This window comes from Pelophylax lessonae (genome assembly GCF_965119305.1).
Source record: "Pelophylax lessonae genome assembly, chromosome: 8".
Taxonomy (NCBI): Eukaryota; Metazoa; Chordata; class Amphibia; order Anura; family Ranidae; genus Pelophylax; species Pelophylax lessonae.
Genome location: NC_138775.1, coordinates 69,276,337 through 69,348,425, shown reverse-complemented (window position 1 = coordinate 69,348,425; position 72,089 = coordinate 69,276,337). Strand labels below are relative to the sequence as shown.

Genomic DNA, 72,089 nt, shown 5'->3' with positions numbered 1-72,089 from the left:
CCTCCAGCATTGATGGCAAGTGGAAGGCTCAGGATGTAATAATAATTACTCATCCCAATCATTATTGGTCAGTGCCAGCCCCCCCCTCCTCCCTTCCCTTCCATTCCATTATTCCCCAACTTCCAGTATTTCCCAAATGCAAATCTTCAAAGGAATGTCTTAGGCTTCTAAATAACTAAAATACTTTCTGAAGTTCTATATTGAGATGAGGAATTTAGAAGACAGAAATAATTTGTGAACTTGTACTAAGGTGTACACCAACATAACCATTATTTAGCAAAAATATGTTTATGCACTGAACATTAAAGAGTCAGTTCACCTGAAAATTATATTTTAATTACAAGTGGAGTTTGGTGGTCTGAGTAAGTCACTTGCTTCTCTTATATCCTGGTTACTTTAAGTGTAAAGTTCCTCTGCCATAGTTTCTGACTTGGTTGCTGTTCCCACCAACCTTTGCATATTCCAGTATTTTCTGTTGCACTCTCCAAAAAAAAAAATGAATTAATTAAGGATCCGAAAAGGAAATATGGGAACCTCTCATAAAAACTACAGCAGGTGTGCAGATCCAGGAACTCAAGTGCAGAGTTCTGCTGAGAAGCTAAGCTTCCCTCTTTCCTTTTCAGCTGCCTGAGAGACTGACATCACATACCACTTACCGCTGCTGTGATGACATAGGGGTAAGTGAGACTGTGGCAACTGGCCAAGTTTTTAACTAAACACTGGGATAGTGGGTTACCATTTTACACTGCTAGTTTGATACTGACAGTCCAGCCTGGCTCTGTCAGCCATGTTGTGGTGCTGACTGCAGAGCTAGAGGGCTAAGGGTTTACTAGGCACAACATGGCTGCCAGAGCCAGGCTGGACTGTTTGCTAGCCTCAGTGCCCTGGCCCTTTTTTGATTGTGTTATAAAGTCATTAATAAGCCTCGGTTCACACTAGGATGTGAACCAGAAAACCTGCAATGTGTGTCCTGCACAAGGTTGCCTTTAACGCAGGGAAAAAGGGATTTGCGCCCCAGTCCTTGTTGTGGGGCGCAAAGCAGCTGCGCTTTGAGCCTACACTGCCTGTTAAAAAGATGACAGCCAAATGCTAATGGGGCTGCTAATGGGGCAGAGTTGGACTTGAGCTGTCTGGCGGCAGGGCAGGCCTGGGAGGATGCGTGCCTGGCTCTCTCTAACCTCATCTTAAATCTCCCAGCTTGGTGCTCCGTCATCTCTCCCAAGTCCCAACCAACCACTGCCTGACATGTCCTCCTTATCAGCCTAACAAACAATCACTCCGCTCCCTAACAACCAGAGCTGTGATCAGTGGGGAGGAGAGGGAGGGACCGATCCTCCCTCTTCCATACAGCCCATGCTGAAAGTCTGGGACCTGTCCTCATTGTCCGTGTCACACAGTAAGTAAATGATGTGTGGTGTGGGTGCACTGACAGCACCTTTTATGGTGATCAGGAAGGATCATTGTGAGTGTTATCAGACAGTACATGGAGCAGTGCAGTCTCTGACCATCTCCTGTACTATGTCTGCAGTCTCTGACCATCTCCTGTAGTATGTCTGCAGTCTCTGACCATCTCCTGCAGTACGTCTGCAGTCTCTGACCCTCTCTTCCAGTATGTCTGCAGTCTCTGACCATCTCCTGTAGTACGTCTGCAGTCTCTGACCATCTCCTGTAGTATGTCTGCAGTCTCTGACCATCTCCTGTAGTATGTCTTCATTCTCTGATTATCTCCTGTAGTATGTCTTCATTCTCTGACCATCTCCTGTAGTACGTCTGCAGTCTCTGACCATGTCCTATAGTATGTCTGCAGTCTTTGACCATTTCCTGTAGTATGTCTGGCACTCAGTCAGTGTTTTTCAACCTTTTTTCAGTCGATGCACCCTTTAAAAATTATGGACAGTCTTGAGGCACCCCATTCTAAAATGTCAAAACGATTCTAATTGTTTTACATAATGCAGCAACATCCACACGTAGGACACCTAACATTAGAGGTATTTTATTCTTCCAAAGCAAATACACTTTTGCAAACTGGTACTGACTAGTATTTCAGTATAAAGACAAATGGGTGTAGAAGTGGGACTTTAAAGGTGCCAATAATTAAGTGAGATGAAGAAAAACCTAATTTTTTTAAAAAAAATACAAATATACTTTATTCAAGAAAATATACAAGGATAATACTTTTAAAATATATAAAAGCACAAGAAGGCACTTGAATATGTCTGCTCTACATGTTTCACCATCTTCAAAATGGCTTCTTCAGGAGTCTGACGAACATCTTTTCACAAGTGAACATTCTATATACAAAGAAACATTATGAAAGTATCAAGAAAACATATACATATAAATATATTTTATATTGAAAAACCATTACTGAGTGAAACATCGCAGTATATGTCATGAGGTCTAGATTCAGTAAATAAACAAACAACGGAAGAAATGTACCTTATGGAGAACTTGAACCCATAAATTCTGGGGAGAGCTGTAGATGGATTTGGGTCCCCAGGAGGGAGAAAGGGTGGGGTCACCTACTAGTCTGCGTCACACCATATAGGAGATACGAGCCAGGCCAGTGAAATGTGAGGAGGCTAAAAAACGGGGAAATTTGAGGAAATTACTTCCCTTAAAAGTTCCATATTGGTATATTCAATTTGTCCTCGATAAGGTCAATATAGCTTTAATTACCCCTCAATTCTATTGGATGAATTCGAGGGTTAGTGAAATCTTCAAAAAAGTTTGCAGAGAGTACCCAGACCTTTGGATAACCATAGATTTGTACCTCAATGTCAAAATCAGAGAATCTAACTCGAAGTTCTAAAGGACATTGAATCAAAAAAGAAGAAATAATTCAGTGGGTCTTTGGACACTTTTTAGAAAAGATATATTGTATATGATAAATAAAGTGATAACATATTTACCATATGTAGCATTTGATGGAACAAACCAGATATGAAATGTACATCTTAGATAAGGCAAACAGGAATTTTGGAATATAGAAATGCCGAAACTTTAAATCAGGAATCCTATATGGAAGATATATTATCATAAAAATCATGAGTGAATTCATTTTGGAGAAGAAAATCAGAAAGACCTTCATTCAAAATGTAATCTCTATTGTTCTTTCACTTTGCAGTAACCTATTAAAAATCAGTTATTACCTTATTACTGATATTAATGCGCGTCAAATTCTGAGATTGAGGTAGGTAGGAGTGAGTGTCCAGAAGAAGAGACACCTCCAACGTCACCAAATGATGGAGTCTACAAATAAAGGGATAATCTCCTATGAGTTCAACTCAATATGGATGCTAAAAAACAGTGGAATCAGCCCAAATAGCTAACCACTGTAGTGAGAAGTCAAAGCGGTGAAGCATGTCCTTAATTACCTCGTGTGATGCGCTCCATCCTTTCTCCCTGATTGTCCAGGAAGACTCTGGAAAAGTGTGCTGGCATTTATGCATCTCCTCCACTCCGGCGGCGTTTGACGTCACCGCCGGAGTGAGAGCAGGATGCTTCTGGCTGGCCGGGTGAACTCTGTGAGCGACGTGTGCCGTGATTGGCCAGCAACATCACATGGTGCAGCTCAACCCGGAAGTAGAGAACGTGGAACCTCCGGTGTAGCGGTTACCATGTTTATTGAGGGCAAAAACAAAGGGCAAAGTATGAAACTGTAATATGTTACATAGGCAAAATGGAAAATGAATTCCATTCTATATCCTAGATGCATACATCAACAGAAGGTCCTTAACTTATCGAATCGATGTCATAAAGATTGAAAATCAAATAAAATTAATCCATCCCCAATCAATCAAATAGCGATTACTCAAATAGGGGATATTAAATTGATCAATTAGGACAAAATATATATAGGACATTAAATAATTATAATGATTCAGATTTCATTAAAAAATTGTTTGCCTATGTGATTTTAATTTTTTATTTTAATCAAGGGATCACCTATATGGACAGCCAGCAGGGGAACGTGACCCCCGCCCCAATCTGGGACATAGATCGAGAAAATTCAGGGAGCACCGTGGGTGCTCATATGGGGTCGCAATTACAGCAGGGGAACTCCCACCACATCTACAAACCCCCAAGGTGGCCACATAAAAGCACAGCTGTCACCAGCATGGGTCAAGTGTCAAGCTTTGTTTAAAGAATGTGTTCAGTTACAGCAGACAGAATAAACTGTCAAATATAAAAAAAAATTTAATATGTACACAAAAAACACAAAATGTATTTATATAAAGAGTTTATAAGCTATGAAGCTGCAAAGAAACTCTTTGATAGCCAAAACTGTATTCCTAACCAAGGAAGGGTTTAAAGCTTATAGAATCATTAATTCCCAGGTAACGTGTAGCCGACAAATTAAAAATCCATTTGGTTTGGTAATAGATTTTTATCCACGCTTCCACCTCTTTCATTGAGTGGAATATGTTCCAGAGCAAAGAATTTCATCATCCTGTCGTCAAATCCATGGTAGAGGCCCATGTGACGACTAATTGGACTTTCAAATTTCTTTCCCTGGACCAGTTTAACATGGTCTCTAATGCGATTGAAAAATGGTCTCTTTGTCTTTCCGATGTAAAAGGCTTGACAGGTACAATACATGATATATACAACACCAACCGTCTGGCAATTTGCATAGAAGGTTGGTTTGTAGATATTTCCATTTGGGAGGACTAATTCACTGGTGTACCTACAAAAGTTGCATCTTTTACATGGATAAGTACCTGTCAAAGAACCATGCGACTTTTTTAAAGGGGCATAATGGCTATGAACTAGCTGATCCTTCAGAAATCGAGATCTCCTAAAGGTAATTTCTGGACGGTTGCCAATGTATTTGGATACCTTTTCATCCGCTTCCAGAAGGTACCAGAATTTACTCAGAATTGATCGCACTTGATTATGTTGGCCAGTATAACGCGTAATTAAGCGCACATTTCCGAATTCCTTTTTCTTTTTGTTTCCATAGATTAGAGCATTCCTATCGAATTCCTTAGCCCTATGATAGGACTTCTTTAGACAGGACTTGCTGTAACCCCTGGATAGTAAACGGTTTTGAAGGTTCTTTGCCTCTGTTTCAAAATCTTCCAACCTGGTGCAATTGCGCCTTAGGCGGAGATATTGGCTAAAGGGTATACTTGATATTAGTGGCATAGGGTGGGAACTATCTGCATTTAAAATAGTGTTCCCAGCTGTGGTTTTACGAAATTTTGAAGATGGTGAAACATGTAGAGCAGACATATTCAAGTGTCTTCTTGTGCTTTTATATATTTTAAAAGTATTGTCCTTGTATATTTTCTTGAATAAAGTATATTTGTATTTTTTTTAAAAAAAGAGGTTTTTCTCCATCTTACTTAATTATTGGCACCTTTAAAGTCCCACTTCTACACCCATTTGTCTTTATCCTTATATAGGGATGTGGTGCATTAACCAAACTTAATCTCTAGCAATATACCTTTTCAAAAAACTAGTATTTCAGTGTTTCTCTTCTCCCTCAGTTTTTCTCCATCACTCAGCTAATGTGACCCCAATGCTGATGGAGAGGGACAGGGGAGGGCCAAACAAGGATGCTATGCAGGCAACTGACATCCTCCTTATCAACTGATGATGCCATTGGTCGTTAGGACGTCGACAGCTAGATGGTTGTAAGGTTGAACAGTGAAAACCTGTGGCTTTGCGTAACTAAAAGGAAGGCTTTATCCTTACGCCAGCTCCCCCCCCCTCCCTTTCACCACTTGGTACCTGATGCTGAACCCCCCCCAGGACAAAAAATTATCTACGGCCCTGCCCAAGACAATACTTACCACATAAAGATAACATCACTTCACGGTTTCAGCTTCTTTAATTGCCACGAGCTGGAAAACAGGACAACTCAGAAGTGGCGGTACCTGTACCCCCCTCAGGACACCAATGTCAGAAAGGATTATGACCAATTTTTATGAATTTGAATACCTAATTATTTAATGGGTAATGAGAACCACAGGAAGGGTAGATGAGATTTTACTGTACCTCAGAAACAAAACTGAAAGGAGTGATCATTTCAAATAGAGATTCTCATTTGAAATATACCAAAAATCCTTTTCCAATCAGAGAAATTACTTTGATGGCAGTGTGACATTTTTTTTTACATGTGAAACTTACATTTGTCCATTAGTCTTTTATCTTTTTGGAGGAGCTCCTTTTTCTGTCCTGTAGAAAATAAATCTGAGATACAAGTTCTGTATTAACTTGCCTTAGCAAGATGTGTGACAAGCATAACTTGCTTGGTTACATTTCTGGCAATATGAATCAGTTGATGAGTCTAGGATGGGTAGGTCTCCCCACCTAGAAAACACATCCACCAATGGTGCTGCTGTACTCCAGAGTTTCTCTGCATTATTAAAGTTCATGCTCCATTATAAAAGCTAGCGTCTACGAAAAAAAAAAAAAAAAGCCTTTCTCAACCAGGGTTCCCCCTGAGGTTTCTAGGGGTTCCTTTACCAGTGGTAAATTGATGTCACACCTACACTTACTACCAATGAATGGGGCAATTTTTGACTGACTACCAATATAAGGGGTCACTTCTACTCTGACCAGTAATGTTATAGTACTACAATACTGTCTGCATTTTTTTTTTTTTTGCTAATAATATTTAGGTCACTTAAAATGATGTCATTCACTTTGAGTGTCAGCTATTCTAGATATGCCACATTCTTTAGTTTTCTATTTAGAATGTGCAATTTACTGATAATGCTAATTTACCATAAGTTGTAAGTGTAACAATTTTTAGCATGAGTTCCTTGAAACTTAAATATTATTTTAAGCTTTCCTCCAGGGTAAAAATAATACACCTTAACACGAACATCTAATATCACCCCCCTCCCCCCCCCCCTAATGAAAATACTGCCTCAAATTTTTATACAAAATGATTTGCTTCCTGCTAAAATTCTATTCTGATATGATCAATTTAGCTTAGAAGGCAGAAATATCCCCTGAACTTGTCTATGGTGTACACCAACATAACCATTATCCAGCAAAAGTGTGCCTGAGTGCTGTGAACAGTAAAGGGTAAGCTCACCCAAAAATTATATTTTAGTTGCAAATGGAATTTTGTGGTCTGAATTAGCCTCTTGCGTCTTTTATGTCTTGGTTACTCTAAGAGAAGGATGTCCCGGCCATAGTTCCCAACACTGTTGCCGATTCCACCAACCTTTGTATGTTCCAGCATTTCCTGTTGCATTCTACATAATAAAAAATAAATTATCAGAAAGCCCTGAATTATTGGTATTTAACCCCTATTAAGTTATCTAAATTTTATCCCTCCCGTTCAGCCTTATGTTGGAGGAATTGTGGTGAACAGGGTACACTGTTTCATATAGTGTGGTCATTCAAATCAATTACAGGTAGGTCATTTTGGAATAAAATATTTTTTATGATCTCAGAGATCGTGGGATATAGCATTGCTCCTAATCCGGAATTAGCTATTTTACATTTGACTTTACATAAGATTCTGTTTAAATTCTGAGCAGTGATAATACATTTTTTATTAGCGGCAAAGCTTTCAATTACTAGACTGTGGAAATCCCAGAATGTCCCATCTCCATCAGACACTGTCATGTTGCTTAATCAGCAGTGTGAGATGGAATAAATTCTAGCTACTATAAATTCGATAAAAAAAGTATTTAACTACTTGCCTTCTGTGCACTTAAACACCCTTCCCATCCAGACCAATTTTTAGCTTTCAGCGCTCGCACACTTTGAATGACAATTGCGCGGTCATGCTACACTGTACCCATATAAAATTTGTATCATTTTTTTCACACAAATAGAGCTTTCTTTTGGTGGCATTTAATCATCTCTGGGTTTTTTATTTTTTATAAAAAAAAAGAAAAAAGACAGAACATTTTGAAAAAAAAAAGTTTTTCTTATTTTTTGCGAGTAAATTTTGAAAATAAATAAATTTTTCTCCTTCACTGATGTGCGCTGATGAGGCAGCACTGATGGGCACTGATAGGCTGCACTGATGGGCACTGATGAGGTGGCACTTATGGGCACTGCTGAGGTGGCACTTATGGGCACTGATGAGGTGGCACTGATGAGGAGGTACTAATATGCCGCACTGATGAGCACTGATAGGCGGCACTGCTGGGCACTGAGAGGTGGCACTGCTGGGCACTGAGAGGTGGCACTGACTGGCACTGAGAGGTGGCACTGACGGGCAGCACTGATGGGCACTGGCGGGCAGCACTGATGGGCACTGGCGGACGGCACTGATGGGCACTGGCGGGTGGCACTGATGGGCACTGGCGTGTGGCACTGATGAGCACTGATGGGCGGCACTGATGAGCATTGATGGGCAGCACCATCAGTGCCCACACTCAGTGCCCATAGTGCTGCCAGTCAGTGCTCATCAGTGCCTAGATGAGCAGGCACTGATGGGCACTGACTGGCAGCACTATGGGCACTGATTGTGTGCACTGATGGGGGGCACTGATGGTGGGCACTGTGGGCATTGAAGGTGTGTTTGGTGTACCTCTAGTAATCAGGGCACTGGTGATCGGTGCCCTGATTACTTTTTTCTGTGTCCCCGGCACTGTGCAGCTCTCCCTCCTTCCTCACACGCAGGCTCTGTGTGAGGAAGGAGCGCCGGCGATGAGAGATGATCTCATATGTTTACATATGAGATCATCTCTCATTGGACGGCTTGATCACGTGGTGAATGGCCGCTGTGATTGGCCATTCACCACGATCTGTGATCGGCTGTGTCCAAGGGACACGGCCGACACAGATTCCCCCCGATGCGCGCTCGCGGGAGCGCGCAGGGGGCGTGTCACTGGGAGGCCGTTTAAAAACGGCCTCCCGAAAATTCGAGTCCGCGCTGCAGCCATATATAGGCTGTAGCGCGGATGGCAGGAGGTTAAAGCTAGATGGAGCTCATGGCTGAATCATTTTAGATGTACAGTGCTGACGGATTAAGGAAATTAGGATTTTCAGTTTATATGTGACAGCTGAAAATATGTGATTAGTATTTATTTGCTGCTGGGATATTTTGGAAGGGAAGCACCTCTGCCCCCCCCTCTTTTTTTTTTCTTCTCTTCCTTTGTTGTGTAGTCTGTTATTCTGTTATTTTTTTATTTTACTCTTGCTTTAAAAATTTAGTGAATATTGCGTGGGATTTTTTTGACTGTTATAAATAATAGGCTATTGGTATTGATAATTGGTGTTTAATTGTTTTTCTTGCTATTTTTGTATTATTACTATTGAAAATCTAAATAAAGAAATATGGAACTATAAAAAAGAAATTAAGAATCCAAAAGGAAAAATGGGAACCTCTCATAAGGTTTTTTTGATTTCATCTCTTTTTTAAGTGTAATGTTTTTTCATTATATTTGTTGGTTTTTTTTTTTGTATTTTATTTTAATACCACTTTCCAACTGCCCTTGATGTGGCTATGGCCTTTCTTACTTCTCCCTCACTGCCCCTTTATGGTCAATAATCAGAGTTGTTTAAAGTACTCGAAACCCATACTTGAGTAAAAGTACAAGTGCTTGATCAAAAAGTGACTTGAGTAGAAGTGGAAGTGCTCGATCAAAAAGTGACTTGAGTAGAAGTACTAAAGTACTAAAGTATTCAACATTTTTTGTACTTAAATATTGCAAGTAGTTTTTTTAAAAATGCTGCTACTCAAGTACTGAAAGTAAAAGTACCAGTAGTTTTGAAAAAAAAATTGCTACTCAAGTACTGAAAGTAAAAGTACAAATACTGTGTTATGTAGTTATTAAAGAAAGAAGTCAAAAGTTTGAACATCATATTGTTTTATTATTTCAAATGCAGCTTTTATTTATGCATACAGTAGCATTTATTTTCGTATGCTCTGATAATAAACATGTTTTGAGCTTCATGAAACCTGCCATCTACTGTTCTGGCAGTGGTAATTTTTATAATTGTAAAAATATCGGAGTAGAAGTATTGAAATCATTGAAAAAATGTAGTGAAGTAAAAGTAGGAGAAAAAAATTCTACTCTACGAAAGTACAGATACCGCCTTTCGGTACTTAAGTACAGTAGTGAAGTAGTTCTACTTAGTTACTATACATCTCTGTCAATAATGAGGCTCTTGTTGGATAGCAGGATGGTGACAGTGAGGCATAGCTCTACAGACACAGGAGGTGATTGAAAAGAAGGGTACCTACCTCTCACGCTAAGTTCCTCAAAGTATGGAACCCATGGTGGTCTTATGCTGTTCCCCACTCGGCCCCCAGCCAGCTTGGGTATTCCGGACAGTTCTTGAACAACATCTAACCTGCAGGTTCCACTCTCTCTTCCTGCTTAGGTCTACACCTCTTTCCTTCCATTCTTGCCTTTACTGCTTCCAACTTTCTACCCTTGCTTAGTTCTGCACCTCTCTTCTTCCTTCCTTGTTCTGGCCGTTTCTTGCCTTTTCTCTCCCCAACCTCCCGTTCTGCCTCCACATCCCCCATATCCCCCCCCTCCTTTTTTCTTTTTCCCTTCCCTTCCAGTACGGCTCGACTATCCCACCCACATTGTATCACTATTTTCTAGGCCTCTGTGCCCAGTTACTTATTGCCACTTCCAACTCTAAATGCCGAATGCTCCCATATTTCGCTTTGAAACCTTAAAAATTTGTTTTGCTTGTATTTACTGTTTTGATCCCAGACCATTTTCCTTTTTTTTTTTTTTTTTGCTCAAGCCTGTATCTTGCTATTGCTTTACTCAAGCAAAACTATTGTACCAGAAGAGAAGGTTACCTACAAGCACTTACAGTATAGTGTCTGTCGTTAATTTTAATTATTAGGTTGACATTATACAGGGCACTATTTATACAACTGAGCAGAGATTCAGTGAACTTGTACAACAGTTGTCTTTTTCAAAAATGACGCAAAGCCCAAAGAACAAACTTGCCAGAAAATCTTTATATGCAGACTGACATTATCAGTTCTGATAGACTGGTCTATCAGTGTGAATGACCACACATTGGTGGGCAGGAAAGTTTCTGTGATATTTGCTACATCACCAGCACGTTCAAATGGATCAGCAAGTGGTTTGGAGGAAAATTGCTTGACTTTTAAATAGTTGTCCTTTTGCATTTTCCAGGATTATAATGTTTTTCTTAATCCTCTGCATGTCTGCATTCATCTTTTTTGATGAAACCTTTTTTGGATCTGATGATAAAGTGTCTCAACTATGGCTAGCTATCCTTTGTCAGGTTGTGGTCTATCATTGGATTTGTATTTATGAGTACTTTTGGTGTTTGACCACTTCAGCTTTCACACCTGTACACTCCCAATGGACCAGAGCAATTTTTACATTTCTGCAAACGGGTCTGTTTTTTTCAGCAATGACTTTGTCATTACTTAGAGTTATATCAAATGCTCATTTTTTCAGTACTTTCAGCAGCTGGTTTAACCACTTCCTACCGGCGCATTGTAAAATGACGCCGGCAGGGATGCTTCCTCCCTCCATATAATGTCCACCCGTTCTTGCTGCTCTCCCGTGCCCCCAGGGGCGTGCAGGGCAGCAATCAGGGATGCTGTGTGTCCCTCTGGCTCTTTACCATGTGACCGTCTGTGTCCAATCACAGCCGGCCACATGCACTATCCTCGTGCGCGCCTCTCGTGCGCGCCCAGAGCTGCGATCGGGGATGGAGAGTCTCACTCTGACACAGTCCATCCCCGATCAGGGTAAAGAGCCAATGAAATTGGCTCTTTACCACGTGACCGGCTGTGTCCAATCACAGCTAGTCACAGAATGTCAACAAAACCAGTAGCTGTTACCGTGTTCTCCTCACACACCGATCCTGTGTGAGGAGGAGATTGCGGAAACAGCAACACACTGATTGCACCCCCCCCCAATAAAGAGGACCTGTCACTAGCTCATCAAAGTACCTGTCACTAGCCCATCAATGTACCTGTCACTAGCCCATCCCAGTTCCTGTCATCAGCCCATCAGAGTACCCGAGTACCTGTCACAACCCCTCAGAGTACCCGAGTACCTGTCACAACCCCTCAGAGTACCCGAGTACCTGTCACCAGCCCATCAGGTACTCTGATGACAGGTACTCAGGTACTTTGATTGGCTGGTGACAGGTACTCGGGTACTCTGATGGGCTGGTGACAGGTACTCGGGTACTCAGATGACAGGTACTCGGGTACTCCGATAACAGGTCCTCCTGTCATCAAAGTACCTAGCAAAGAGTACATGGCAAACAAACAAAGAGCTGGGGGGGGGGGGCACACCCAGAACATGCATTTCTAAAGCTGGTGCAGCTATAAAAACCAAATAACATGCATATCTACAGAGAATAACGCACACATGCAAAAGAAATGACTATCAAATATATAAAGGCAATCAATAAATATGGGGATTTAGTCACACCATATGGCCATATCGTGCTCAAGCCCACCACTACGTTAAAGTACCCCATTATCAGTGGGTCCTACACTATCCATAAAATGAAGGATGAATCCAGCCTCTCTAAACCATTGGAGATACTTACTCCTTACTGGGAGAGATGTGCAACTGCACTATAAGGGACTCCTCCTATATCTGCTTACTGGTGGACACTGATAACAAAGTACAGGTGTGGGAGGGTGGGGTGCTCAACCCCAGAAGTCTGGTCAGACCGAGTACATAACAAACAAACAAAGAGCTGGGGGGGCACACCCTGAACATGCATTTCTAAAGCTGGTGCAGCTATAAAAAAACAAATAACATACATATCTACAGAGAATAGCGCACACATCCAAAAGAAATGACATGTTCAAAAGACTCATTATGCCTCATAGAATATACGTTGGGGTGTTTGCTTTCCAAAATGGGGTTATTTTGTGGGTAATTCCATTGTCCTGGTGCTCCAGGACCTTCAAAAATGTGATAGGTCGTTAGGAAATTATATGTGTAATTAATGCTCCTAGAACACCTGACGGTGCTCCTTGCACGTTGGACCTCTGTATGTGGCCAGGATGTGTAAAAGTCTCACACGTGTGGTATTGCCATACTCAGGAGGAGTAGCAGAAAATATTTTGGGGTGTAATTGCAAGTATGCATATACTGTGTGTGAGAAATAACTTGTTATTATGACAATTTTGTGTGTAAAAAAAAAAAAAATAATTTCCTTATATTCCCAAGAATTATGGGAAAAATTACAACTTCAAAAAACTCACCATGCTTCTTACTAAATGCCCTGAAATGTTTACTTTACAAAAAGGGGTCATTTGGGGGGTATTTGTACTGTCCTGACATTTCAGGGCCTCAAGAAATGAGATAGGCCGTCGGTACAACAGGTGTGATTAGATGTGATCAGTTTTCAATGATTGGCACCATAGCTTGTAGACTCTATAACTTTTACACAGACTAAATAATATCCACTAATTTGGGTTATTTTTTACCAAACATATGTAGCAGTATAAATTTTGGCCCAAATTTATAAAAAAAATTACTTAGTTGCAAAATTCTATAATAGAAACTAAAACAATTTTTTTTTTCAAACTTTGCGCTTTTTTTCACTTAAATTGCAAAAAAATAAAAAACCCAGTGGTGAAATAATACTACCAATGGGAAAAGAAATATATACAAAATTTGATTGGGTACAGCGTTGCATGACTGAGTAATTATCATTCAAAGTGTGAGAGCGCTGAAAGCTGAAAATTGGTCTGGGCAGGAAGGGGGTGAAAGTGCCCAGTATGGAAGTGGTTAATTACTTACTGAGTATGCAGTTTTTTTTATCTTTTAATCCTTGCCTGTGTTCCTGTTTAGGCTGATGTCATGGCACTGCTGCCCTAGGTTTCCTGTTTCAGGGTGGGTCTTTTCTTTTGCGGCATTTTGTGGAGACATCCTTGCAAGCAGTGTCTCCCTAAACTGTGTGCATCAATGGAAACACATACCCCCATAGCCTAGGATGGCAAGGTAATCCCCTGTTCCTCCCTCTTCTTACCCCCCTTCCCCTCTCAAAACCAACAGACTGGCTAGAGACTGCACTGTCTACTGATAACTCTTTTCTGTGAAGACTGGAAGTTCAGGGCAGCAGCACTTAAAGAGCAGATGCCAGCAGCATTGAAAGTTGTAAACTGTAAGAATTTTAATAGTGTACTAGACAATGCTTTTTTTTATTGTGCTCAATGTGTTAAGCTAAAAAATTCTGAGAATGTAATACCACTTTAAGATTAGGGATGAGCTTGGGTTTGGAAGAAGCCCAATTTCGGCTGAACCCGGAAGTAAGCTGCCATTACTGTAGGGGGATTCCTTGATCCACAACTGCACATACACAAAGAAATGGAAATGCTCATGATATCATTACCTAATACGACCACATGACCATAATAGGTCAATGACATGTGGCAATTTTAGATCAATAATGTCAAAAACATTGCTGCCCCTTGGTATGTAAGCATCTGTGGGAATTCTCCTGTAGCTGATTGTCCCGGGAAAGAAAGCTGCTTTCTGGGTCTGGGCAACCTTGGTTCTAAAGCCAAACCCAAGCTCATTCCTAATTAAAGCAATACAAAACTCAAAATCAAAAAATGTATTACAGTATATTGCAGCTTACAGATTCTTAGATGTGATAACTGCATTTGTTTTCTATCTTAGGCCTTTTTCCCTTTCTTTTTATCTGGTGATCTTGCCAGTACGTCTGTTGTTTTTCAACAGAACAAGCTCTCATGCAAATGTAGCAGTTTAGAGAGTTGAGACAAACCATTTACCACTGACAGGGATGCTTAAAATGGTCAGCTTATGTTTATTTAAAAACTATATTCCAACAGAAAACAGGTGTTTGCTGTAACTGCTTGTGTAACTGTAGCGTTATCTGGAGTTTAGCTTCAATGTGTTTAAAATGAAATGCTGCTGCCCAAAGGTGCCCCCAGAGTGGTGGCACTCCAATATAGAAGGTGTTCTAATGGCCAGATCACCAAGTAAGAACTGGGGGGGGAAGCCTAAAAAAATAAACAAATGCAGCCAAGATATCTAATGATTGTGCAAGCTTCAAGTTATTACATTTTTGGTTTAATACCACTTTAAAATATCAAAGTAATACATACATATATCGATTTTTTTTTTATGGGCAAAAAAAACCTTCTTTTGGTAATATTGTCTTGCAAAAAATGATTTTGAAATAAAAGGAGAGGTATATGGCACTGCTTAGTATTAGAGGGAGTATAAAACACAATAAATAAATACAAGCTTGTGTAAAGTGAATAAATAAATATATATAGCAATGACAATACAAAATAAGTAAAATCAACAAACAAGAAATGCCAGGGTTAAGTATACCTTAATAAGGTGCTGGCTAGTGCAAATTAAAGAAAATTAGATGATATCAGTAAATATATCTCAACTACAAATATATATAAAGTGACAAGTGTAAAAAAATGACTTCAGTGCAAACATAAATAATATATGTATAAAAAATCCAAAAAAAGTCCATATAAATATATAAGATTGGCAGACGACAATATTCAATGGTGACTGGTGAACGTGAAAGCAATCGTGCTCCCCTATGAGATCCACACCTGCCATCTGCCAGCATCTTGGTACAATACTGTGTATATATATACTGTACAAGAACCATCCCTAATATCATTGGTGCCTGCTACCCCTGTAAGTATTAGTTTATCTAGTGAGTGCGGTCCTGGGAGAGAGGGGAGCACGAGTGCTTTCACGTTCACCAGTCACTGTTGAAGATTGTCATCTGCACATCTTATATATTCATATGGACTCTTTTTGGATTTTTTATACATATATTATTTATGTTTGCACTGAAGTCACTTTTTTACACTTGTCACTTTATATATATTTGTAGTTGAGATATATTTACTGATATCATGTACTATTCTTGAATTTGCACTAGCCAGCACCTTATTAAGGTATACTTAACCCTGGCATTTCTTGTTAGTTGATTTTACTTATTTTGTATTGTCATTGCTATACAGTGATACCTCGGTTCACGAACGCTTCTGTTCACGAACAACTTGGTTCACAAACAGAAAAGTTAATAAAAATATGCTCCGGTTCAACTTGGTTCACGAACAGGAGCCGCGGCCATTTTAATGCTATTTCCAGGCCGTCACATGGTCGTGACTTCCTGTAGGAAGATCGTTGAGAGAAGAAGAGACACAGAAAGAAGTCCTGTGAGTACTGTGAAGACACTTTCAGTGACTTTTTGCTTTCTGGTGTGCTTTTTAGCACATACAGTACTGTACTGTACTACTGTACTGTACAATACTGTACAGTACTTCTGTACAATACTGTACTTACTGTATTGTACAGTTCACCCGTTTGAGTGCTTACTGTACTGGACTTCCAATATGGCTTGACAAAGGAGAGAGGAAACCCCTGAAGGAGATCCCCCTGATGTCCTTATGGAGGGGGACTCTCCCTCCAAACAATAACCGCCTCCCACCCGCCTCCCACCTGCCTTCCTCCATGCCAGAAGTCATCTCAAGCAAGGTTAGTGTTCTCTCTTTATACATTACTATACTGTACTAATGTGTATTGTAATTTGTTTTATATTTTTGTGCTTCAAAAACCAAAAAAAAGGTCAGAATGGATTAACCGGATTTACATTGAACCCTATGGGAAAATGTGCCTCGGTTCACGACCAATTCGGTTCGCGACCAGAGTCAGTTCACGAATTAAGTTTGTGAACCGAGGTATCACTGTATATATATATATATATATATATATATATATATATATATATATACTGTAGTTACTATCGACAAAAAAAGCATAGAAGCTTTCTTTAATCACTTAATCATGTGTGAGCAAAAATTCCCCTTCTTTGGAAATTCCGTACACTTTGGAAAGTGAACAGGATTTGCTGTTAAAAGCTGAAATTTAGAAGGATTCAAGTCCAACAAACAGCCAGCTGTGAGCTACACACTTATATAATAGGAATTTAGTCATGATTGTTTTTAACTGTTGGATGTGTGGTTAGGAATAGTAGCTTTGCAACATTACAGAGTGCAGATCAGCAAACACAGCGATGACGTCATGAATAGAAAATGAACACTGAGTAAGAGAGGCGGAAAATGCTGAAGGACAAGGCTGTCATCTCCTGACATCAGTCCACGGGGACAACTCCATTTATACAAAGCAGCTCTGTACAGGTAAGTGCGACAAGTCTTTCTATACATATACTTTCATCCTTTAATATTATTATGTTTTTTACAGTTTGTGTTAATTACATTTTATTCTGCTGAGATAACTTTAGAATGTGCCAAATGTCTGTAACTCTGAAGGACAAGTTACAACATTTCCTGGGTATTGTAAGCCAAGGAGAGTTTCATTTCGTCTTTTTAGATTGTAGACGGAGCTGTGAAATTCAGGAAGTGAATTATTCTGGCGGTGCTTGGGATCTTCAGCAGTTTCCAAATGTATGAAGTTCAGGCTTGCCTATGAATATTTTGTGTTTCTTACAGATATCAGGGTATGGCTTGGTATACAGTTAATAAGCAATAGTAACTGGTCGTATTAAATTCTGTAAAGTACTGTATGCGCATAATATCAAATAAAATCTTTTATCCATAATGAGATACAATGGGGAACTCAGTACTGGTTAAACTAAAATATGTCATTACTTGAAACTAGAAATTTAGGTTTATACCTTTGTTTATGCTGCTTGTAAATAAGAACCTAACTCCCCTATACATTCCCCACCTATCCCCCTTACCTTTTATTATGGGAAAATTCAAAATATATATTGACTTGTCTAGCAGATACATGTTGTTCAGCAGTCCTTTGACACCATTCTTATCTTCTTCAGCCAGCTGCCTCCTCTGGGTTCAGGAAGCCTGGTCATCAATTTTGCAGCAACTCTGCCCCCTGGTCATTCTACGGATGTCAGGGCAGGTTCCCAAGGGGCTGTGGTAGTAGGATACATCATTCTAGCCAAGGCTGGAATGGTGAAGGGTGGGTTGGGTGAGGCATCAGAAAAAAAAAGAAAACGATACATAAAAGACTGTTCCCCAAAAGAGATGCTAACTTTAAAGTGTGGGGGTGGGGGGGGGGGGGAATAAGGCATAGAGAACAAGTTTGTTGAATGAGGGGTGCGCTGATGCAAACAATGTCACAATTTACTTGTAGTATAGTGCAGTGCAACAAAATGCAAACCCTACACTCACCTGTTCTGCTCCTGTATGTTAAAGTGTATGTAAACATCAAATCAATTTTTTAGTATGTTTGGCGTCATGCCTGTAGGAAGGGGTTCAATTATTTCCTTAGCTTGGGCAGGAAGTGATATGTTAACACTGCCTTCTGGCAGAACCTCATATATAGGGTGGGTGGAATCTAGGATGGTAGAAAAAACTGTGTACCTTAGCGAAGAGAGATGTAGTAGACAGTCAAGTAGAACCCTGTTCAGTTCACCAATGTGATCTTCCCTGGTTATGTGCTTTGAGACACCAGATAACCAGCACTGACCTATAGGGAATAGGGATATAAATGTGTGCCAAAAGATTTAGGTTCCTGGACTGTAAGCAGATGTGCCTTATTATTGCCACTATCCATTCCATGAAAGTAATACAAGGCCTTGTGATATGAGTACTCCCAACCAGATATGGGTCAATGTTGTGAGGGACCAGGAGGATAGTGTAGCAGAGGGTTTCCAACCCACCATCTGTACACATGCCAGCAGGCGGCTTCAGTCTGGGTGGGCTTTGGGGCAGTTACAGAATGAAGAGAGTGGTCCCTGAAGAGTCTTGTACTTCTGTGTGCTTCTAGCTCCTGAAGTGTTTGAAAAAATTCTAGAAATTGCTGTAAACCATGGGTGTCCAACCTTTTGGCTTCTCTGGGCCACATTGAGTGTAGAGAAATTTTCTCGGGCCGCATATAAAATATATACTATAGTTAAGGTATATAAGTAATAACACGATGCCATACCCTTCCCGCCTCTCGCACTAATTTAACACAGCTAGAGGATGATCAAATGAAATGGAATCAGTATACAGAGGTTTACTTCTTCTGAGAGATATTAAAGGAACACTCTAACCACCATGACCACTTCAGTGATTTGAAGTGGTCATGGTGGTAGGAGTCAGAAACACTGCACGTGCTGAGATATTTACAGTTATGTGCTGGGGGGCTAGTTGCACCCTTAGCACATATGACTTAGGCAGCCAGAGAATGTCATGTCCCTAGTCATACAAGTATGAACCATGACGTATTATGACAAAAAACAACAACATTAAAAAACATATTGCAACAACTTACACATGCTAATGCACATACCTTTTCTACTTATTTTGCAGACTGCTGGCAGTTACTGCTGGTGGGTACTGCTGGTGTGGTTACTGCTGGTGGGTACTGTTGGCAGTTACTGTTGGCAATCACTGCTGGTGGGTAATGGTGGCGGTTACTGCTGGTGGGTAGTGCTGGTGGTTACTACTGGCAGGTAGTGCTGGCGGTTACTGCTGGTGGGTAATGCTGGCGGTTACTGCTGGCGGTTACTTCTGGTTGGTAATGCTGGTGGTTACTGCTGGCGGGTAATACTGGTGGGTAATGCTGGTGGGTAATGCTGGCGGGTACTGCTGGTGGGTAATGCTGGCACTGCTGGCAGGTAATGCTGGTTATGCGGGTACTGCTGGAGGAAGCAGCGGCTGCAGTAGAGAGCAGAGTCAATGCTTCCTATATGGCTCCTGTCACAGGCGGAATGCATTTCATATCACTCCGACAGAGTCGGAATTATACAGGAAGCAGCGGCTCTGTCACTGACTGCAGACATCCTAAGTCTCCTGCGGCAGCCGGGAGATCGCACGGCACTTGCGGGTGTCTGTGAGCCGCCACCGGCGGGCCGCATTGCCTGTAGTTCCAGGCCGCATGTGGCCTCGCTGGCCATGGGTTGGACATGCCTGCTGTAAGCCTTAAGGAAGTGGTAGAACCTGGTATAAGAACCCGAAAAAATTGTATGCAGAAACTGCACCAAAAACCCCTCGTGGAATTTGTAAAAAATGTTTATTGATTAATAAATTCTATGGAAAAACATACAAAAATGACAATCCTTAAACAAGTAGATACAAGTAAAAGATGAATACCCTTTACATCATAAAGATATGGCATTGGTGCGGCAACCTGTGTTGAACCATCCGGCTGGCTGCCATAGATTATGCAAGAACGCCTAACATGTTTCGGAATAATGTATTGGAGTCCTTCTTCAGAGGTGTGACAATGGGTATTATTCTTTTCTAGAACATAAACGTGTTATATTAGTAGCATGGTTGCGTCTATCATGAATAGTAATGTATATGTAGTCAGAACATTACATAGGCTAATTTGGACTTACAAGTTTCAAGGATTGCATTGCACATCATCGCTGAATGCTAAATAGCCACTGCTGAATGGAATCGCAAATAAGAAGAATACCCCCTGTGATTGTGAACCAGCATGCTCCCAGGAAAGGACAAGGTCGCAGTCACAAGGACCCAAGGGCAGGTATATTGCCCAAATTTTCAACAGCCAGGTACATCATCTAAGGACAAATGAGTAATGTATGTTCAAGAAATTCCTTCTAAATGGACTGGATAGTTCAAAATGAGTAACAGTTGTAAATAAGGAATATGTTTGCTAAGTCCTGTGTATTGAAGAGAGAACAGACTTGCAAAAAGTAGGGGGAGGCTTGTCAACAAATTCCGAGGCAGTACTCCCCACATGGGGTCCCTAAGGTACTGTGAGAGGCATTGGGAAAAGGATAGTAGCATCATACCTGTCTGTTATACAAGGGGATCATTTTTTAGAGAGAACCGTTCGCCATTAGCTCCGTGGAGCACATGCAGACTTTCTGGAGTAATGGTTATATCTCTTACCATTGGTGGCTAATTGTCACTAATTAAGGATTAAGGATCTGAATCAGCTGGCTGTTGGTATCGTGGACACCCCTGTCGCCTTGGTGAAAGGCGGCATCCATGGGGATCCCTCGGCGAGTTGGCGAGTGGTGCTGCCCCACCCCAAGGCGACATCACGCCTCATCACGCCACCAACGCACAAAAGAGTGCCCACCTGCGTTCCAAATTGGAACACAAACAGGAAGAGGCTGCGGACTTCAGGCAGAGAATCGCAGTCCCAACAGGCCTACTGAATGGCCCACCACTGCTTCTAAATGGAGCAGAAGGGGCCTTTGTGCGCCGCATGGTGCAACCCAAATCCCACAGGGGAGCCCCCCAGATGACCTGGCAGCCTCCACCCTGCTTGTCCACTAGCAGTGGGCTAAAATAACAGAAACAGGAGAAAAAGGGTACAATGTATTAGAAGCACAGGAATTTCATACCAAGCATGATTTATACTTATTTCTATGAACAATATCAGGACCATAATCATACCTAGCCCTCTTTTCTTGTACAAAAGTTTTTATTTTAAGAAAAGGCATAAACATACTTCAAAACAAGGTATATGTGTACAATATGAGAAAGAAATGGAACGCAGGAAACAGGTAGCATCAAAATATAATACAAACATAGGGCGTAAGCCAAACTTAAAAAATTGCGGACCAAATAAAGTTTCTTAACAAGAAAAAATCCTTAGACAGAGACCAAAAGTCCCCCTAGTGGCTTATAGTGCAATAAAAACAACAGAAGAAGAAGTTCTAGAACGTTCCAATGAGTAAAGAGAGGTAGGGCCTGAAAGTACCAAGCCAGAGGAGACAGCGACACTAAAAGACATAAGAGAAAGAGGGGGAAGAAGGGGTGAGAAAAGAAGACAAACAAAGTAAGACAATAGAAGAAGACTAAAGAGAGGATGGGGAGAAGGAAGGGAGAACGGGTCCGACGGGGCGAGCGACCAGGGGGCATTTAAAGGGAAAGAAGAGTAGTCTGAAATCTGGAAGGGGCAATGTTCGAGATCCAGGGGTCCCACACCTTAAGAAATTTAGCATGAGAATCAGAGACTATGGCAGTAAATTTTTCATTAATTAGAATATCATTCATACGATTTTTGACCGCCTCAAAACTAAGCAACGGGGTCTTCCAGGATCAGGCAATTGTCAATTTCGTAGCTGTAAACAAATGCTGAGCCAACTGGCGTTGTGTACGGGTCAAGTCAGGTATAGGCTTACACAGGAGCGCCTCATACACAGGGGCGGACTGGGCCGGGGGGAAGGGATGCATTTTCCCCCTGGGCTGCTCTGATGCTTTGTAAAACAGGCCGCTGTGTCCCCAGCTCAGAACTGCGCACGCGCAGTTCCGGAGTTGGCCGAGTGCGGCTGTACACAAGTAACTCCATCCAGGACTGCGAGGCAGGCAGAGGCAGCGATGTGTTCTGTCACAGGGCTGAGTGACTGCATTACCGAAGGAGCTACCCGGCCCCTCCCTCCTCCACAGGAACAGCTGCTAGACTCGAGGCTGGAACCTCTCTCTCTCTTTGCCCGCCCACATTCCAATCAGCCGAGTGCAGTCGGTGAAGAGAATGTGGAGAATGTGTGAGGCGGGCGGGAAAGTTCAAACTAAGCTGTCGGCTCAACAGATAGAGAGCTCCAGTGAGTGAACGTCCAAGTAAGTGAGTGTAACCTCTCCTCCCTCCCTTTCTCTCCCAAATCCCTCCCCTTCACTGCAGAGAAAGATTTTTCTTTCTATCAGCCTGTTACAGTACCTTGCCCTATGCTATGTACTGGGCTCACACTGGCATGCTGGGGTTTGGCTGCAATGCTGGTGTACTGGCAGCCTTCCTGCATGTTACCCCAGTCCCATAGACCTCCTATTAGACTGCACATTTTTACTGCATGCTCTGAAACTGCACAAAAAATGCTGCATGCTGCTTCCTTGGTGGACTTTCAGAAAATGCAGCAAAAACGCACAACCTAAAAGAGTCTAAGGGCCTGCAGCTAAGGAAAAGTGCCAGCACACCTGCACTGCAGCCAAAGCACAGCACACCGTGTGAGCCCAAAGGCTTGTATGCACTTACAGCAGGCACTTACACTCCTCTGAAAAGTGATCCAGTTATGCTGGTTACTTGGCTGTCATGTTTATCCTCCTGCTTTAATACATAGTATCCTTTATCTGGGACAGGATATACATAGGAAACATATACATCATCTTATTGTGACAGCCAGACAACCTGCATCTTCAGGAGTGGATTGGGGATGACAGTCTCCATGCATCTCTATGGATAGGTTTGCTTTAAAGAAACGATAACATTTTGTATATTAAAAAATATACATAATCATGTTGGGGGGGCCATGTGACTGAGGGGGGAGGGGGTACTGCCTACCCAGGAGTTGTGTTTGAAATACTGAAATCACTAGAAATGCGCAGGAAATCCACCATACATAGTCCATTGACAAGTAATAAAGACCAGTCTCAGGCAATCACTCTCAGCTGAGTCCAATGAGAGATGAAAATGAGGGTCACATGGCGTTCTATTACACTTCATAGAACAAAGACTGAGACTTCTCTGTATGGTAAAGTCACTGTCCGCCCTTATAACAAATGTAAAAAATGTGGCAACAATCACCTGCAGAGCATTGCAACCACATCACTGCCTCAGTGTGAAGAGCGTCGCTCACCTCTGGGACGTCATGCCGATCACAGACACTCTGGACTGGAGCGCAGCGGGGGCCGGGGGTGGGGCAGTGCAGCCTGCAGAGGCCCCAATCAATGTAGCAGCCCGGCCGGCAATGCGAGCAGGGGGCATGTGACGTCACGCGTGATGCGTCGACGCCTTTCACGCACGTCGACGAATTTTTGTAGTCGACGAGTCGTGGCAGCCCTAATAGAGACCAATGGAAAACGCCTGTAATCTGCCCAAAAAGAAGCTCATGTACTTTTTTGAGCGTTGGGCGTTTTGCTCACAGCATCAAAATGCTCAGATGTGAACAGGGGCCATTAAAATGAATAGGATTTGTCTTGTTGGGCGTTTTGAGAGCTGATCCTAGAGCAGAAAAACTCCCCAAAACGCCCCAAAACGCCTACATGTGAACGGAGCCTAACTGTGACTCTCGGCTACACTGCTTGCTTGGCTTGCCCAGTGGTGTGGTGCTCACTCACCAGAGAAGATCCAAACTCCACAAGTAGCCTTAAGCCTCGTACACACGCAACGATTATCGGCCGACCGATCGGCCGTCTTTTGTACAGTGTTGTTGTGTTGGTTGGAATGTGCTCTAGTCTGCACACAAATTTTCTCGGCCAACAAAAACCTACTTCAGAAGTGATGTCATGTGCTGGTTAACTTTCCGTGTGTTTTTTCTTCTCTGAGCATTCCCAGTCTTGCTCATCTGAATTTTGTCTGCCGGATTCTGTACTGACTGACGGAAAATCGGCCGTTGTGTTGACGGCCAACAAAAATTTTATAGTCCGCACACCAGATTTTGTTCGGCCGCAAAAGTCGGAGTCGGTTTTCGGAATCATCATACTAACAAGCCAACAATCGGCCGATCGGACGTTGGCCGAAAATTTACGGCCAACAATCGTTGCATGTGTACGGGGCATTAGTGTGGCAGCAGTGACTGCCAAGACTTTAGTCTTCATCTTCCTGCAGTCTCTTTGGTCTGTGTACTGAGTGTGGGGAAGGGGCAGGCTCTCTCATTCTCTCTGGGACAATCATGTGGAGCAGTCTCTTAGAGACTGCTCCACATGATTGCCCAAACAGAGAGTAGCCCCCACAGAGAGTGACCGCTTTCACGCTGCCCGCACAGAGAGTTACCGCTGCCCGCACAGAGAGAGAGAGACCGCTCCACATAGCCTGCACAATGTTGAGTGGTCTCTTTCTCTCTCTCTCTCTTTCTCTCTCTCTGTGCAGGCAATGTGGAGCAGATGGATGGTGAGCTCATTTGGTGGTTCAGTGGGCCACTTGACTGGACTTGCCCCCCAGGCCTAAGGCTGCCAGCCCTCCCCTGCTCATACAGGTCTCTCTTCAGGGTGACCTGAAAAATATTACGGAGCAAGGCATAGATCCTGATCCATAGTCTACTCACCTTGGGACATGTCCACCAAATATGTGCTATGGTCCCCTCCTGAGTGCATCCACGAAAACACAAGGGAGAATACGCAGGTATAAATTTAGCCAGTCTGGCTGGGGTATAATACCATCTGTAAAATACCTTATAAGCATTTTCCAGGATCAAGACATTTCGAGAACATTTAAAGAGAGCCTACCTAGTCCTCTTTTAATGAAAAGCAAATTTAAACAAATAGAGGTAGAGCATTACATTTCATAGTCAATGCAGTATCATGTATAAACTCCATCATATAATAAAAAAAAAAAAGGAAAGAATAAAAGGATCCAATTCACAGGATCCTGACTGAAAACCAAGCAAATAGGGTTTGAAATTAAAGGCTTCATTGAGGCCAGGGGCGATGTTGCCTTAAGATGGAATATCCATCTTAGCTAGCTTTGTAGTAGGGTTTTATTCAAATCACCACCTCCTGGATTAGCACGAATATGATCTAACGCCAAGAATTTCCCCCTTGGCATAGAGTTCCTGTAAACTAGGGCGGCATGTCTCCCAAGGGGAAGGTCAGGGTCCTTTTTGTCAATGCTTACCAAATGTCTATACATTCTTCTCCAAAATTCGAGTTTAGTTTTCCCGACGTATAAGCACCCACAATCGCATGTGAGAAGGTACACGAGTTTTTCAATTGACAAAATGTTTAGGCTTGAACTTGTTGCCATTGGGCAAGATGATGCTTGCCCTTGTGTCCATATGTTTGCAATAGCTGCAGCTACCGGATATGAAAGTACCTGCCACCCTAAATCCTTCTTTCTAGTTTGAACTCACTATGGACCAACTTGTCTCTCAATGAGGTAGCTCTTTTATATGTAATCATAGGTTGTTTGGGGACAAATGGAGCTAAGAATGGATCCATACTCAGAAGGTGCCAATATTTCTTAAAAATATGTTTGATTTGTTTATGCTGTTTGGAGTATTGGGTAATAATTCTAGTTACCTTTTTTGTTTATTGGTTTACTTTGCGTAAGTAGTAGATCATTACGTGATTAGCCCTTCGCTTTCTTATAGGCCTTTTTGAGAAAGCTATTGGATAACCATGTTCTAATGATCTAGATCTTAATATTTCTGCTTCCTGTTCAAAAAGGACATCATTAGAGCAGTTTCGTTCTGCTCTTATGTATTGTCCATAAGGTATGGATGCTAAAAGAGGTTTAGGGTGGAAGCTTAAGGCTTCCAAGATCGTATTGCCAGCGGTAGGCTTTTTATATAGTTCACTGTACAGTTGACCATATGGGTGTTGGTGTATTGATACATCCAAAAAAGTAATAGTGGATCTACTATGGGACATTGTAAACCTAAGATTGAAACTTTTGTTCTGATTTATATTTCCAAGAAAATCCATAATTAAAATTTCAGGTCCATCCCATAGCATGAAGATGTCATCAGTGTATCGGTACCACGTGATGGCGTGGTCCGTATACTTCGATGCAATCTCATCAGAGCATAATAGATGTTCCCACTCCTCCAGGTACAAGTTGGCATATGAGGGGGCGCAACATGTCTCCATGGCTACCCCCTGTACCTGGAGGTAGTGGGAATCAAGAAACATGAAAAAATTATGTATTAGGATGAACTCCAATTATAGAAAAATTAACTCATTGAGTTTTTGTTCATATTGGCTTTTCTGAGAGAGCACATGCTGAACAGCTTTGCCCCTGTCATGGGGAATGGAGCTATAGAGGGCCTCCACTTCAATGGCCACCGTAATGGTCTGGTCAGTGACATGGGGGCCCTCCAGAACCCTGATAACCTGTAATAAGAGGTGGTTCTGTGTATAATGTAATGTGGAGTTGGTTCTCTCCCTCATGAGAGAGCGCTAGCAACTGTGCCTGTGCTGTGTCTAGAAATAAAAAAAAAAGATAGTAGGGCTGCTGTGGAGGACTGGCCCGGTGATGGTGCTAAATACTAGACTAAAATTTGCACCAGAGAAAGGCTTCACTTTGTGCAATCAAGGGATGACGGATTCCCTTGTGCCACTAAATTCTGACTGTGATCGTGTAACCCCCAGGTATATCCCAGTGGTTGAGGTGTGGACATTGTCATGTTTTCTATTTACACTGCTTCTGGAGAAAACTGAGCCCCAGGACCTCTCAATCTCTGCAAAGGTTATCAAGGAACTCATCAAGCCTCCTGCACTTGGGAATTGCCATGCAGAAGCAGAGCTGGACTTTGTACTTTCAGAGGAGTCACCAGACGGTGCATATGTGCCAGGAAAGTGTCAAGGTCTTATCTTGCCTTCCTGTTGGCAGCCATCTTGGACATGTGCAGACTGCTGTCTTTTATAAACTCTGTTTGCATCATCACTTGCCTACTGCCTGGGTGTCGCTCAGTGATGATGTTGCACATCTGACTATATACAGTATCTCACAAAAGTGAGTACACCCCTCACATTTTTGTAAATATTTTTTTATACCTTTTTATGTGACAACACTGAAGAAACGACACTTTGCTACAATGTAAAGTAGTGAGCGTACAGCTTGTATAACAGTGTAAATTTGCTGTCCTCTTAAAATAACTCAACACACAGCCATTAATGTCTAAACCACTGGCAACAAAAGTGAGTACACCCCTAGGTGACAATGTCCAAAATAGGCCCAATTAGCCATTTTTTCCTCCCCGGTGTCATGTGACTCGTTAGTGTTTCAAGGTCTCAGGTGTGAATGGGGAGCAGGTGTGTTAAATTTGGTGTTATCTCTCTCACTCTCTCATACTGGTCACTGGATGATCAACATGGCACCTCAGGGCAAAGAACTCTCTGAGGATCTGGAAAAAAAAAAGAATTGTTGCTCTACATGAAGATGGCCTAGGCTATAAGAAGATTGCCAAGACCCTGAAACTGAGCTGCAGCACGGTGGCTAAGACCATACAGCGGTTTAATTGGGCAGGTTCCACTCAGAACAGGTCTCGCCATGGTCAACCAAACAAGTTGAGTGCACATGCTCAGTGTCATATCCAGAGGTTGTCTTTGGAAATTAGATGTATGAGTGCTGCCAGCATTGCTGCAGAGGTTGAAGGGGTGGGGGATCAGTCTGTCATTGCTCAGACCATACACCGCACACTGAATCAAATTGGTCTGCATGGCTGTCGTCCCAGAAAGAAGCCTTTTCTAAAGACGATGCACAAGAAAGTCCGCAAACAGTTTGCTGAAGACAAGCAGACTAAGGACATGGACTACTGGAACCATGTCCTGTGGTTTGATGGGACCAAGATAAACTTACAGTATTTGGTTCAGATGGTGTCAAGCGTGTGTGGCGGCAACCAGGTGAGGAGTGCAAAGACAATTGTGTCTTGCCTACAGTCAAGCATGGTGGTGGGCATGTCATGGTCTGGGGCTGCATGAGTGCTGCCAGCACTGGGAAGCTACAGTTCATGGAGGAAACATGAATGCCAACATGTACTGTGACATACTGAAGCAGAGCATGATCCCCTCCCTTCGGAAACTGGGCTTCAGGGCAGTATTTCAACATGATAACGACCCCAAACACACCTCCAAGACGACCACTGCCTTGCTAAAGAAGCTGAGGGTAAAGGTGATGGACTGGCCAAGCATGTCTACAGACCTAAATCCCATTGAGCATCTGTGGGGCATCCGGAAGGTGGAGGATTGCAAGCTCTCTATCCACCAGCTCCCTGATGTCGTCATGGAGGAGGACTCCAGTGGCATCCTGTGAAGCACTGGTGAACTTCATGCCCAAGAGGGTTATAGCAGTGCTGCAAAATAATGGTGGCCACACAAAATACTGACACTTTGGGCCCAATTTGGACATTTCCACTTAGGGGTGTACTCACTTTTGTTGCCAGCGGTTTAGACATTAATGGCTGTGTGTTGAGTTATTTTGAGGGGACAGCAAATTTACACTGTTATACAAGCTGTACTCTCACAAATTTACATTATAGCAAAGTATAATTTCTTCAGTGTTGTCACATGAAAAGATATAATAAAATATTTCCCCATAACATCCCATGAACTTAGTCGAAATATGGTACCATCGGGTCAAAACTCTTTACCCAGTTTCCTGATGTGCTCTTTATGTTTAATGCACACATGCAATTGAGACATCTGAGTTTCGAAAACCTGTGGCCATAAAGAATTAGTGCCAAGTCTTAGAGCATTGAATCATAAAAGTATAAATTAGGATATTCAGAAATAGTGGAAAGTCCAGAGGTCTCCTAAAATTATAAAAAAAAATCAACATCTGACCAATGACCAAAGACCACATAACTTGCTCCTTTTCTATTTTAAGTACTTATGTCAATAACTCAATAAACCAAGTCTTTAGCACAAACACACACACACACACACACACAATTAAAGTGGTTGTAAACCTTCACATATACCCAGTGAAGTGAACAGCCTCAGATGATACACAGATATGAAACAAATCCTCCTACATAGGTTTTACTTGTTTATCGGCAGTCTTCTCTTCCCTATGTAGCACTGCCCCCTTGAGGACTACTGAATATTACCCTTTCGGGCCCCCCTGGGTTACCATTAGCAATACTTGCATTCACAATTTAACACTTTACTTCTTTGCTCAGTCAATGATCAGTCCAGGGGTATGCAGTTGTTTTTGGTGTTTTATTATAAATAGGAGTGGGAGAAGGGAATAGTGGGATACTGCAATTAACTATTCACAAGATGGAGAACTTCTAATTCTCGATACAGCCAGGGTGTTGATTCGCCCTGCCACTTAGGTGAATTTGGGTTTAAGTCTCTATCCAGATGACTTGATGAACTAAATTCTCTTCAGGACACTTTCCTAGCATCCTCTTTCTTGACCACTGACACATCCTCTGACTATCCTACTTCGGGATGGCCCCCCTCATCCCCCCGATCCCCTGTACTCATGATACTGTTTTTCCAGGGTCTCCAGTGCCCCCCCCCCTCAGTCAGATTTCCTGGACCTCTGGGTTCAGCTCAGTTCCTCTGGCCCTTAGGACGAACTTCTGATGCCACGTGCCACTGCTACAGAGGAGTAGGAAGCCGCCACCCTCCCTCCGGGATTCTGCTCACCAGCCAAAGACCACGCAGCACATGTGCTCCTGGCTTTTATACAGTATCCCAGAATGCACTGAGACAGCCAGTCTCTGCCAATCACCAGGACTGTATCAAAGCCTATGTACCCATTGGTCAGGTTTCCTCCCACTATCCAACATGCCTCCCTATTGGACCAGTGTGAAACACTCTCTATAACCAATGAATCACATACTGAGCATACTGAGCAGACCTGACTCACAGATCCTGCTCTCTGGTAGGCAAAAAATCAATATAGACCCTCCCGCTACCCCTCTCACAGGGCAGAGAGAGCCAAAAACTACACTTTCTCACCAGCACCTACCCAGGAGGGCGCCACACCTAAACTCCTTCAAAAGGGCAGAAAAGTGTTAAAATCTTTCTTCATCTGTCAGGAATACAGAGGGGGATTTGGAGAGGATGCACTAACAGTGTGTGAGTGCTGATTGAAGGAAAGTCACACACCCCCCTCCACACAACAGAAGAAATATGTTGTGAATGGACAAGCTCTCGCCCCCCCCCCCCACCCCCCGTCCCTCCCGACACAAATTTATCTCATGTGTTAGGAAAACTTCTCAGAAGCGACTAATGCTGATAACAGAGGAACGAAGCACCAGAGAGAAATTACACGTAGAGCTTTAGAGAGAGATAAGTAAACCCTACAGATATATGTTTTTTGATCAGATTCCATGACTGAGGTTTACAATCACTTTAGGCTTGGTTCACATATATACAAATTGGATGCATTTTGAACCACATCTGATTCCCATGACACAAAATGGACCCATATCTGTCCCCTATGTGCTGGGGAGATTGCCAATGTTCCGGTAATTTCCTACACATACTGTGACATTGTGTAATATTGTGGCCATTTTAGAAGGATGTGCTCTCCCTCATATCAGGGGATTACTGGCATTCCATGTACACTCTCTCAAAAATTGGCACTATTGAGTTTGGGTATAGACTCTTTCCCTTTCTTATCAAGAAAAGTAATCACACATATTTTATATGCAGTCCGCATCTCCATAGCACAAAAATGGCGATCACAAATTCCCCCAAACATTAAAGAAGTCATAGCCAGAGTCAATTCACAGTGTACAATGGAACAAATGCTTGCATACAGAGAAGGGAGAGCACATACCTTCCATAAACACTGGAACTTATGGCTAACATCCAAACAGGCTTCTGGTATCAACTAAGAGATAAAAAGATGTATTCCATATAGATTTAACTTCAGTATAATGAAACCATTATCACCAGCCTACTTCCATCTTGTGGTACCAATAAGAGTATCTCACTTCATATTTTGATATAACAAAGAAGAACTGACAACGTTGTGTATTTCTTTTTATTATTTTAGTTACGATTTGATTTCAGTTATTAGACAGTATCATTACTTTTGGAGATATTACTCTACTCGCCCCTTAGGACCCTCGGAGGGGTCAATACCATGTTTCTCAATCATACTCCTTTTAAGCCTGCCCACAGTATGTTCCCAACAGGGGTGACAGGCTTTACATCACAGAGAGGTCATCCTAAAATATACCTCTAGGATTCCCGGCAGTGAACAGCAATAGTGTTGTCTATCTTGTTTATTTTATTTATCCTGTTTCTCAAATGTACAATGTGCACCAGAAAGATGGTGTAGTGGAGGGTTTTCAATCCAGCATGCATATGCATCTTATCAGAGGGCGGCCCTGAATAGCCCTGTACCTCTGTAGGCCTCTAACGGAGTGACGACTATGTAGAACAAATAGGGGGCAGCCTATCTAGTAGACCATTCTTTTGGTAAAATGTGGTTGTGTCCAGTAAATAGATACCAAACACGTCAAGCCTTAAAAACCTTGGCAAGTGTAAACACACCGAATGATGTAAACAAATAAACCAAAAATGCAATAATAATGCAAAAAAATGAAAACGTATGCAAATCGTGTAAAACAAAAAATGTCCAGAAGGTGACTAGTGATACACCAATGTGCAATAAACGTCCATATTATAAGTCCATAAATAAAGTGCAAAAAATGGTGACAAAAACTTCCAGCTTGGGGAAAGGTGAACTGTGATTGGAAGGTGCAAAGTCCCACCACCAGCTTGGCCTCTTACCAGAAGTTAAACGTTAAGGGCATATATGAATATGACCGCTCCAAAGGTCATGCAGCCAGGTAGAAAAGTTCCCAGAAATACAGAAGGCACTCTGACACACTCGTGCTCCCTAGACTCTTACCGGACAAAAGCCAAACAAGAAGCCTGGTTCTATGGTGATGAGTGGTCCTGCCGGGGGTTACTGGACTCTAGGATGGCTGATGTAGTTGCTTGTGTCCAAGAGGAACAGACCCAGTCAGAAAGCCTGACGAAAGAAGATCCTGCCAAAGGTGGCTAGACTCTGATTGGCTGCTGTAACTCCTTAGTCTGGTCGACCTCAATAATAGGGGACACAACAGAGGGGACCGCAATGGTGCATTACCAACAGTAGATTTTTATTAAAACAAATGGTTGCACTTACAGTTGTGAAGACAATAATAGCGAGTTCCCTCACGGAGGAGCTGTATGGCGGGGTCCGCCTGCAGTGCGGACCGCTGCCTGGTCTAGATGTGATGACGCGGCGCCTCCTCTCTGACGCGTTTCTCCCGATAGGGCATCCACTTAGATAGGAGGTAGCTCCTATCTACCTCCTATCTAAGTGGATGCCCTATCGGGAGAAACGCGTCAGAGAGGAGGCGCCGCGTCATCACATCTAGACCAGGCAGCGGTCCGCACTGCAGGCGGACCCCGCCATACAGCTCCTCCGTGAGGGAACTCGCTATTATTGTCTTCACAACTGTAAGTGCAACCATTTGTTTTAATAAAAATCTACTGTTGGTAATGCACCATTGCGGTCCCCTCTGTTGTGTCCCCTATTATTGAGGTCGACCAGACTAAGGAGTTACAGCAGCCAATCAGAGTCTAGCCACCTTTGGCAGGATCTTCTTTCGTCAGGCTTTCTGACTGGGTCTGTTCCTCTTGGACACAAGCAACTACATCAGCCATCCTAGAGTCCAGTAACCCCCGGCAGGACCACTCATCACCATAGAACCAGGCTTCTTGTTTGGCTTTTGTCCGGTAAGAGTCTAGGGAGCACGAGTGTGTCAGAGTGCCTTCTGTATTTCTGGGAACTTTTCTACCTGGCTGCATGACCTTTGGAGCGGTCATATTCATATATGCCCTTAACGTTTAACTTCTGGTAAGAGGCCAAGCTGGTGGTGGGACTTTGCACCTTCCAATCACAGTTCACCTTTCCCCAAGCTGGAAGTTTTTGTCACCATTTTTTGCACTTTATTTATGGACTTATAATATGGACGTTTATTGCACATTGGTGTATCACTAGTCACCTTCTGGACATTTTTTGTTTTACACGATTTGCATACGTTTTCATTTTTTTGCATTATTATTGCATTTTTGGTTTATTTGTTTACATCATTTTGTATGTTGCACATATGCACTAGGGCAGCGCACCTGATTTCTTTACCTATTCTACAACATACACTCTAAGGTAGCAGCACACCCTATATTGAATCAGCGCACTTTCCTACCCACCACAAGTGTAAACACACTCCTGGGTGCTGTAGCAGCTCGGAGTGCGTAGGCCTCATGCACACTGGACGTTATCAAAACATCAGTAGAAAGCTGTAGTTGTAGAATTCGTTTTTCAGCATTTTTTAGCTTTTTTCAGCTGTAGTGTTTTTTAGATTTTTTTTAGCAAAACTATACTCCCACAAAAGCTTATGGCTCAAAAACATTGATAGTCCTATATAGGTGGCGGAAAAAGTGTTAAAGGCTCACATTTTGTATACTTCTTGAAAGAAGCCTTTTGTCTATACAGCTTATTAACTTATCAGCATCACCTTATTCAACAACTTAGGCTGGGTACACACGGGCCAAAAATCGGTCAAAAATGGTTGGTTCGGCAGGAACTGACCGACATTCATCCAATGTGTACAGATCCTTGTCCTACAGAAGGCGGTCTCACTAGGCTTCTGTCGAACGGGCATGCTGGCGGGGAGGGGGGATGGGGCCCTCCCCCTGTCAGAACACAATAGCTTAGCAGGGGAGATCCCCATCACCTTGTGTTAGTACAATGATCTGTATGTTTTTTTTCCTTCACACTCATAGTGTGTACCCTGCAATGGATTGAAATTTCATGTAGACAATTTGTGCCTCAAGCATTGAGCTCTATCAAGCAAGTAGCAAGAGACAATCTCATCAATCTTTGGAAAATTTCTCTGATTATTTTGTTCTGGTGACAGCCGTACAATTTCCTCAATACTCTACCCAAACCTTTTAACCACTTGCCGACCGGAGGCCGTGTATTTACTGCGGCAGTGTGGCTCTATTTCGCGAAGTGACGTACCTGTATGTCGTTTTGTTCAACAACCACTAGATGGCGTGATCGTGCCACCAGAGGTGTGGTCGCTCTGTGATTGGCTAGCGGTCACCCACGATCATCCCCAGGAGAGGCAGATCGGTGGTCTGCCTATGTAAACAAGGCAGATCGCCGTTCTGCATGGGAACAAAATGGAGATCTTGTGTTCCTAAGCAGGGACCCATATCTCTGTCTTCTCCCAATCTGCGCAACCCCCCCGCCCCCCCACGGTTGGTAGGCACCCCCTAGGGACACATTTAAGCCCTAATGTTAACCCCTTCCTTGCCAGTGTCATTATTGAGGTGACAGTGCATTTGTTTTTAGCACTGATCACTGTATTAGTGTCGCTGGTCCCCAAAAAGTGTAAGAAGTGTCAGTTAGATGTCTGATTTGTCTGTTGCAATCCTGCTAAAAATCGCTGATTGACGTTAATACTAGTAAAGAAAAAAAAATCCATAAAAATATTGCATTATTTGTAGACACTATAACTTTTGCGCAAACTAATCAATATACACTTATTGAGATTTTTTTTACCAAAAATATGTATAATATATATTCAGCCTAAATTGATGAAAAACTTTGATTTAAAGTAAAAAATTTTGTTTTGTTTTTTTCAAAATTGTCGTTCTTTTTTTTGTTTATAGCGCAAAAAATAAAAAGAGGTGATCAAATACCACCAAACGAAAGCTCTATTTGTGGGAAAAAAGGACATAAATTATATTTGGCTAAGGCATCATACGACCACACAATTGTCAGTTAAAGTAATGCAGTGCCGTATCATAAAAAATGGCCTGGTCATTAAGGGGGTAAAACCTTTCCGGTCCAGAAGTGGTTAAAATAAAACATTATGGAAAAAAATAAAATAGTTTTGACTATAGATACACTTTCATTGATAGTCATTTTAATAGTGTGCTTGAGCTACAAAAAATGACCCACGTTCTACTGCTTTCATGCAGAAAATGAATATACTCTATGTATCCATACAGTATATGTCTAAACATTGGCAGTAGTTAGCATTAGAGCTTTTGTACATTTTCTCTGTTGCAAAACAGAGCAATAAATTTGAGTCACAATTTGCTATAAGTGTAGCCACCTATGTTCCTTTTTAGGTAATTTAAAAATACTCAGGCAGTTCAATTTGATTTGCACTTTGATTATTTCAGTACCTAATAATGTGAAAGGGACATAGCATTTTTTCATTACTTATTGGATATGGTTGCCACCTGTCCAGTTTAAATTGGACAGGATGATTTCTTTAACTGGTGTCCATTTTCTTGTTGCTATGCACATTGTCCATTTTGGTCACTGTGCTTATCAAGCTGGACTTGACTATTATTACAGTGTATTTTGGTTACTGCATGTACTATATGCGATTATTGAAATTATACTATATGATTATTGAATATGCAATTATTGTCATTTTTGTTATATAAATATATGCTAATATATGTTTTGTTTGTTTTGTTTTTTTGCTGCAGCAATTAACTATGAGTTCTGAGAAGTTCTCAATTCCTGACCTGACCCAAAAGGAACAAGGTAAAGCAACAGTATTGCAAAGTGTGTTACAATTAATTGGGAGGGGAGGACAGCTATGGACCTCTGCTGAGACTTTCCTGTGACCACCTTGAATGTAAAGGGATTTTCTTTCATTTTGGATAGAGTAGGGAAGGGTTAGACCCTTTGTCAAGATTTAGTTGGTGTTTAAAGCTTCCCTACTCTATAACTAAAACTAACATTTTGTCTTTACATATACTTTAATACTACAGATATAAACCTTATAACGTAATATGCCTAAGAGCAAACACTAAACCATGCCTGCTATCCTGTTTGCCAGAGATGCCTCTTATCTTGGAAGATGGTCAGTAAGCGCAATTGTGGCATAATTAAGATGCTACAGTACTCCCGACTAGCTGAGTTCAAGGTAGATTGCACATCCACATGTACAGTGCGTCTATTGCCTCTTCATCCAATTCTAGGGTTTATGATTCCCATAATCATTATGAGAACCAAAATCATTTTTTTCATATGAGGCATAAAGACATTTTTAACTCACGAACAGTGTAAATTATATTCTGTACTGTCCCTTTTATAAGGTACTATAATTATGTTTCTGCCATAAAGCATATTTTTAATACACCACTACAAAAAGAAAAGAACGCAGACATAAAAGTTTACTTACCTACAGAAAAAAAATATAAAAGCTTTTATAAAAATTAATTAAGGCTTATTTAGGGGTTACAATTTTGTTACAGAATATATATATATTTTACAATTTACACCTAACTGTAATTTATGAATGACGATAAAAACTGTAGGCCTTGTTCATAAATGAATGAAGAGAAGAATGAATGAAGAAAAGGACTGAGCTCACACTAACAGCCCTGCTCTGCAGCTAAGACTAGAAAAGCGGCTCTCCCATTATAATCTGTCATGTTCTGCTGTCACTTTGACAGCTGGTCTGCTGCATTTTGTTCACTCTCCCAGTGTAATCTGCAGGAATGAGCAGTCATTTAGTCATTCCAGCCCTGGGTAGGTGGGAACACTGGCCTTAGTTCTAATAGACGTCTACCCTGCGTCAGCGGAGTTGACAGAGAAAAAAGCTCCTGAATGATAAGGTAATAGAAAATAAAACATGGTCACGAAAGGGTTAGAAGAGGATGCAGTTGACAGTGGGCCTCTTTACCTAGGTGCCATATGCTTGCCATATCTGATTGTAGACCCCCCCTAGATAGGTGCCATGATTCATTAGATTTAGTGCTGGCTCACTGTGTTCAGTGGAGCTGGTTGTGTTTTTGTTAGGTACATTTAGCTTGCCTCACTGTAACTAGTGTGGCTGTAATTATTGTGTTAGGTATATTTAGTTGTGCTCCCTGTAGTCAGTGCACCTGATTAATTAGGTCAGTTCAGTGTTCTCAGCTGCTGCCAGTCTGTTTTACCTTTCGCTTCTTTCCAGAGAGTTGGTAGAATTCTTGGGAACATAGGTGTGGAGCTATGCAGATGGCAATATGAATATTTTTACAGCCCTGGCCAATCCCACTCGGGAAGCAGGGCCCTGAAGACTGCTGGGAGTCTGTATAAATTCTCTGAGAGGCTGGGCTTCTGGGATACGTCCAGCCTGGAAGGCTGCTGCCCTTCAGGGCAATGCTTCCATGTGCTTGTCATTCATGAGGCCTCAGGTGGGTGACCTGAAGCCTGGATACTGCAGCTACAGAGAGCTGACTGAGGGGCTGTCTGCTGAAGATCTAGTCTGGTATCAATGGAGAAAGGTGTTGCTTGGAAGGAGACAACCAACTGTCCCTGGACTTTTTGTGAGTACAGCCTGCAGAGAGCATGGAGACTTTTAGGCTGCTGCCACCCCTCTTGTGCTAGATAGTCAGCTGTGTGTTGGTTAAAGGAGACATTGGCTGGTGTCCCAAAGAACTCAGTCGATCTGATTCCTTGTGTGGCTCTAAGGAAAGATGTCTACATTTAACTGCCTCTAATACAAGCCAAGTCCATAGCTTGCTATATGTAAGCATTTCTGCTTCAGCTTTGCATTCAACTGTTTCCACTACAAAGCCAAGTCTACACTTTGCTATAAGCAAGCACATCTGCTTCGGCGTTACAGAAAGGAGTCTATTGCCCTCAATCTGTACATAGTTTCTGTTTTTGGAGTATCCCACTCAATTTCCTCAACCCTATCCAAGTTCTCCATAAATAAAAACAACACCCCTGGACTGGGTATTGAGGAAAAGTGTGGCTAAGATCTTGTGCCTGGCTGCGGGGCAAACTATCCTGTCCTATCCTCTCTTTGCATCGCTTCCTTTGTGTGAAATCCCTGGTGTTCCTGCCTGCCCCTCTGCTTTTCTATTACAAACTGACTACGCTAAGCAGGAAAACACATCGTGGTCAGTTCTCTAGCTGTGCTGGGAACTCAGCCTGCTTTTCTCCAATGATCAGACTTGTCCTGACTCCTGACATGCCTCCTCCTGCACAGCCTTTCATTGGGAAGTTCAGTGTGCTGCTCCTGCTTCTGATCTGCCCCCACCCCCGCTCTTATGCAGCTCAGAACAGAGGGAACACAGGGAATGTGATCACTTATAGAAGAGGGCAGAAAATGTTTTTCTTTTTTTTTTAAATATACAAAAAGGTTTTGTCCTTTCATTTCTATTTTAAACGGAATGGATTGTTTTACAAAGTGATCATTTACAATCACTTTAAATCTTGCACTGGGGACCTCAGTAGGATAGGATTTGCTACTGCTTGTGGTGCCTGATTTTAAATACAACTTTACACGTATACATGTATTTTAAAAATGAATTATTTTGTGTAATTATGTGTTCATGTAAAATGTGGTTTCTTACAGAAATCTTTCACAATGCATTCGCCAAAGACCTTAAGAACCTCAAGACAAATGCAGCCATCAGCTCATCCTTCTGTGACATCTTTGTGACATTCTGCAAAATGCCTTCCCTCTCCATTCTGACAGATAAGGAAGCCCAAAATGTGAGTTGTCAAGTGTTATACTATACAACTATAAATAAAAGTGACATTCAATATTTCATAAAGCTGATGCATTACCCACAAAGCCTATGTTTGAGCACTTACACCAAGTCTACAAAGCAAACACACTTTAATGTTGATTGGTGTAACTGGAAAAGACACTCCTCCTCTCAGAAATAAATTGGCAAAAATAAAACAATATATCCTCATAATTCATTAAACCCTGTTTGATGCAGACCACTGAATCTTCAAAATCCAATCTCTTTAGACTTACCAATATCTCCAAAGCTCTTAGAGCTCCAGTTGTAGAGTCCCTGTACCACTTTTTTGGTGACCTTCAAGCCGATCTATACTTAAAATCTAAAATTTGTGTCTATTAGGGATTCATTAAAACAACATAACATGGTAAATCAATGTAAAATGTATAGTAAATAATTATTGATTAAAATCTGCATTGCCCTTCTGCATAAATGACAGTGCCAAGGCAACCTCAGATCTTCAAGCCTCCGAGAACTGTTACATCAGAGGAATGCCTGCCCACTCCTGCTTCTAATTACTAGATTACATGAATTTTAACATCAAATGGTAGGGTTGTGGAACATGAAGAACTACCAGGTGATAGTTTCCGCCTCCAATAACTTGGCAGCTGCTTTCCAGCCAGAATGCTGTACATTGGAGAAAAGTGGACATGGGCAAAAGAACAACTTCAGAATTTATACTAAATATGAATTATCCCTAAAGTGATTGTATGTAAAGGAAAAAAAAAATAACAAACATAATGTAGTTACTTGCTTTTTTTATATATATAGATGGAGGGGTATTCATTCCCATATGTTTCATTTCAAGCTCCAACAATTCCCCTTTATTTTAATTGTTTTGCACAGAGCAGCCCCAATCCTCCTCTTCTTGGTTCCTTTGCCGGTGGTCTGGCCCCTCCCCCTTGCCAAGTGCCATCATAGCAAGCCGCTTGCTAAGGGGGGCACTCTTGTGTGCTCGCTTCCCAAGCCGGCTCTCGTTCTCTGTGTCTATAATACAAACAGGGCCGTCTTTTTCAATGCCAAGGGGCCCCGCAGCCCACACACATGGTGGCAATTACTGTCAACAGGCCAGAATCCTCCAGATTACTTAGTTTACCTGGTGGTCTAGAGCCCCCCCGTTGTCCGCCGGGCCCCGCCGCCCCCCCCCTTTGTTGTCCGCCGGTGGCTCGAGTACACTAGTTGCTAAGGCCAGGCCGATTGGCATCTAGCAACCAGTGACGTCACGTTCTGAGAGCAGAGCAGACCCATGATGCACAGCTCCTCGTCGGCTCGTCCTCCTCTACACGCCTAGAAGACTGGCTCCGCCTCCACCCAACTTCTCCCTTCGTGTGCAGCCATTGTGAAAGGTAAGGCAGCCAGCCCAGCTGCCAGGCTGCTTGATTTTCTTTTTTTTTTTTCACTCTCTCTCTCCATCCACACAAGAGACAACTAGTACCTGGAGGATATACCTTACTATATATTGGTCCCTGTAATATGTATATAGTAAGGTATATATCCTCCAGGTAGTAGTTGTACTCTCTTGTAGTATATATTGGTCCCTGTAATATGCATATAGTAAGGTATATACTCCAGCCTAGTTGTACTCTCTTGTAGTATATATTGGTCCCTGTAATATGTATATAGTAAGGTATATACTCCAGGTAGTTGTACTCTCTTGTAGTATATATTGGTCCCTGTAATATGTATATAGTAAGGTATATACTCCAGGTAGTTGTGCTCTCTTGCCATGATGAATGCATGTCCTTCGCTCACCTCCTCCGGACTCCTCTCCGCCCTGCCATTTTTATTCTTGTGGGTGATTGTGTAGGCAGGGGGCCCCAGGGCACTGCATTGCCCAGGGGCCTATAAGGCTCTTAAGATGGCACTGAATACAAATATAAAGCGTGGCTCAGCCCCTCTCCTGCCTCACTGGCTGTGATTGACATCATCTTAACCGATCAGGAGAGAGAGACCCAGTAGAGCTTCGGATCTTGTGCACATTGATTGAAATCGGGCTGGATTGAAATGGGGCTCAGGCAAGTATTAGGGTTGCTGAGGGGGCAGCAGCACACTGAAGGTTTTTTTACCTTCATGCATAAATGTAAAAAAAACCTTCAGTCTTTAGAACAACTTTAACAACTGAATTTCTCAAATATCTTGAAAGATAATATAGCACTCTTCTTCTTGGGGTGATGTGATATGGCTTAGTAAGTAGTGTGACAGGCTAATATTTCCATCTTAGGGCCTGGTTCTTGGTGCACAGCCAGGTAATAGATAGATTGGGCACCAGTCACATTACTCCTTTTCTTTACCAATTTTTGCTGTTAGTTTATAGGAAAGAGGGATTAGGGGTGTAGGATAACCAAAAAGTACACCATAATAGAACACATCTTCTGAAAGTAGCAGGCTTTTTAATGGCAGCATCTTGGTAACTGCTAAACTTGTAAGAGCAGTCAGACAGATCTATGACCCTGTAAGAGCAGTCACAGTCTTTTCTAACCCTACAATTACAACATGTGCTTTTTTGTGCATTTTACGTTTTTCAGAAACGCTCTACAGTCCATTTATCATGGTTTTCTGTAGTACACGTTCACATTTATGCGTTTTTCAGCCAGTCCCTTTTTTGAAAGGGTCGGGGACTTTTTTTTCTGCAGCAGATAGCATTTTGCGTATCACAGACTTCATTGGAGTCACACAGAAACACAAGTGTTGCGTTTTTTGTTGCTTTTGATGCTTCTGTTAATAGTTGGTTGCTAAAAAGCAGGCCGGGAAGCCAGCCACCGCGTCCTTAAAAACCAATGAGTCATCAGCTGACAGCTAAATGTAAAAAAATTATTTACGGCTAAAAAATGAGTGAAAAAACTGCATGATACACACCAGGACCTTTGGCCCTTCTGTCAAAAACATACGTTTTTGACAATCCCTTTATTAAAAAAATGTCCCCTGATGTAGATCTATCAATCAATAATCAATAACGATGACGACACCACCACCGGACCCGAAAAACAAAACAAAAAAAATAAATTGGGGGACATTTTTTTAATTTTTTTAATAAATTGTCAAAAACACTTGTACTTTCTTTATTTACTTTTACACTTTTTTGGGTGAATGGGTAGGGGTACTATGTATCGGATACTCATTCACATAGGGTGGACCGGGATCTGAGAGACCCTTTGTTAAAGAGGGCTTCCAGACTCTGATAAGCTCCCTGCCTGCAGACTCCTACAACCATAGCCCAGGGTTTTGGAGAAGAGGCCTTTGCCCCCCTCTGGCCCAAAGCACCCCCCCATGTTGAGAGTATGTAGCCTGGTATGGTTCAGGAGGGGGCGGTGCTTGCGCGTCCCCTCCCTTTCCTGACCTGCCAGGCTGCATGCTCGGATAAGGGTCAGGTATGGGTTTTGGGGGCGACCCTACGCCTGAAGGGCCTGGTATGGATCTGGGGGGAGGGGAGAAGCTGTTTTTTTCACAAATTTTTTAGCAGGCAATTCTTTTTTTTACATTCAGCTGTCAGCGGGGAACTTTTGGATAGAGTGGAGAGAGATTAGAACGACTGTCAGTTTTTATTGCTTTCTGTGCCCTCGTTATGGAGATTCACCCTCTCTATTTGTTCTGTTTACCCTTATTATTATTACTGAAAGTAAAAGAAAAAATTCTAATTTTGAGTTGTCCCCAGAAAAGTAATAGGGGGAAGATCTTCCAATGGGGACACTAGTTACATAGTTACATAGTTGGTGAGGTTGAAAAAAGACACCAGTCCATCCAGTTCAACCTATAATGTGTGTGTGTTTGCAGTTAACAATACATTGTATACCCCTGTATGTTGTGGTCGTTAAGGTGCCTATCTAATCGTTTTTTGAAACTATCGATGCTCCCTGCTGATACCTCTGCTTGTGGAAGCGAATGCCACATCCTTACTGCTCTGACAGTAAAGAACCCTTAATGCAGTTTAAGGTTAAACCGCTTCTCTTCTAATTTTAGTAAATGGCCACATGTCTTTTTAAATTCCCTTTCGCTGAAAAGTTTGTTTCCTATGCTAGGGTCGCCAGTACGGTATTTTTACATTGCTATCATATCCCCTCTCAAGCGTCTCCTCTCCAGAGAGAATAAGTTCAATGCTTGTAGTCTTTCCTCATAGCTTATGTCCTCCATCCCCCTAATTATCTTTGTTCCCCTTCTCTGGACTCTCTCCAGTTCCAGCAAATCCTTCCTGAGGACCGGTGCCCAGAACTGGATGGCATACTTGAGATGTGGTCGGTCCAGAGTCTTGAAGAGTGGGAGAATTATTGTTTTATCTCTGGTTCTGGTGACCTGGGGGTCCCCAAGGAATTTCCCTAATTTGCCGAGATTTCCTCTTACTTCCTGTTTGGCTATGGGACATTAGAGGGAAATCTCCCTGCAATAGGACACAGATGGCGAAAAAAAAAATCAGATGCGGTTATAACCCTCCCTTGCTCTATCCAAAATAAAAAAAAAGTTTTGCCTATAGTTCTACTTTAAACTTCTCAATTACTTTGGCAAATAAGCCCAAAAGTGTTTGCTTGAGAAGTTACAAAAACACGTGATTGTAAATCCCATGGCAGTGTTAACCTTTGTCTTGACTTCTTTCACTTTTGATGGTCAGCTTGCCTCAATGTAAATGTGGTAAAATAAATACTGTAAATAAAGACTTTTAAAATATAAAAATAATTATTATACCAAATAATATCATTACATGTATTAACTACCCACAGTTATCACAATTCAGTGTTTTCTGTGACAGTGGAGCTCTTACAATACCTGTAAATGCTATACCCCATTATGACTGTTACATTCTGCAGAAACAATTGCGCTGTTTTTATATATGTTTTGTTCTTTGTATGGCTAGAACAAAGAAAAAGAAGGGTTGGGACTTTGTATGAGACTCACAAAGACGTGTGCCTTCATCCCTAAATATAAGATGAAAAAAGTCCCAAACTTTTCTTTTTTGTATAACTAGAATGTCAATAAAACTCTATTGATCAATAAAGGCAATTTGTCACCAAGAATGATTAGACAGGCAGCAATTCAATGATTAAAGTAAATGTTTTTTCATAGAATCAGTCAGTATCTTTAAAAGCATAGCTCTAGTCAAATATTTGTTTTTAGAACCTCTGTCAGAATTGTATGAGCCCTATAGATGACCTTCTTCTGTATGAGCCCTATAGGTGACCTTCTGTATGAGCCCTATAGGTGACCTTCTTCTGTATGAGCCTTATAGGTGACCTTCTTCTGTATGAGCCCTATAGGTGACCTTCTGTATGAGCCCTATAGGTGACCTTCTTCTGTATGAGCCTTATAGGTGACCTCCTTCTGTATGAGCCCTATAGGTGACCTCCTTCTGTATGAGCCCTATAGGTGACCCCCTTCTGTATGAGCCCTATAGGTGACCTTCTTCTGTATGAGCCCTATAGGTGACCTTCTTCTGTATGCGCCCTATAGGTGACCTTCTTCTGTATGAGCCCTATAGGGGACCTTCTTCTGTATGAGCCTTATAGGTGACTTTCTTCACCCATAAAGAAATGGGGAGGGGGGGGGAGCAATTAAAACATTTTCAGAAGTTCTTAGCCTTCCCCACTAAATAAAAAAACCCTAATGTATTTTTAGTTTTGTTTGTGACCCCACTGGAGAGATTTCTCAACATATTCTTTTCTGGCAGGAAGTGAAGGTAAATCTCCCCTATAGGAACACAAAGAGCAATGACCAAGTCTCTATCCCTTCCCTAGGGTTATGCCTTACATTTTAAATGATGGTAATTTTTTAATACTTTTCTTTGTGTTGTAGATTCTTGAGCTGAGTGATCTACACAGAAAACGGGAGGCTGCGCTGACTTGTGCAGATGAGAAAGGTTCAAGAGCTTTGGTGGTGTTTTACCTGTTACTACACACGAATGATGAAACTGCCTATGGAAAACTTCCCAGCTGCCAAGAAAATGGTATTCGTTTTAAATTTAGTTACTGTATTTTTTGTCATTAATGTATTGTGTGGATTTTCCATTTACTTTCCAATGTGCAGAATATAGAAATAGGAGTGAGATTCCTGGTACTGTAGGAAGTCATTCAATAACACTCCAGCAGAGTCCACCTTCCATTGACTGACCTTTTTTGATTTTCTATCTCTTTTTATTGTGGTCTCAGGGAAGAGACAACCTCAGAGGGGCAGAACAATCCTGATAGCTTTAAATACAACAAAATGACAATGAGCAAAGTGCAGCATCCCTTCGCATCCATTTAGAAATACCTTCAACTGCTCTAGCTGCAGGGGAGTGACGGCCAGGGCCGGCCCTACCATGGGTCCTGCTGGGTCCATTAGACCCAGGCAGAACTTTGAGAGGCACAAGATTTTTCTTCCACAAGTTTTGTGTGTCGTCAGTTTGCGCCGTGTTACAGGTGGCATTTCCCCATCTCATACTGCCGCCCATAGTGCAAACTGATGAGTATAAGGAGGCAGAGTGTCTCCTCCGAGGAACGTCCCTCGCGTAATCGTGGTGTGTGCAATGACGTCAGACATCAGCACACTCCATCTCACGCAGGGCAGGCTGGATTTTTGGTGGCCGTGGCAGACACAGGAGTGACAGGAGGACTGAGGACAGACAGTGGGTGTTTGGTGGACCAGTCCAGTGGTGAGTTATGGAAGAAGAATAGTATATATAAAATTTTCTAAATTTTATATTTATATGTATTAATAGATGTGGGGGCCTTTTGGAGGGCGTGATTTTTTTTTAAGGGGGGGGGGTGTAACGCTCCTGCGTTTCTTATATGGTGTGGATTTTCAGCTGCAGAAATAGTTCCATGTCTTGTCAAGTAAGAGATATGCTGAGATACCATTCCCAACCTCAATGACTCATCATGTGTGGAAGGTCTTATTTCAGCCAGTAAATACACACAATTAGCAAGCTGGTTCCTAGAGTGACTTTATGTATGTGGTAACACAATGATGAAGGTTGAGGGATAGGTTGAGTGGAGGTGGTAGGTGATAGACACTTGAAGGTGAGACAGTAGCAGATGGATGCAGGAAGGTTTAGCAATGTTGTATGATAGCAGATGATAGAATAGCAGGTGGACATACAAAAGAGATCAACCCAGTGCAGAAAAGTAGCAGTAGTCTCAAGAGCTAGCAATCTAGTTTATGCAGATGTGATAAACAGTCTCTACTATGCAGAGCTAGATAGTGTAAGCTTAGTATAAGTTTATAGAGAATTCCCCTGCGGGGTACTTAGCACTATTAGCGATACAGCCGAAGGGTGGTTCAGGAGAGGCGGATGATCCAGTAGCGGGATACAGGGATCAGCGCAGCGAGGTTCCGTCAGCGAAGTAAGCTTGCAAGCATGGAAGCTTCAAGCAAGGTTAGCATCCAGATAAGGGTGTTTGAACGAACACATGTGAGTGAGAGCCGACGCCTTAAATAGCCATCTAGTCCGGCGCTGAGTGATGACAGCTCCAGTCTTAAAGGTGTATGCGCACCTTTCCAAAAGTAAATGGTAGGGCGCATACACTTGTGGAAAGTGTAATTTAGGGTACCAAAGGTACCGGAACATTACAATACCCCCCCTTTAAGGCCTGCTCCTGAAGGCCTCTGGAGCTGGTTTGTCTGGGTATCTCGCATGAAAATTGCGGATTAATCTAGGGGCATGTATGTCAGAGGTGTTTAGCCAGGTGTCGTCTTGGGGCCCATAGTTCTTCCATCTAACCAAGTACTGAAGTCTTCTTCTGTAGATACGAGAATCCAGAATCTCTTTTATCTCGTATTCTTCTCCACCTTCAACCTGTACAGGAGGGGGAGGTGGAATATTAGGCCTTATTCCTTGGTCCGGAACATGGGGTTTTAGTAGCGACACATGGAAAATGGGATGGATTTTTAGGTCCATTGGCAATGTAAGCTGCACTGCAGCTTTTCCAATAAGTTTCTTGATTGGGAAAGGTCCCAAGAACAGAGGTCCAAGCTTTTTGCTAGGGATCTTCAGTCTCAAGTTTTTTGTTGAGAGCCAAACGAGGTCCCCGATAGTATACTGTGGAGAAGGTCTTCTACGAAGATCATAGTACTTCTTTTGTTGACTGTGAGCATGTGCAATAGTAGTATTTAGTAAACCCAGAGAATCCTTTATTTGGGAAAGATAGTCTGAGGCTACTGGGTTATTTGAAGGAAGGATGCGTGGAGGGAGAATAGAGGGATGGAACCCATAGTTCAAGTAGAACGGACTCTGCTTGGTTGTACTGTGAGTTGCGTTGTTGTAGGCAAATTCTGCCAGGGGGAGAAGATCCAACCAATCATCCTGTTGGTAAGAAGTGTAACAACTTAAATACTGCTTGATGCATTGGTTGACTCTTTCAGTCTGTCCGTTGGTCTGCGGATGGTAAGGAGAAGTGAGCTTCCGCTCAATCCGTAGTATGTGACATAGTACTTGCCAGAATTTAGAAATAAATTGGGATCCACGGTCAGACAAAAGAGTTTTTGGGATACCATGTAATCTGAAGACATGTTTCATCAGGAGTTCTGCCGTTTGTTTGGACGAAGGTAGTCTGCGAATAGCAATGAAATGTGCCATCTTTGTCAGATGGTCCACTGTCACCAAGATGGTATTAAATCCTTTGGAAGGAGGCAATTCTACGATGAAGTCCAATGACAGAACCTCCCATGGAGTTTGGGGTATTGGTAGACTGCATAGTAGGCCGGATGGTCTCGTAGTGTCAATTTTGGACCTGGCACAGACATTGCATGAAGAGACGAATTTTTGTATAGATGTTTTCATGTCAGGCCACCAGAATTGCCGAGAAATCAAATTGAAAGTCTTTGTCATACCCATATGTCCTGCCATAGGCACATCATGCGATAATTCCAAGATCTTGGTGCGTAGGGTAGGTGGTATGTAAAGTTTGTCGTTGTAGTAGAGGAAGCCTTCTGCATCGGTATTTAGTTGTGGTGGGGGTGAATCCAACCTTATACCATGCAGAACCTCTTCCTTCAAGGAACGGACAACTCCAATAATGCGTTTGTGAGGTATTATAGGAACGGAAGGAATTTCAAAGTAATTTTCTTCAGTTAGTCGTGATAGTGCATCCGCCTTTTTGTTCTTATCTGCAGGTGTGTAGGTCACTAGGAAGTTAAACCTTAGAAAGAATAGTGACCATCGTACCTGTCGATGCGAGAGAGTTTTGCTAGTCTGAAGATATTGGAGGTTTTTATGGTCCGTGTATATAATTATTGGTAATTGGGTGCCTTCGAGTAAATGTCGCCAATTCTCCAGAGCCAATTTTATAGCAAGCAGTTCCTTCTCACCCACTGGGTAATTTATCTCGGGACTGCTCAGGGATTTAGAAAAAAAGGCGACTGGATGAAGTGGTGAAGTGGGGGTAGGTCGTTGGCAGAGTATTGCTCCTACTGCCAGGTTTGACGCATCTACCTCCAGAATGTATTGGAGGGATGGGTCTGGATGGCGTAATATGGGAGCGGAAGTAAACCTTGTCTTTAACAAGTGGAAAGCCTTATTTGCTTCTTCTGACCATTTAAATGGTATTGTTATGCTAGTGAGCTGTGTGAGGGGTCTCACAATAGCAGAAAAGTTTTTTATGAACTTCCTGTAGAAATTTGAAAATCCCAGGAATCGCTGTAGCGCCTTGCGTGTAGTTGGTGTAGGCCAATCCTGAATGCAGGATATTTTACTCATGTCCATCTCGATTCCTGTTTTGGATATGATGTAGCCTAGAAAGAGTACCTCATCTTTATGGAACAAGCATTTCTTCAGCTTCACATAAAGATTATGTGCAAGCAATCTCGATAATACAAGTCTTACATGTCTTATGTGTTCAGACAGGGTCCGTGAATATATAAGTATATCGTCCAGATATACCACAACACAGACATCTAGTAAGTCTTTAAAAATATCGTTTATAAATCGTTGGAAAACTGCAGGGGCATTGCATAGGCCGAATGGCATCACAAGATACTCGAACAATCCGTATCTAGTTCTGAACGCAGTCTTCCACTCGTGTCCATCACGGATTCGAATGAGATTGTATGCTCCTTTCAGGTCTAATTTTGAAAAATAGGTAGCTCCACGCACCTGCTCAATGAGCTCAGGGATAAGTGGTAGAGGATAGCAATCTTTTATTGTGATAGCATTCAATTTCCTGTAGTCGATGATAGGTCTGAGACTTGAATCTTTATTGCGAACAAAAAAGAGTCCTGCTGCTGTGGAAGAAGTGGAAGGTCTAATAAAACCTTTTTCCAAGTTCTCATCCAAATAGGTTTTGAGATGGGCAAGTTCATCCTGTGAAAGAGGATAAACATGACCGAACGGCAATTTGCTATTTGGGAGTAGATCAATGCTACAATCATAGTCTCGATGAGGAGGTAATGCTTGAGCATTTTTCTCAAGAAAAACCTCAGAAAGATCCTGATAACATAGTGGTGCAATCTCATCTGTCACCACAGACAGAATCTTCCCGGAAAACGGGAGGTTACACGTTTCCTCGCAATAAGAAGAAGGGAAGGTCAAGGACCGTTTCTTCCAATCTATGGTTGGTTGGTGTGTGTGCAACCAGGGAAGTCCCAACACAATGGGAAAGTGGGGTGATGGTATTAAATCGAAGGTAGAAGTCTCCCTATGAGACTCGTTAATAGTGACTAGAAGTGCTTGTGTCTGATCGGTGATCGGACCAGAGGATAACGGAACACCGGTAATAAGACTTACTGAGACCGGTTTGAGTTTAGAAATAATAGGAATTTTATTTAAAGCAGCAAAACATATATCCATATAATTTCCACAAGATCCTGTGTCAATCATGGCCTTAGTAGTAATCCTGTTCTGGTCCCACTGTAATGTCAAAAAAACAGAAAGGTAAGGGTTAGTGATTGAAGTTGTCAATCCTCCTAGAGAGACATGTGAACACTCACCCTTCTTTTTGTTGACTAGGGGACAGACGTTTATCTTGTGATCCGGGGATGCACAGTACAAGCAGAGATTTTCATTACGTCTTTTGGCTTTTTCCATAGTTGATAGCGGTGGGCGTATGGTTCCTATCTCCATAGGAACGGGGTCAACGGCCAGACTCCGAGAGGAAACGGATAATGGCATTCCCATCTTTTCAGCCTTTCTTTCTCGTAGTCTTCTATCTATGGTAATACTGAGTTGTATTAATGCATCCAGGGTTTTTGGCAGATCCGCTCGGGCGAGCTCGTCCTTAACGGCTTCTGATAGGCCAAGCCTAAATTGGGTTTTCAGAGATGCATCATTCCATTCTGAATCAAGGGTCCATCTCTTGAACTCTGCGACAAAGTCTTCCACAGGCCTCCTTCCTTGTTTCAAGGATCTTAACTGAAGATCAGCAGTACTCTGCCTATTGGGGTCATCATATAGGCTAGTGAGCTCTGCCAGGAACAAGGCATAGGAGTTGAGAAGCTGGTCGTTTTTCTCAAAAAGAGAATCTGCCCAGGCTCGAGGATCGCTTGATAGGTAAGAAATAATAGTACAAACCTTAATGTGATCAGTAAGGTAGGTACGAGGTTTTAGCAAAAAAAGTAACTCACATGCGTTTTTAAATTCGCGAAATTTTTTGCGATCGCCTGTAAATACCAAAGGGGGATTTATCTTGGGTTCAGGGGACTGAGCAGAGGTAAGTTGTGTCAGTCTAATTACCTGCTGCGTCAGAGCCTGATTGTCTTCTTTTAATTCAGCAAGTGCGTGTATTAACGCAGATACTTGCTGTTTTAATTGTGTCACCTGAGTGGCTATTTCTGCTGAATCCATTTTTTAGGTTCGTTCAATCTGTAACGCTCCTGCGTTTCTTATATGGTGTGGATTTTCAGCTGCAGAAATAGTTCCACGTCAGTTGTCATGTAAGAGATATGCTGAGATACCATTCCCAACCTCAATGACTCATCATGTGTGGAAGGTCTTATTTCAGCCAGTAAATACACACAATTAGCAAGCTGGTTCCTAGAGTGACTTTATGTATGTGGTAACACAATGATGAAGGTTTGAGGGATAGGTTGAGTGGAGGTGGTAGGTGATAGACACTTGAAGGTGAGACAGTAGCAGATGGATGCAGGAAGGTTTAGCAATGTTGTATGATAGCAGATGATAGAATAGCAGGTGGACATACAAAAGAGATCAACCCAGTGCAGAAAAGTAGCAGTAGTCTCAAGAGCTAGCAATCTAGTTTATGCAGATGTGATAAACAGTCTCTACTATGCAGAGCTAGATAGTGTAAGCTTAGTATAAGTTTATAGAGAATTCCCCTGCGGGGTACTTAGCACTATTAGCGATACAGCCGAAGGGTGGTTCAGGAGAGGCGGATGATCCAGTAGCGGGATACAGGGATCAGCGCAGCGAGGTTCCGTCAGCGAAGTAAGCTTGCAAGCATGGAAGCTTCAAGCAAGGTTAGCATCCAGATAAGGGTGTTTGAACGAACACATGTGAGTGAGAGCCGACGCCTTAAATAGCCATCTAGTCCGGCGCTGAGTGATGACAGCTCCAGTCTTAAAGGTGTATGCGCACCTTTCCAAAAGTAAATGGTAGGGCGCATACACTTGTGGAAAGTGTAATTTAGGGTACCAAAGGTACCGGAACATTACAGGGGGGCAGCATTTATTTCTTTGACCCAGGCAGCACAATGTCTTGGGCCAGCCCTGGTGACGGCTGATTTGTTGCTAAGGATTATGGTACAGCCTTGTTGATTTTTACACTGCTCCATTGAAAAAACTGTGATACGTGTGCAGTTCTGACATTAGCCCTTTAAGAAGAATACCCGTCTGGTTGCTGACATATTCATAAATAGGTTGTAATTCTTCATGATAGATAAGAAGATGGCACTGATTTCGAAGCTGAGAGACAAATCGTTACCTTCATTAGAAAAAAAAATCGCTGAAATATCACAAACTTTCAGAAAACATAGTTCTCAAGGTAAGCTGGGTAACTATATAAAATTCCATGATTGATCCCTGTTATTTGCCTATTTGCCATGTGTCACAATGACCTTACCATATAATGTGATGTGACTCTTTTTCATTATCTGTAACCAAAATGTAAGGGGCATTAGGGACAGTCTGTCAATATATAGTATCTGTACCAGGGCCGTTTGAAGGAATTTGGGGGCCCCAAGCAAAATGGACATGGAGGCCCCCCTGCACACACGCAAAGTTGCCAGATATTATCGCCCCTCCCGTTCCCCCACCATGTGCCCTAGATGATACCAGGGGGACTTTTTTCTTATGCTATGGGACTATCCAGTTAACAGGTAGGTATTGTTCCCAATTGGAAAATTGGTCCAATTTTTGCACGAAAAAATGGAGTGACAGACTGTCAGTGTGATTATACCTGTCGCTGGCCTGGTCCGGTCCACGTGTGTGAGGAGGATGTGATGACTGGTGGTGTGTCTCTCTCTGGCGAAGTTCGCGGGCCTGGTGGGGTGGCGCCACTCCCGCGCACGCTTTAGGCTGCCTAGGCTAGGGCAGGGCTGGTGCACACTGCGCAGATGCGCGCCGCCGCGCACTCTCCCCCTAGCGAGCCGGTGCCATGTGACGTCATTCCGCTCCTCCACTGTGCACCCGCCCTGCGCGTGTGAGGCGTGGCGCGCGGCCGCAGCGTTTGTGTTTTGGGTTTTTGGGATAATGTCAGTCTGTCTTGGGGCATCAGGCCAGCTCGGGGCCCCAAGCAATTGCTTGTTTTGCCTGCCTTGACACGACGGGCCTGATCTGTACACCATAATGGAGTTCAAAACTGGTTAAATCTTTAGTGTGTCTTTCACATTGCACCATATTGAGCAGCACCTCCACCAAATATTGAACTGAACAGCTAGGTCAGACTGAGATTATGTTGGATTTATCCAAAAACATGACTAGACCGGCCCCTTACAGCAGCCTTTCTCAACCTTTTTTAACTTGGAGGAACCCTTAAAATAACTTTTTGGTTTCAGGGAACCCCTGCTAATAATTACTAAATCTACAGCTTACTGTACATAAGTGTGATGGTCAGTGGGATATAAATAAATAAATAAATAATCCTTACATTAGTGATCATTCCGAAGAATACTTCTTACATTGGTGGTCAAAGAGAAGACTCCCCTCTTACAGATAGTTAAAAGGTCGATTGTTATCAGTGGTTACTTATCCGCCAGGCAAAAATTGCTCAAGGAACCCCTAGTAACCTCTGGAGGGTGGCATCATCTAAAAATGGAGAAGCTGATGTGGAGGAGGGGCGGCTGCATGATTTTACTCTGATGGGCATATGGATGAAGAGAGTGAATCCTGTATATAGGGCCAGTCTGATCAAGTTTCTGGTTAACATAACATGGATAATATAGGCTGAGTCTGGCTCCCTATGATATGGCGGTCATACTGCCTGGTAATCCACTCATTTTAATAGTTGGTTGAGGTTCTGCTCACTACATGGTGCAACATGAAGGACACACTAAAGGTTTCATGAAGGTTTAACCAATTTTTAATCCCACCGTGGTTTACAGATACGGTATACACTATATTGCCAAAAGTATTGGAACGCCTGCCTTTACTTGAACTTTAATGACGTTCCAGTCTTTGTCCGTAGGGTTCAATTATGAGTTGGCCAGGGAAGTCTGTTGTCTCTGGGAATGTTTGACCTTTCTTCCAGAAGCGCATTAGTTAGGTCAGGCAAAGATGAGGACTGGATGGCCTGGCATGCAGTCTCCGCTCTAAATTCATCCCAAAGGTGTTCTATCGGGTTGAGGTCAGGACTCTGTGCAGGCCAGTCAAGTTCCTTCACCCCAAACTCACTCATCCATGTCTTAATGGACCTTGTTTGTACACTGGTGCGCAGTCATGTTGGAACAACAAGGGGCCATCCCCAAACTGTTCCCACAAAGTTGTGAGCATGAAATTGCCCAAAATGTCTTGATATGCTGACGTCTTAAGAGTTCCCTTCACTGGAACTAAGGGGCCAAGCCCCTGAAAAACAACCCCAAACCATAATCCCCCCTCCACCAAATGATTTGGACCAGTGCACAAAGCAAGGTTCGTAAAGACATGGATGAGCGAGTTTGGGGTGGAGGAACTTTACCTGACCTTACAAATGAACTTCTGGAAGAATGGTCAAAGATCCCCATAGATACACTCCTAAACCTTGTGGACAGCCTTCCTAGAAGAGTTGAAGCTTTATATCTGCAAAGGGTGGGCCATCTCAATATTAAATTCTATGGAGTAAGACTGGGATGCCATAAAAGTTCATGTGCGTGTAAAGGCAGGTGTCCCAATACTTCTGGTAATATAGTGTATATGGGGAGACTGTCCATAGCACCACTTACTATCTTGTATTTACACTCACCGGGCACTTTTTTAGGTACACCTTTTTAATTGCTTGGTAACACAAATTGCTAATCAGCCAATCACATGGCAAGACTTAATGCATTAAGGCATCTAGATGTGGTGAATATGACCTGCTGAAGTTCAAACTGAGCATCAGAATGGGGAAGAAAGGGGATTTAAGTAACTTTGAACGTGGCATGGTTGTTGGCGCCAGAGGGGCTGGTCTGAGTATTTTAAAATTTTCTGATCTACTGGAATTTTCACGCACAACCATCTCTACGGTTTACAGAGAATGGTCTGTAAAAGAGAAAATATCCAGTGAGCGGCAGTTGTGGGGATCAAAATGCCTTGTTGATGTCAGAGGTCAGAGGAGAATGGGCAGACTGGTTGGAGATGATAGAAAGGCAGTAGTAACTCAAACAACCACTTGATACAACCAAAGTATGCAGTATACCATCTCTGAACACACAACACATCGAACCTTGAAGCAGATGGGCTACAGCAGGAGAAGACCTTACCGGGTGCCACTCCTGTCAGTTAAGAACAGGAAACTGAGGCTACAATTCACACAGGCTTACCAAAATTAGACAATAGAAGATTGGAAAAACGTTGCCTGGTCTGATGAATTTTGATTTCAGCTGTGACATTCAGATGGTAGGGTCAGAATTAGGCATAAACAACATGAAAGCATGGATCCATCCTGCCTTCTATCAATGGTTCAGGCTGATGTTGGTATAATGGCGTTGGGGATATTTTCTTGTCACACTTTGGGCCCCTTAATACAATTTGAGCATTGTTGAAATGCCACGGCCTACCTGAGTATTGACCATGTCCATTCCTTTATGACTACAGTGTACCCATCTTCTGATGGCTCCTTCCAGCAGGATAATGCACCATGTCACAAAACTCAAATCATCTCACCACTGGTTTTTTGAACAGGACAATGAGGTCACTGTATTACATTGGCCTCTGCAGTCACCAGATCTCAATCCAATAGAGCACCTTTTGGGATATAATGGAATGGGAGATTTGCGTCATGGATGTGCAGCCGACAAATCTGAAGCAACTGTGTGATGCTCTCATGTCACTATGGACCAAAATCTCTGAGGAATGTTTCCAGCACCTTGTTGAATCTATGCCATGAAGAATTAGAGGCAGTTCTGAAGGAAAAAGGAGGTTCAACCTGATACTAGCAAGGTGTACCTAATAAAGTGGTCAGTGAGTGAATGTTTTGTACGCCATTTAAGTGTGCTGCTTTCTTTTTCAATTTTAAGAGAAAGGGCAGCTTTATTTATTTTTAAACATCTTTAACCACTTGACGATCGCCCACCGCAGATTTACTGTGGCAGGCGGCTGCTCCTGGGCAAACGGACATAGTACTACGTCTCTCTCTCTCAGGAGACTCTAGGGGGCGAGCATGCGCCGTCTGTCCTTCTCCCTGAAGTAATCACAGAGGCTATGTGATCCTGCTATATAGGATCACATGTCTCTGTGATGATCTCACAAGCCACGCCCCTCCACAGTTAGAATCACTCCCTTAGGCTTACATTTAACCCCTTGATCACTAATATTATTAACCCCTTCCCTGCCAATGGCATTATTACAGTAACAGTGCATATTTTTAGCACTGATTACTGTAGTAATGTCACTGGTCCCCCCAAAAGTGTCAAAAATGTCAGTTAGGGGTCCAATCTGTCCGCCGCAATGTCACAGTCCCGCAAAAAATCGCAGATCCCCGCCATTACTAGTACAAAAAAAAAAAACAATAAAAATTTAAAATTTTAAATTAAAAGATTTATAAAATAAATCTTTCCCGTAGTTAGTAGATGCAATAACTTTTGCGCAAACCAATCAAAATACACTTATTGCGATTTTTTTTAACTAAAAATATGTAGCAGAAAACAAATTGGCCTAAAATGTTAAAAAATGTTGATCTTTTAATTTTTTTATGGGAATGTTATATAGCAGAAGGTGAAAAATATTGTTTTTTTCTTTCAAAATTGTCTCTTATTTTTTGTTTATAGCGCAAAAAAAAAAAAAAAATCGCACAGGTGATCAAATGCCACCAAAAGAAAGCTCTATTTGTGGGAAAAAACGGATGCCAATTGTATTTGGGTACAGCGTTGCACGACCGCGCAATTGTCCGTTAAAATAACGCAGTGTTGAATCGCAAAATAGGGCCTGGTCATTAAGCAGCAAAATCCTCCAGGGCTGAAGTGGTTAACTATTCACAGTTTCCGGTTAATTTCCATAGTTCTGGTTTGCCTGTGTTTTAAACAGGTACCAATTAAAACCAGAAAAGTCTGTTCCATTGAATTCAGAGGTCAGTTTTAAATAATTCAAGTAGTAATTTTTGTATGGAAAGTTTTGCTTGATTCTGTGCATTAAGAATGACATTTTTGGGATAATAACAGGTGTTATTTGTAAGGTAACAGGTGCTAGACTTTTTTATCGTTTGTAATTACATTTATGTATACATTGGTTTTTGGCACCCATCTCAAACTTAGCTTCACCCAATCTTTAGATATTTCTTTTGAGTATTTTTAGGTCCTGAGTAATATCTTTTTATTTTTAGTCTGTAGCACCTTGTTAATTTGTTACATGCAGTCGTTTCCTGATAGTCTCTAATGTGATAGCGCCACCTTGTGTACAATTTAGTCATTTTTGGAACAGCTGTGCAGTTATTTATGCAGCATTCTTATATTCCAGGTGCCAATAAACCGGTTGCTTCTATAGCAGCTATTAGACCGCATAAAACTGGAAATAATGAGGACACAGACATTTCAGCAGATGCTAAAGGTATACATTTGTAACCAAATATTTACTTAGGATTATTTTGTTAATTCGTTGTATGCTCATTAAATTCTACAATTAATATTCTTAATGTTCCTGCTATTTTGCACACTATGGGGTTAATTTACTAAAACTGTGCAAAATCTGGTGCAGCTTCGCACAGACACCAATCAACTTCCAGTTTTTATTTTGTCTAAGCTCAACTGAACAAGATGAAGTTAGAAGCGGATTGGCTACCATGCACAGCTGCACCGGATTTTGCACTGTCTATTTTTATCATTTTTAGTAAATCAAACCATATGCCTCTTTTATTTAATGATTTAATAAGATTCATAATAGACTAATCTGTAGCAACCAATAATGTTTAAAGACTGGTTGCTATGCAATATTGGTTGGTGGGTTTATCCCTGTTTCTTTGCGGTGACCAGTAATGTTCTCTCTAAACCTATATTTTTTGTTTTAACAGAAAATGACAGGTGGGAACAGAAATATAAAGATAATGAATATGATGAAGATGATAAGCCCCCTGCCTATGATACAGGTGATATTTATTGGACTTCTATTTGCAACCATTGCATCACTTTATTAGTTATTGTTCTGAAATCTTATATAACTTTAACTTTTGATTTGACTTTCTTGATATCCTTCAAAGAGTGATTTGGTGTGCCTGAAAGAAAATTCAACTTATCTTAGGCAATTTCTGAATACAGATATCTGCTGTTATCGTATTAGTTCCTCTTTTTCCTGTGAACCAGTAAAGGAGCCCTGTGGTCCCTTACATTCCTGGTGCCCATGGTCCAGGAGCATCAACTCCTACTCACTCATATTCTGACTGGCGGATGGAGATTGAGATAACCAATTGAGATCCCTTTAATTTGGAGTTTGGCTTTAATATACAGTATCTCACAAAAGTGAGTGCACCCCTCACATTTTTGTAAATATTTTATTATATCTTTTCATGTGACAACACTGAAGAAATGACACTTTGCTACAATGTAAAGTAGTGAGTGTACAGCTTGTATAACAGTGTCAATTTGTTGTCTCCTCAAAATAACTCAACACACAGCCATTAATGTCTAAACCACTGGCAACAAAAGTGAGTACACCCCTCAGTGAATATGTCAAAATTGGGCCCAAACTGTCAATATTTTGTGTGGCCACCATTATTTTCCAGCACTGCCTTTAGCATCGGTTCACACTATGGCGATCCGACTTAGGGGGCGACCTGTGAAGTTGCGTGCACCGCGACTTTGGCTCGACTTGCACGGACTTCATAAAATGAATGTCTATGCAAGTCGCTCCAGGTCGCCCCAAAGTAGTACAGGACCCTTTTTCTAAGTGGGAGCAACTTGTGTCGCTCCTATTAGAACCGTTCCTGTACTACACAATGGACCGCGGCGGTGTACGACTTGTCAGGCTGACCAAGTCGCCTGACAAGTCATACTAGTGTGAATGGAGACTAACCCAAAAATAAAAAATGTGGTATACTGCGCTAACCAAAATATATAAAGCAGCTGACACACTCAACTGACATAAGTTGAAACAAACTGATAAATATAAACAAACGTGCAGCGCTAAACAAATGATATGTGAAAATAATCATTCAATTAACCAAAAATAGTGGAAATAATAAAAGTCCATATAGAAGAGTCCCAGGTGAAAAGCATGAAGATTTCCAAGGTGGCATATGTGATGCAAATGGATACCAAATCCCAGCACCGACAGAGGAACAACTTATATATGCGCTCACCAGAAAAGGTGGACCCAATATATTGTACGACAAATGGGTCAGATGGGCTCATACAATAACAGATGAATCTTCCACTGGTTGCTAGAGTTCCAGATGCTCGAGTTTGCAATCACCGGATGAATGTAGAATGTAGTAGGATGGAAGTATACTCAATCACCATGTGACATGTAAGGAATGATCCAAAACAAAGCAAACATAGTGTAATACTGCTTTAAAATTTATTGAGAAACAAAAAGGGGTACACTTACAAACGAGCAGGAACTTAGGCAGCATGTGAAAGACAAACAAAGCAGGCAGTCTTTGGCATTGTCCTAGCTGTCTGAGGCAAAACTGACGTGTTTCATCAAATGTGATTTTCTCAAAGGTAACTGCCTTAACCCTCTTGGGCATAGAGATCACCAGAGCTTCACAGGTTGCCACTGGAGTCCTCTTCTAACTCCTCCATGACCACATCAGGGAACTGGTGGATGTTAGAGACCTTGCGCTCCTCCACCTACAGTTTGAGGATGCCCCACAGATGCTCAATAGGGTTTAGGTCTGGAGACATGCTTGGCCAGTCCATCACCTTTACCCTCAGCTTCTTTAGCAAGGCAGTAGTCGTCCTGGAGGTGTTTTTGGAGTTGTTACCCATTTTTCTGTTGGATGATTCCGAGAATTTTTCAGGTACCCTGGCCTAATTATTAAACTTTAAGTCGGAATTTTTTATTTTTAGTAACATAGGTTAACTAATTGTACGCAATACCTTATAATTATTTTTCTTTTAATATATATTGTTTTCAGTAATTACAACCGAGAAGCAGCATATAAAACCATATAGAGGAGGATGGAGAATAAAGAAAGATGGTATGTTGTTTATATGTAAAGCATACATTTATATAATATCAGACAATTGTGGTATACAGTAAATTTGATTCTAGTGGATGTTTGGTTTTGTGTAAATGTGTTTGAAAAAAGTAACTTTGTCTTTCACCTAGTCACAAACTTTAGATGGTACTGGAGATTTAAAAGCGGTAGTAACCGCTGCACATTTTCCTTATTTTAGGCTTACCTATAGGTAAAAATCAACCAAAGGTATTGCTCCCACTTTTATATGTGATCCAAATATATTATCAGAATTTAGCATTTTTCGAAGGATAGGTCATCAATGGCAGTCTGTAAATTCTACTCATAAAGGGTTCTTTTAACCACTTTAGCCCCGGAGGATTTTGCTGCTTAATGATGAGGCCCTATTTTACGATTCGGGACTGCGTTACTTTAACGGACAATTGCGCGGTTGTGCAACGCTGTACCCAAATAAAATTGATGTCCTTTTTTTTCCCACAAATAGAGCTTTCTTTTGGTGGTATTTGATCACCTGTGCGATTTTTATTTTTTTCGCTATAAACAAAAAAATAGCGACAATTTTGAAAACAAAACAATATTTTTCACATTCTGCTATATAACATTTCCCAAAAAAAAAATTTAAAAATCAAAATTTTTTAACATTTTAGGCCAATTTGTTTTCTGCTACATATTTTTTGGTAAAAAAAAATCGCCATAAGCGTATTTTGATTGGTTTGCACAAAAGTTATTGCGTCTACTAACTACGGGAAAGATTTATGTAATTTTTATTGTTTTTTTTTACTAGTAATGGCGGTGATCTGCGATTTTTTGCGGGACTGCGACATTGCGGCGGACAGATCGGACCCCTAACTGACATTGTTGAGACTTTTGAGGGAACCAGTGACATTACTACAGTAATTAGTGCTAAAAATATGCACTGTTACTGTAATAATGATATTGACAGGGAAGGGGTTAATACTATTAGTGATCAAGGGGTTAAATGTAAGCCTAGGGGAGTGATTCTAACTGTGGAGGGGCGTGGCTTGTGAGATCATCACAGAGACATGCCATCCTATATAGCAGGATCTCATAGTCTCTGTGATCACTTCAGGGAGAAGGACGGAAGGCTGTGTTTACATCAGATGGTAGGGTCAGAATTAGGCATAAACAACATGAAAGCATGGATCCATCCTGCCTTCTATCAACGGTTCAGGCTGATGTTGGTATAATGGCGTTGGGGATATTTTCTTGTCACACTTTGGGCCCCTTAATACAATTTGAGCATTGTTGAAATGCCACGGCCTACCTGAGTATTGACCATGTCCATCCCTTTATGACTACAGTGTACCCATCTTCTGATGGCTCCTTCCAGGAGGATAATGCACCATGTCACAAAACTCAAATCATCTCACCACTGGTTTTTTGAACAGGACAATGAGGTCACTATATTACATTGGCCTCTGCAGTCACCAGATCTCAATCCAATAGAGCACCTTTTGGGATATAATGGAATGGGAGATTTGCGTCATGGATGTGCAGCCGACAAATCTGAAGCAACTGTGTGATGCTCTCATGTCAATATGGACCAAAACCATAAAGCTGAGATCGGGGTACAACAAAACAAAAACTCCCAGTTGCCAACTTGCAGTGAGGCTAACCCCATCTTGCACCCCGCCTGCTCCTACAGCCTCTCTCTACACTGTAACTCTGGGTTCCTCAGCCTTTCCTTCCTAAAGCTCAGGCACTGTGACGTCATCAAGTACAATGCAGGACAAATAGCCCTGCACCGACTTGAGGACACAGAGAAACCGCCCACAGGCCAAGGGTAAGGGAGAAGTGTTGAGTGCCACCTGCTGCTGGAGCCTGGGGGTAGGTACGTAAAAGTGCTTTTTCTTGTACTCCAAAACATAAACAAGCATTGCACCCCTGCAATGTGAGGGGGATAGGGGCGGGTTGGTTTTTTTCCCCTGGGTTGGGCTTTAGCACTTTTTTAACGCTTCTGACTAATTATGGATCATTTTAGTAAAAGCACTTTAGAGAGTTTTGAACATTTAAACATTAAACTGCTGCTCGCTATAGCCGATCTTAGTGTGGATGTATACATGTATGTAAAAAGCCTCATTCAATGCCACTTCTGCCACAATGCCGAGGCCACTCCCCTGCACTTTAGAGAGATTATTCCTTACCTACTATGTAACTATATTGTCGACATTGACACACGTACACCTACACAGGTTGAACTGGATGGACTATTGTCTTTATTCAACCTTACCTACTATGTAACTATGTAATTAATTTACCAGTCATAATATTGTTATTTTAAAAGCTCATGTCAGGTTTAAATAAAATTACTATTGCCATCTTTGGGCATTGGTTCCAGTTATTAAATGAATTATAAGCGCTGGAAAAATTAAAGGAATCCATCACTTCTAAATGTGTCAGATGCATCTGTTTCCAGGCTTTCCTGTTTCCACCATGATTTCCACCATGACCATTATATCACCAGCAGTGGCGGCTGGTGCTCCATGGGCCGGGGGGCGTCAGACAGACCACACCATACTACTTCCCCCCCCGGACAACACCAGGCCGCACACCATAACACCCCCCCCCCCCCTGCCGGCTCACTCACCTTGCCTGGATATGTGGAGGGAGGGCAGGCAGCAGCAGCACATGGCGGCGAAGGCTTCAGCTTAGTCTTCTTCCCCCTGTCTTCTGCTTCTCAGACCTGCTTCCTGATTGGCCAGGAGGAGAATCCGTGTGACAATAGCGAATATTTATTCGCTACTGTCACACAACTGGGTGGGCTCGCCCGAGCCCACCCTTTTTTTTAGCCTATTAGAGCCTCTGGCTCTATTCACATGCTAAAAAAAAAGTCCCATTGAACTTCATGCGTCCGGCGCCCCCCGCATGTAGATTAGGGGGCCGGACGCATGGATGGGGGGGCGGTGCCCCTGCGCCCCCAATGCACCTGCCGCCACTGATCACAGAGTCTGACTGTGACTTCCGAACACAGCTTTGCTAAATGAAACTGATGGTGCTGAGGTTGAGTTTGCTATGTGTAGGGGCATTGTCAACAGTAAACTGACTGCACAGGGTATTTTGCCTAACTAGATAACTTAATGATGATGCTGCATCTGCCCAATGACCTCCTGAGCACAATCTCAATGCAGTCTATTTTACATAGTGAGATTAAGATGACTATAGTAAGTTGCATATACTTGGACTTTTATCAGGAACCAAATGTGGAGGGATGGCATCTGATTGCATCTCTTCTATACTTATAAAGATGTGATATTACTGTAGTACACATACAGTACAGGATAATAAGGGTTTATTATCACTTAACACCTATTTTAATCCTGTAATCGAACCATTAACATTATAAACCTCCTCCAACACTTCAATTTGACACATACAAAGAACTCTTAACATGAAGTCTGATTCTAGTGCTTAAACTTCACCCCAATCCTGCCATTTAGTAACTCTAAAAGTGAACCAGTGCAAACACCAACTCAACCCCTACCCTACCCTCATCCTTAAAGCCTTGTTGTACAAAAAAAGTAACACCATCAATACCCTGACACTAAAACTACTGAGCCATTGATATTCTACCCATGTATTGTACAAGCCCAACAAAACATAAATGTTTTTATTGATCAACCTCAATGCTCCTGGGTAATTTCATAGGTGTATGAATAATACCAGTCTTACTTCATTTGCATAGTCATTGTTTTCACTTCTCCTCCTAGATGTATTCTTTCATTTCATAACTGTGTGTTTTGCCCTGGGAACAGTTTTGGTGGCTGAACATAACCTTTCAGGTAAGATTATCATTCAAAATTAATGAAGGGAAAAAGGAATACTGTTTTATACTATTAATAGGCCACCAGCTATTCAAAAAGGTGATTGGACAATGAGGTCACATGAAATAATTAATTTCATTGTAACCAATTAGCAAACACCCGGATCTCATTTTTTCATATTATTATATTTGCTATAAATTACTCTATTTTATTCTGTGACTAATTTAAAGTACATTTTCCCATATAACTCTTTCAGAAGCATCTGACAGAAGCTGACATTTTTTGACTCCCTACTCTTTTTTTTTGGGCAGTCATATAATTCCAAACAGGCTCAGCTTCTCTGCTCTGGAATTGTCAGCGGCAATGATGGATTGTTATCTGCACCTTGTAGAGGGTGTAAACCCTAAAAAGAGGCAAGACCCAGATCTAGGTACACGCCACCGGATCCTCACCACAGCATCCTACAAGGAATTATGGGCTTTTCTAGAGAGTATACCAGGTTGTGTTATGTGTGTTTTTTACTGAAATGTTGTGCTTAATAAACAGTTGCACAAATATCATCTGACATATAAAATTGGATCTACCACCAATTTTTTTTCTTCTGCTTTACAAAAAGATATAATGTTTGGGGGTTTTAACTAATATTTAGGCCTACAATTATTTTTTTTAACAAATGTGCAAAAAAATGTAAAAACGGCTCCGGCAGCAAAAGGGTTAAAAGAGTTATATAGGCACAGCATACACTTTCTTTTTAAAACATAAGCATTGTAATAATACAAATAATAGTTATATTTGACAATTCAGTATAAGATTACTTATCTCCTTTTATACTGTGCTGCCTGTCTGCTGGCTGTCTCTTTCCAAGACTTCCTAGATTCCCTGCATGCTGTACAACTTCTTCTCTGCTGTTTACTTTCAATTTCTAAGGACTACATATCCCATGGTACCTTGCTGCCTGCCAGCTGTGATTCCTGTACTGACTCTTCTTCCTGAGACTACTCCTCTCAGCACCTCTGAATTCTGTGACACAGCAGTGCCTACTCATGGAATAATGAATATTTCTTCACAAAGTAACGTTACAGACTTTAAGATCTTTCAGGTTAATAGAAATAGGCTATAAAAAAAATTGAAATTCAATGTAGAAATGAATATATGATTTTACATTTTGACCATAGACAAGCTTTAGGGCAAAAAATATAAACCTTTTATATATTTTCCTTTCCCTTTAGATTGGACAGTTTCTGCTGGAATTGGGCTAATTTCATTTGCATTTCTGGAAGCCATCGGGATCTATTTTAATTTTGGTAAGAGGCAATAATTCTACCTCTTAACTTTCTGAGAAAGGAAAGAGGGAAGCAAAGTATGTAGGTGAGGCACGCACCTTTGCTACACCCCCAGTTATGTGTGTCCTTTAGACATGTGCCGTTCGTTTCATTCCCAATAAATATTCAGATTAATTTTTTTGTTATTTGGAGATTTAGGTATAGCTGGATACCCGAATTACAGTATAAACAAAGTTTACAGAATGCTCCAAAATACAAAACAAAATTCGTATTTTACATCTAATTCCAGTCGAATTCGAACTGTAAACATATTTCTGAAGTGATAAAAACACTGTGTACCATTTTCAGATAATGCTGTTTTTGTTAAGCCAAAGGTGATTTAAAGAGTCATTGTAATCATTTGATGAAAACGTTTCTTTTGTTTGTTCACTTTGCCACATTCAAATCGAAAAAAAAATCTAAAGTTTTCGATTCGAACGATTCAAAATTCATAGATTTGAACGTTTTGAAAAGAAAAAAATGGTAAATTTGCCGAAAATTTGAAAAAGACATAAAACGAATTCCAAACACGAATCCTGAATAAGAATTGAAAGAATCAATCGAATTTAGGGAAACTAAATAACTAGATTAACAAATCTAAACAAAACATGTGCAGTTTGAGTTTGAATGTTTCACCACTGTGCAGATGCTAACTGACTGGTACTCTTAGGCCCTTTTCACACGGCGACGGAGTCCATTCTGGTGGGTGAGCCGTAACTGTGTAGATGATCACAACAGGGAACCAGGCAGGAGGGAGAAGGATCTTATGTGCCAAAAGCAGACCGGACCAGCCAGTAGGGTGGCATGGCTTCCTCCCACCCAATAGTGTGGCTGCTCGCACCGAAGCAGTGTAGACGTGCCGCGGAGCCGCCAACCAGAGGTATCCACAGTTCCGGCTCACCCAGCGGCTCGGTCATCCTGTGACCCCCAGCAACGCCACAGATCTGGTTTGGAACACATTCTATTATTTTTTAATTATCACTATATATATTTTTTATAAATAAACTTTTCAAGGTTTTCCATCAAGCCTGCCTGAGTTACATTGTAGACTATGTACCGTGGGATAGCGCTGCTGCCCCCCCCCCCCCATTCACTGACTTATGCTGAATCAGCATTAATTAGCAGCAGCACTACACGGTAATTTGACTTTATTCATTCCTGAGAGTGAGAGATATCACAGTTAGCGCTGGAAAGCCCCGTACACACGTACCGATCGTCGGCCGACCGATCGGCCGCCTTTTGTCCCCGGGCTGTCCTCTCCGCTGAAAAGTGCAAAAGACTGCACACGAATTTTGTCCGCCGACTGCAGAAGTGATGTCATGTGATGGTTAACTTTCCCTGTGTTTTTTCTGAGCATGCCCAGTCTTGCAAATCTGCTGTCTGTCGGCCGAATTCTGTACTGACTGGCGAACAATCGGCCGTTCTGGTGTCGGCATACAAAAATTTTAATGCTTGCACGACAGATTCTGTTCGGCCGAAAGTGTGCTGTCGGCTGTCGGAAGCATCATACTAACAAGCCGAAAATCGGCCGATCGTTCAGCGGCCGAACAGTTTCGGCCGACAATCGGTACGTGTATACGGGCCTGAAGTCCCTTTGTTGTTCGCTGAACAAACCATGTGACTGCCATTGTTGCACTTGAAGTGTTCTATAACCTACCTTTCTACAGAGTGCTTATTTATTTTTATTGTTTTCACAGTTAACAGAGTCCGTAGTGTTGCACGAGCCATTCTACAATTTACTCTACGATGGGCTGAAAAATTTCCACTAGGTAAGCATCTCATAGGCTAAAAAATAATGGCTGCCCATCCACAGTCAACTTTTTGAATGCTGTTCACAACAACAGAATTTCATAATTGAAAAACCTTTTAGCTATGAAGAGTTTTAGAAAGTTGATTATGTAGGACTTGAAATGTGTTAAAAGCAACAGATTAGTGTGATAGCCAGGCAACTAACATTTTCAGAAGAAGTTCAGTAATCACAGCTGTTAGTTATTTCTTTATTGACAAGTTTTCTTAGCAAATATGCAAAAACTCAAATGATTTTCCACAACTGTTTTGCTGGATAAATTATCCAGAAAAGTAAGAGCGATTTCTACATTTCTCCATGGTATACTTGTTGTACAACCCCAATTCCAAAAAAATTGGGAAGCTGTGTAAAATCGACATAAAAAAATAATAAACATAATTTTTTTTTTGTTTACCATAGAAAATAGAAAACATATCAAATATTTAAACTGAAAAAATGTAAGGGAAAAAAATAAGGTAATTTTTAAAATTTGATGGTAGCAACATGTCTCAAAAGTTGGGACAGAGTCATGATTACCAGTGTAGCATCCCCTCTTTTTTTTTTAAAGCACTCTCTAAATCTCTTGGAATGGAGGAGACCAGTTAATTAAGTTTTAGGAGAGGAATGTTGTCCCATTCTTGCCTGATATAGGATTCTAACTGCTCAACAGTCCTGGGTCTTCTTTGTTGTATGTTTGGTTTCAACAGCTTTCAAATATTTTCAATAGGTGAACCTTCTGGACTGCAGGCAGGCCAGTTAGGCACCCCGACATTGTCCTGCTGAAATATACAAGGCCTTCCCTAAAAAAGACTTTGTCTGGATGGGAACATATGCTGCTCTAAAACTTAGATATATCTTTCATTACTGGTGGCCCCTTTCCAAATGTGCAAGCTGTCCATTCCAACTGTACTAAAGCACTCAATACCATCAGAGATGCAGGCTTTTGGACTGAGCATTGATTTACAAGCCAGAAGGTCCCTTCTCCTCTTTAATCCAGAGGATGCACCACCCATGGTTGCCAAAAAGAATGTCAAATTTTGATTTGTCTGACCACAGACCAGTTTCCACTTTGCAACAGACCATTTTAAATGAGCTTTGGCCCAAAGAAGATGGCAGTATTTCTGGATCATGTTCAAATATGGCTTCTTCTTTGCATGATAGAGCTTCACCTTTCACCGCAATTTTTTAATGGCACGGTGAACTGTGTTCACAGACAGTGATTTTTGGAAGTACAGTAATCCCCCGCTCCATCGCGGTTCCGTTTTTGCGGTCCCGGTAATTCGCGTTTTTTTTTGTAATGTTATTTTACTATATAAATCATTAAAAATGAAATATTTTTGTGTTTTCCATAGCTCTTGCTCTGTCTCTTAGTATCTTTTATGTGTTTAAATGAGTTTCTATTGTTTTAAAAGTGTGTTTAAAGACCTTAACATGCTTTTACACGTACAGTGACAGTAAAAAAAACATGCCTACAATGCATTTTAATAGGGTTTTTCTATTTCGCGGAATTTCACTTTTCGCGGCTGGGTCCAGAACGTAACTCCCGCAATGGAGGGGGGTTTACTGTATTCCTTAGCCCATGCAGGGATGTCTACCACAGAATCGTGCCTGTTTTTAATGCAGTGCCATCTATGGACCTGAAGATCAAGGGCATCAAATATTGCGTTGTGGTGTTGTCCCTCGTGCACAGAGATTTCTCCAGATTCTCTAATATATTTAAAACCTTTGCAATTTTACATTGAGGAATTGTATTCTGAATTTGTTTGACAATTTTTAGATACAGATTTCACACATTGGTGAATCTCTGTCCATCTTTACTTCTGAGACACTGGGGGGTTGATTTACTAAAGTCAAATAGACTGCACTTTGCAAAGTGCAGTGGTGCTCTGCAAGATCAATTGCTCCAGAGCTTAGTAAATTAGCAGAAGCTCTGCTGACTTTTATCACCCAATCATGTGAATTTATTTTTTTTTTTTAATTTAAAATTTTCCTTGCACTGGATTGGGTATTCTTTGCAAAGTGAAGCTTTACCTCATTTACTAAGCTCTGTAGCAACTGCACTTGCAGAGTACAGCTGCACTTTGCAAAGTGCACAGTCTGTGTACCTTTAGTAAATAAACCCCTGTGACTCTTTAAGATGCTCTTTTTATACCTAATCATGCTATCAACCTGTTGCCAATTAACTTAATTGGTTGAAAATTTTTCTTCTAGCTCTTCCTTGTTAGTACTACCTTCTTTGCCATCCTATTGTTGCCCTGTCCCAACTTTTCTGAGAAGTGTTGCTGCCATCAATTTTAAACTATGTTATTTTTTTTCCTAAAATGGTACTTTTTCTCAGTTTAACCACTTTGAGACCAGAAGATTTTGCTGCTTAATGACCAGGCCCTATTTTGCGATTCGGCACTGTGTAATTTTAACAGACAATTGCGCGGTCGTGGGACGCTGTACCCAAACGAAACTGACATCCTTTTTTTCCCACAAATAGAGCTTTCTTTTGGTGGTATTTGATCACCTGTGCGATTTATATTTTTTGTGCTATAAACAAAATAAGACCAACAATTTTGCAAAAAAAAAACTATATTTTTCACATTCTGCTATTTGACATTTCCAAAAAAAATGTAAAAATCTAAATTATTTAACATTTTAGGCCAATTTGTTTTCTGCTACATATTTTTGGTAAAAAAAATCGCAATAAGGGTATTTTGATCGGTTTGCGCAAAAGTTATTGCGTTTACTAACTACGGGAAAGATTTATGTCATTTTTATTGTTTTTGTTTTTTTTTTACTAGTAATGGCAGCGATCTACGATTTTTTTCGGGACTGCAACATTGCAGCAGACAGATCGGACCACTAACTGACATTTTTGACACTTTTGGGGGGACCAGTGACATTACTACAGTAATTAGTGCTAAAAATATGCACTGTTACTGTAATAATGACACTGGCAGGGAAGGGGTTAAGCCTGTGCGTGATCAAGGGGTTAGATGTATGCCTAGGGGAGTGATTCTAACTGTGGGGGGGGTTGGGCTTGTGAGATGACCATAGAGACATGCGATCCTATATAGCAGGATCGCATGGTCTCTGTGATCATCTCAGGGAGAAGGACGGACGGCTGTGTTTACATCAGCCATCTGTCCTTCTCTGTCAGCGGGGAGAGATCGTGAGTGGCCAGCGGCCATCGGAGCCGTCTGACACTCGCGCCAGCTTCCCCGCTGAGAAGCGGGGGCGGTAACGCACCGGCGGCGGCGCGCGCTCGCCCCCTAGCTCCTACCAGGCGAGTGCCATACATGTACAGGACTTTGCCTGGGAGAGCCAGCCTGCCGCATTACATCTGCGGCAGCTGTACGTAAAGTGGTTAAACAATTGATATGTTTTCTATTTTGAATAAATAATGGGTTTATGAGATGTGCAAATCCTTGCATTCTGTTTTATGTAGATTTACACAGCGTCTAACATTTTTTTGGAATTGGGATTTATTTTTATAGAATTATAATTTAGATACATGGTATGAAGTTATTTTAACAAACTGACATTTTGGGTACAGACAGATGACTTTTATTGTTAATATCGTAAGCTATTTTTTAAATTTTTTTTTTTTTTTTTAGCCATAAAGAATCGGTAATAATTGGATGACAACTAAACTAAGTATCAGAAATGCTCCTTGGAAACAGATGAACCGTCTCTCCATTTAAACCTCATCAACAAAATGTGAAAGCCTGCTGACTGAAGGATCTATGAAACTTATAGATAACTTGTCGTATTTACCATAGTGTCTATACTGCATAACTGGAACTGGAATGGAGGAAGTTGTGGCAGGTTACGTCTATTCTTTACCTGGATGGAAAACAACCCGCAATTCTGCTTGAAATATTTCTTTTAATACTTGGGATTCTGTATATTTTGTATATTGTTTGTAATACTTAGGGTACCCGTAGATATCAGTGAAATATTAAGAGTCACTACTGGCTAGCAGCCAGCAGGTTAGCATTGACCAATCACTATTATTCCCCTTTACTTTATTTTAAGGCTAAAAGCTTGCCATACAGTATAATTTAATTTGAGAACATTTTCACTTAAAGAATGTTAATTAGATTTTCAAATGGTTAGTAGGGTCTCATCAAATTTTTGTTTTCGACAGCAGTGACAAGTAAATTCAAAGAAGCAGGAAAGAAAATTTTTCTCAAACAAATTTCTAAGGCTGGTTTCACACTAATCTGCTGCATGCTGGCCGCAGAGCAGGTATACCGGTGGGTTTGTGCAGTTAACCCACGCTTTCCCATAGACTATATTAGATCGGACAGTTTTGTTGCGCCAAAACCTCCTAATAAAAGTCTAAGGGAAAGTGTGGGTAACCTACACGAAAACCATGGGTACACTGCACTGCGGCCAACTGCAGCAGATCGGTGTGAAACCACCCTTACAGTGAATTATGTTTTCCTTCAGGAAAGTCCATTCACTCCAAAATTCAATGTTGAAAGCAAACTTTTTGTGAAGTACTTTCAAATCAAATGTATTAATGAGAATTTTAGTATGAATTCTAATTCAAACATTTGTTTGGAAATCTACTGATGTATGGCCAACCCATGACGATTAATTTTTAGGGATACTGCCGCAGACACAGATGCCTGAGACCAGTATGATCGTGCCCGCACACCTGACTTATTTATATGGTCATTGGGCAGCTTTAACCATACTTATGGCAATTAAGTGAAAGAGGGTTGGGGCACTTAAGCCTCACTCACACGGATGTGGTATTATATACATTTATAGAACATTTCTAAACACATAAATGCATGCAATTAGTTTAAATGGTAGAAAGCACACTGTGTGTTTACTTGCATTCAGGTGCAATCATTTTAGCTGCATTTAGAAAAACAGAAAACTTTGCAGCCAGGGGGAGATAATCTGAGGTTGATTTACTAAAGGCAAATAGACTTTGCACTTTGCAAGGGCAGTTGCATTCTGCAAGGGCATTTGCTCCAGAGCTTAGTAAATGAGGGTAAGCTCTGCTGACTTCAATCATCCAATCATGTGTATGCAAATATGCTGTTTTTTTTATTATTTATTTTTTTTGCATGTGATTCAGTATTCTTTGCAAAGAGACGCATTCCTAAGCTCTGGATCAAATGCCCTTGCAGAGTGGAGCTGCCCATGGAAAGTGCACAGTTCCCTCCTTTTGATCTGGGAACCAAAACTTATTTTAAACTTATTTTAAACTTGCCAGATCATTTTCTCCTGCATTCAAATAAAACAAATGCAGAAGGACTATTTGAATGAAGGCTTACTGTATTTTACAAGTCATTGTTGCTCTCTGTACTAACAAACTAAATACAAATCTGCCTAAGGGCTCTTTCACACTTGTAGTCCGTCAAACGGACTCCGCTTTTCTCAGCGGGGGATCAATCCGCCGATCCCCCGCTGAGCAGGAGGATGACAGCTGTGTCTCCGCGCTGTGTGCGGAGACACAGCTGTCAGTTCCCTATGCACCGTCAGTCCGTTCTCATCCGATCCGATCTGCTGGACGGATGGAAAATAGGGTTTCCATCCGTCCAGATTTGACGGATCGGATCAGTTCGGATGTCAGCGGACATATCTCCGCTGACATTCGATGCCCCATAGGAATGCATGGGGGGACCGTTCAGATCCGCCAAAAAAAACGAACAGGCGGATCTGAACGGTCCGCCTG

At 41.7% G+C, this 72,089-nt stretch overlaps 1 protein-coding gene across 1 annotated transcript; it reads left to right on the top strand.

Moving 5' to 3' along the window:
* Nucleotides 1-16,984: 16,984 nt before the first annotated feature.
* TMEM40 (transmembrane protein 40) lies at nucleotides 16,985-70,583 on the top strand. Its single transcript, XM_082264872.1, has 12 exons — nucleotides 16,985-17,101; nucleotides 35,816-35,873; nucleotides 38,683-38,822; nucleotides 44,636-44,786; nucleotides 51,648-51,752; nucleotides 56,837-56,926; nucleotides 57,387-57,461; nucleotides 59,451-59,513; nucleotides 63,242-63,313; nucleotides 64,525-64,599; nucleotides 66,315-66,386; nucleotides 70,009-70,583. The coding sequence occupies exons 2-12, from the start codon at nucleotides 35,825-35,827 to the stop codon at nucleotides 70,023-70,025; spliced, it is 909 nt and encodes a 302-aa protein (XP_082120998.1). The 5' UTR covers nucleotides 16,985-17,101; nucleotides 35,816-35,824; the 3' UTR covers nucleotides 70,026-70,583.
* The last annotated feature ends 1,506 nt before the right edge of the window (nucleotides 70,584-72,089 follow it).

Excerpts from the sequence above, each read along its gene's own strand:
- TMEM40 (XM_082264872.1), top strand. The coding sequence starts at position 35,825 with ATGAGTTCTGAGAAGTTCTCAATTCCTGACCTGACCCAAAAGGAACAA. Across the intron at positions 38,823-44,635 it reads CAGATAAGGAAGCCCAAAAT|ATTCTTGAGCTGAGTGATCT; the intron begins GTGAGTTGTCAA and ends TTTGTGTTGTAG. Across the intron at positions 64,600-66,314 it reads CGGGATCTATTTTAATTTTG|TTAACAGAGTCCGTAGTGTT; the intron begins GTAAGAGGCAAT and ends TTGTTTTCACAG.